The 57,279-nt window shown below is 51.0% G+C and overlaps 16 protein-coding genes across 16 annotated transcripts; 9 read left to right on the top strand and 7 right to left on the bottom strand.

Moving 5' to 3' along the window:
• Positions 1 to 1,702: 1,702 nt before the first annotated feature.
• On the top strand, positions 1,703 to 3,443 carry T310_5848 (HLH transcription factor (Hpa3); the record flags this gene model as incomplete). Its single annotated transcript, XM_013471306.1, has 3 exons — positions 1,703 to 2,717; positions 2,774 to 3,028; positions 3,094 to 3,443. 3 exons carry the CDS (start codon positions 1,703 to 1,705, stop codon positions 3,441 to 3,443), a joined length of 1,620 nt encoding a protein of 539 aa, XP_013326760.1.
• A 638-nt stretch (positions 3,444 to 4,081) lies between these two features.
• On the top strand, positions 4,082 to 9,574 carry T310_5847 (uncharacterized protein; the record flags this gene model as incomplete). The annotated part of the gene is made up of 8 exons (XM_013471305.1): positions 4,082 to 4,084; positions 4,347 to 4,775; positions 5,273 to 8,548; positions 8,588 to 9,014; positions 9,247 to 9,257; positions 9,334 to 9,358; positions 9,414 to 9,448; positions 9,527 to 9,574. The coding sequence occupies 8 exons, from the start codon at positions 4,082 to 4,084 to the stop codon at positions 9,572 to 9,574; spliced, it is 4,254 nt and encodes a 1,417-aa protein (XP_013326759.1).
• A 217-nt stretch (positions 9,575 to 9,791) lies between these two features.
• On the bottom strand, positions 9,792 to 10,385 carry T310_5846 (uncharacterized protein; the record flags this gene model as incomplete). Its single annotated transcript, XM_013471304.1, has 1 exon — positions 9,792 to 10,385. The coding sequence occupies one exon, from the start codon at positions 10,383 to 10,385 to the stop codon at positions 9,792 to 9,794; it is 594 nt and encodes a 197-aa protein (XP_013326758.1).
• A 610-nt stretch (positions 10,386 to 10,995) lies between these two features.
• On the bottom strand, positions 10,996 to 11,465 carry T310_5845 (uncharacterized protein; the record flags this gene model as incomplete). The annotated part of the gene is made up of 2 exons (XM_013471303.1): positions 10,996 to 11,169; positions 11,235 to 11,465. 2 exons carry the CDS (start codon positions 11,463 to 11,465, stop codon positions 10,996 to 10,998), a joined length of 405 nt encoding a protein of 134 aa, XP_013326757.1.
• Positions 11,466 to 12,102: 637 nt separating this feature from the next.
• On the top strand, positions 12,103 to 14,771 carry T310_5844 (Phosphodiesterase I; the record flags this gene model as incomplete). The annotated part of the gene is made up of 4 exons (XM_013471302.1): positions 12,103 to 12,138; positions 12,381 to 13,043; positions 13,102 to 14,362; positions 14,413 to 14,771. 4 exons carry the CDS (start codon positions 12,103 to 12,105, stop codon positions 14,769 to 14,771), a joined length of 2,319 nt encoding a protein of 772 aa, XP_013326756.1.
• A 955-nt stretch (positions 14,772 to 15,726) lies between these two features.
• Positions 15,727 to 16,721, bottom strand: T310_5843 (uncharacterized protein; the record flags this gene model as incomplete). The annotated part of the gene is made up of 4 exons (XM_013471301.1): positions 15,727 to 16,125; positions 16,197 to 16,423; positions 16,482 to 16,619; positions 16,673 to 16,721. The coding sequence occupies 4 exons, from the start codon at positions 16,719 to 16,721 to the stop codon at positions 15,727 to 15,729; spliced, it is 813 nt and encodes a 270-aa protein (XP_013326755.1).
• A 1,826-nt stretch (positions 16,722 to 18,547) lies between these two features.
• T310_5842 (uncharacterized protein) lies at positions 18,548 to 20,531 on the top strand (the record flags this gene model as incomplete). The annotated part of the gene is made up of 9 exons (XM_013471300.1): positions 18,548 to 18,714; positions 18,792 to 18,879; positions 18,937 to 19,026; positions 19,176 to 19,276; positions 19,342 to 19,465; positions 19,495 to 19,620; positions 19,697 to 19,795; positions 19,861 to 19,983; positions 20,250 to 20,531. The coding sequence occupies 9 exons, from the start codon at positions 18,548 to 18,550 to the stop codon at positions 20,529 to 20,531; spliced, it is 1,200 nt and encodes a 399-aa protein (XP_013326754.1).
• A 1,287-nt stretch (positions 20,532 to 21,818) lies between these two features.
• T310_5841 (BCS1-like ATPase) lies at positions 21,819 to 23,423 on the top strand (the record flags this gene model as incomplete). Its single annotated transcript, XM_013471299.1, has 1 exon — positions 21,819 to 23,423. The coding sequence occupies one exon, from the start codon at positions 21,819 to 21,821 to the stop codon at positions 23,421 to 23,423; it is 1,605 nt and encodes a 534-aa protein (XP_013326753.1).
• A 2,668-nt stretch (positions 23,424 to 26,091) lies between these two features.
• T310_5840 (endo-arabinase) lies at positions 26,092 to 27,128 on the top strand (the record flags this gene model as incomplete). The annotated part of the gene is made up of 2 exons (XM_013471298.1): positions 26,092 to 26,400; positions 26,460 to 27,128. 2 exons carry the CDS (start codon positions 26,092 to 26,094, stop codon positions 27,126 to 27,128), a joined length of 978 nt encoding a protein of 325 aa, XP_013326752.1.
• Positions 27,129 to 27,865: 737 nt separating this feature from the next.
• Positions 27,866 to 29,282, bottom strand: T310_5839 (DUF821 domain protein; the record flags this gene model as incomplete). Its single annotated transcript, XM_013471297.1, has 2 exons — positions 27,866 to 28,780; positions 28,830 to 29,282. 2 exons carry the CDS (start codon positions 29,280 to 29,282, stop codon positions 27,866 to 27,868), a joined length of 1,368 nt encoding a protein of 455 aa, XP_013326751.1.
• Positions 29,283 to 29,790: 508 nt separating this feature from the next.
• Positions 29,791 to 30,705, top strand: T310_5838 (uncharacterized protein; the record flags this gene model as incomplete). The annotated part of the gene is made up of 4 exons (XM_013471296.1): positions 29,791 to 29,852; positions 29,917 to 30,111; positions 30,368 to 30,435; positions 30,500 to 30,705. The coding sequence occupies 4 exons, from the start codon at positions 29,791 to 29,793 to the stop codon at positions 30,703 to 30,705; spliced, it is 531 nt and encodes a 176-aa protein (XP_013326750.1).
• Positions 30,706 to 31,162: 457 nt separating this feature from the next.
• T310_5837 (uncharacterized protein) lies at positions 31,163 to 32,099 on the bottom strand (the record flags this gene model as incomplete). Its single annotated transcript, XM_013471295.1, has 4 exons — positions 31,163 to 31,381; positions 31,459 to 31,568; positions 31,638 to 31,983; positions 32,079 to 32,099. 4 exons carry the CDS (start codon positions 32,097 to 32,099, stop codon positions 31,163 to 31,165), a joined length of 696 nt encoding a protein of 231 aa, XP_013326749.1.
• Positions 32,100 to 33,074: 975 nt separating this feature from the next.
• Positions 33,075 to 38,039, bottom strand: T310_5836 (Kinesin family protein; the record flags this gene model as incomplete). Its single annotated transcript, XM_013471294.1, has 2 exons — positions 33,075 to 37,894; positions 37,976 to 38,039. The coding sequence occupies 2 exons, from the start codon at positions 38,037 to 38,039 to the stop codon at positions 33,075 to 33,077; spliced, it is 4,884 nt and encodes a 1,627-aa protein (XP_013326748.1).
• Positions 38,040 to 47,626: 9,587 nt separating this feature from the next.
• Positions 47,627 to 48,727, top strand: T310_5835 (CCAAT-binding transcription factor subunit HAPB; the record flags this gene model as incomplete). The annotated part of the gene is made up of 1 exon (XM_013471293.1): positions 47,627 to 48,727. One exon carries the CDS (start codon positions 47,627 to 47,629, stop codon positions 48,725 to 48,727), a length of 1,101 nt encoding a protein of 366 aa, XP_013326747.1.
• A 2,519-nt stretch (positions 48,728 to 51,246) lies between these two features.
• Positions 51,247 to 54,096, top strand: T310_5834 (Arsenite resistance protein; the record flags this gene model as incomplete). Its single annotated transcript, XM_013471292.1, has 3 exons — positions 51,247 to 51,325; positions 51,394 to 53,402; positions 53,464 to 54,096. 3 exons carry the CDS (start codon positions 51,247 to 51,249, stop codon positions 54,094 to 54,096), a joined length of 2,721 nt encoding a protein of 906 aa, XP_013326746.1.
• Positions 54,097 to 54,791: 695 nt separating this feature from the next.
• On the bottom strand, positions 54,792 to 56,297 carry T310_5833 (uncharacterized protein; the record flags this gene model as incomplete). The annotated part of the gene is made up of 1 exon (XM_013471291.1): positions 54,792 to 56,297. One exon carries the CDS (start codon positions 56,295 to 56,297, stop codon positions 54,792 to 54,794), a length of 1,506 nt encoding a protein of 501 aa, XP_013326745.1.
• Positions 56,298 to 57,279: the final 982 nt, after the last annotated feature.

Genomic DNA, 57,279 nt, shown 5'->3' with positions numbered 1-57,279 from the left:
AGGGCAGCTCCCAGCGATGTGATAGGTGTGGCTACGGCCTGGTGCACAGTGCATCATCACCATCAACGGCCCGCGGGTCTGCGTCTGCGGCCACCTGCCTGCCTGCATCCTGTGTTCTGGGGCCAAAATCCCTTCCTCTCCAGTCACCACCACTGGGCGCGTCCTGTGGAATGTGCAATTGCAGTGGACCCGGCCTCACGCCTCTCCCGGGACCCGCAATCCTCCCCCCCAGAACGAACCTCGTGGTTTTCTGCCAACCGGGGAGGATTTGCGCGCAGTAGTGCACATCACTCCGTTGCTTGGCCATTCCATCGTCGCTTGGCTGCTGGCTGGCTGTCACGATCCCACCTGTCGGCTGCTTCCGTACATAGGCCTGCTTGGCGGGGAGAATCGGTCAGGCAGGGATGAGAACGGTCAGCGATCGTTAGGTGATCATGGACGTAGTTGCACTGGCGAAGAGAGGCCTGTCACGTAGCTTCTGAGCTGCTCCAGACTACGTATTCCGTAGACTGCGTACCCTGTAGGGCAGAAAAGAGCGAGATCTGGAATTAAAGCTTGGCAATATTGGCAACAGGGAGGCCTGGCGGTCGCTTTGTGGGGGTTGCAGACTGCCTGCCGGGCACCCTCCATCTCCGTGCTGTCTCGCTTGCCGCCTCCCTCTATTATTGACGGACTATTGACTATCTCTCTTCGTCCGCTCTCTCTCGTCCTGGATGCTCGTCACTAGTCATCTCGCTCCACTCTCTTGAGACCTCCGCCCAGATCTCGCGGCCCGGGGTCTTTGGCTGTCGTAGCTCGCGCTGGCTGCTGGCCCTCCGCCTCCGCCCCGATCCTCACTTTGCTCTCCCTTCAGTCCTACCCGCCAGCCTCCCTGCGCGATCTGCCAGCGCATCCACGTTTCGCTTCTCTGGCCCGCTATTTACCCAGATGAACTCGCCCTGAACAGAGTTCTCGCCCTCTCTCTCTCTCTTACCGGACCAAAGCCCCAATTGCCGGTCGGCCACCGCCATCGCTCTCAGCTGGGTCGTTGCATGCAGCGTGTGAAGAAAAAGGTACGCTGCGAACTCCTGCGGTGCGACCGCTCTCCCAGCTGATGACAGGAGCTATCAGTCGATTCTGGCGCTTCTCGAGAGTCACGCCTGCTAACAACCAGTCCAAGTTCTTGGTCCCTTCGCGTCTGCCTCCTTGTTTGACCCGTCCCGTCCTCCCTGCCCACGTCGTCCACCCCCTAGCCTCGCTGAGGTTCATGGCTTCCGCCGCCGTCTGAGGGCTCCGCTCGAACAGGCATCTTCCCCAAACCAGTAATTTGTTTTGCAAGAAAAACTTCGTGCCGACTTGGCGCTACGATCGATCGTTGGGACGAGTTCGCTGGTTCGCCGAACAGACCTTACGCCGGATCGATTCTTTCCGCTTATATTGAGTTGCTGGTGCTTCTCCAGGGAGGAGAACGGGACTGAGACAACGGGAATCACGGTTGGGATAGACGCTCGGCTCTATTGTGCTACTGCATACCTACGGCCTCCCAATCGTCGGATTCTCAGCCGTCGAAAACCGCCGCAATTTCCTTCCAAGTCCTTGGGGTCTGGGGAGGATTACGGGTCTCGAGAACATGAACTAAGCTGTGACAGAGGGGATCATTGTTGGAAGAGTGACTACTAGCTTTGAACAATTCGCAGCGCGCCAGTCGTCTCCTGTCCCCAAGATGGAATCTTCGGTCGCCCATCGTCCTTGGGAGGACTCCAAGCCCGGTCCTCAGACCACTTCGGGCACAACGGCCCAGACTCTACCTTCGATTTCGACCCTCACCGCCAGCATGGGCGGTGTGAGCATTCCTCCGTCGGAGAAGTCGCCTGCGAGTTCATCTCTGAACACGCTCGAGCGGGACTCGGGCAATTGGTCGATCCCTCAGAGTACAAGTGTGTCTCCCGTACGGCCATCTGTCTTCGCCTATACTGACCCGACAGGATCGTCGACGTACTCGAACACAACTAATGGAACGGGCAACTACAATTCTTTGTCATTCATTACGTCCTCGCAAGCCTCCCCGAACCGCCAGTCTGGTGTATCCTTATCTGACCGGTCGCCCTTCACCAACGACCAATCCAATACCCCTTCTTCAGCTGGCGCTCAACCGTCTCCTGGTTTTGCGACCACGCAGCCCCCCTCGACCCTTCCCTCGATAAACCAGAACTTCGAAGCTGCCTCCCAGCGAGGCAGCATCGTTGAACCGCCCGAGTCTCGCCGCAGCAGCGTAGACAGCCGCATGAACCAAGGCATAAGCTCCTTGGCCATCAATCCTACTTCCCCTTATCATAGCGCCAACGCATCACAGTCCTCGATTGTTTCCGGACTGCAGAGGGAACGCGGAATCTCATCAGATTACAATCAATCAAACACGTACAGAGGGCCTCGCTATTCTGGCCAGCCGCTTTCTCCGCTCGGCCACCGGTCGGGCGAGCATCGCCCCTTTGCCGCCGGTCGCACGGCCCCTGCCATCTCGTCGAATCCTCGTTCGGAGATTTACAATGCGGAGGCCCCAACGGCAGGTCTGGCATACGCCTTCCCTGACCCTGATGTCGCTCGATCCAATGCAGCTTCGGCCTCGAACGAGAAGAACAATCAGTCGTCGGGTCCGTTTTCCCGTAAGGGGAGCGTTGCGGAATCCATCAATAGCAGCGTCTTCTCAACGGATTCGCGTCTCCCTCGGGGACAGCATGGTACTTTCACTTTCGCCTGCTTTCGTATCTCGAACTCGACTGACCGATTGCCACAGAACTGCCCCAGAGTGTACACCACCATTCCCTACAACACAAACAAGTGCGCGGTTTGATGGGAGAATCGGAGTCGTCGTCCCAGTCCCATACCACCAGTTCTACTCCCTACAGCAGGACTCCAGAGCTGCGGATCACGCATAAACTGGCGGAGCGAAAGCGTCGCAGTGAAATGAAGGACTGCTTCGAAATGTTGCGGATGCGGCTTCCCCAGAGTCAGAATAACAAGTCCAGTAAATGGGAAACGCTAACGAGAGGTATGTCTTTGGTTCAGTCCGCGGTAAATCAATTCTGTAAATCCATTCTAACGCTGCTGTCCTAGCAATCGACTACATCGGCCAACTGGAGAAGACGCTCAACCAACTCCGCCGAGACAATTCTGTCTTGCGCACTGAGGTGGAGGAACTCCGGGCTCAGCTCAGTCAGCAGCAGCAGCAACAACAACAACAACAACAACAGGCGAACGGGCAGGCTCGACCACAACCCATCTTCGATGCTCACTCAATGGCGGGACAACCGGCGCAGGCCAACGGGCAGTCCCAAGCCCCCGTATACCCCAGTTATGCGGCACAATCAACCATGCCCCAGGACCAGGCTCGCACATTGCCGCCTCTCGTCAATGGCTCAGTGGCCCCCATGCAAGGGGTGCAGTATACCGAAGAACGGCGGTAGCTCCGTCGAAAACCATATCCTTAGCGATTAGTCACGGGTTTCCGTACAGTTTTTTATTCTCAACCATTAACGGGGGTCGATCCTCTTGTGTTGGTGGTCGTTCTTTTTTTCATCGAGGAGGCTTTGTATACTGTTTTTCATTCTTTTTGGCATTGAACAGTGCCTTTTTGTTGCTTGCATATCCTGATGTTGGGACTGGCTTGTCCAGGCATGTGTTGCTATCCAACACTTGGCCTCCCGTTGCAGATATTGTCGTGTTCAAAAGGCGTTACAAGTGCTGTTTCGCCCAGAACATCACCATGCTGCATCAGGCGGATATGGGCTCGATTCCCAAGTGGAATCAAGGAGCCTTCACATATTTATACTTGTTTGTTTTGCTTTCGGGCTAGGTTAGGGGCTTTCTGGTTCCCCCCTGTTGATTAAGGAGTTGAGAGCTTGTTACTGGCTGTACAAAAAGAAAAACCACATGGGCTTGGCGTGTCATTTGCGATTCGATATCCTCACGGTTTGTGCTTACAAGTCATCTATCATGTACGTGTCATTGGCTGGTCTAGTGTTTCGTGGTTTGGAACCCGGCTTGTTTTGGCGGTGTTGCGTTTATCCGTCCGAAAACTACCTACCTAGGTACTTGAGTCACGATGGTTAATTTGACGGACTCTTCAGTGCTGAAGAAGCTATCATAGAGTTGTAGATTCTGGCAGGATTTTGCCCAGCACAGCCCTTGCCCGTCCTTATCTTGGGAGTCTGAGACTGCCATCTTTCCGCGTACAGTATTTTTTTTCCCATGGTTCGACTGATGATCTGAAGGATCTCGACACTTGAGCGTCATTCACTGTATCTATAATAAATGACAGCCACCAGCGTCCGGCAGTTAAGCGCTGACGAGCCGTAATCTGTCTATAGTGTCGCGTCCCTGGCGGCGGGCGGCGCGTGCTGATTGGCAGAGGCGAACTGCCCACCATCCGCCCTCATCTCTATCAAGCAGCTCTTTCATCCAAACAACCATCCCAGGCTGGAGACTGGCGCCTACACGCTACCAAACGTGTTTTTGCCAGCCAATGCCCTGACGCTGTCCCTCGTCAACACGGACGCGATGAAACTTCCCTAGAGGAGGTCGCGGTCCACGATGGTCTGCACCAGTCGAAGACGGCCCAGGTTCACCTGCGGCCTGGAAGCTTGGCTGTAGAGCTCGACCAAGCTCCAATCGGAGACTTCGATGATGGTCTTCTTGAAGCACGATGCCAAACAGATTCAAACATGATGTCTCATCCCAGATCTAAAAATGTTTTTATTTTTGGCTGGCTAGGGATTTGGTGGATCCAGCAAGGATTCGTATGCAATGGACGCTGCAGGACCGTGTCTGCATTCTGCACGCCTTCTCTCGATTCTTTTTCTTCTTCTGTTCTGTTCCTTTTCATCTTGATGGCTTTTTCGTCGATGCAGTGAAGTCATCTCTCGTGTTGGTTTTGTCAATAAGGATTTCCTTATTGCTTTGTCTGTCTTTGTTCTATTGTTCACTCTCTTTGGATTTCGTCCATTCACGGCCAGGTTGCCATTGTTTGGTCAGTCAGTCAGTCACTACCGATCTCATTGTTTACTTCTCAAGACTAGAACAATCGACTTGTCTTCTTTCCTGCTACCTCAAATTATTTTCGTCTTTTTTGCAACAATATACTTGTCCGCCTAGCCGAATTACTTACATCGCTAGCGACTAATACATCTCGATTTCAGCGCTCAGAGCCTGCATATGGTAACATTATCTACTTACGAACACATTCTACTGGAGCTAACAGACCTTGTCAAATAGACCGTCTGGACTTTTCACATAGATGAACCTGACCATAAACACTCAGATTGCCAGCCTTCGCCCTCCAGAGGCTCCCAAATTTCCTTTCTCTTCGCCGATAACTGAAGAAGTCGAGAGTCCAACGTGCTCGTCTGAGGAAAGCAGCTTGGAAAACGCAAATACCTCTGCCAGTCAAGCACCCCGAGTTGGTGCCCCGGCCAAGCACATGGCGTCTGTCCAATCCAATTCCCAGGATGAATTCGAGCGAGCATTATATGCGGATCTCTCACAAGCCAGACAGGAGGCACGCAGATCGATCGGTGGCAAGCCGGGAAGGGCGAAGTCAAGACGCAGTGGCATCATGAAGAGAAGAGAGCGTCCTACGAATCTCCATGTGGTGACGAATTTCTCTCGCAATGAGTACAGGAAGAAAAATGACGCAGCCGCGCCTGCTTTCGTGGATCTCAACGATTTAAAGTTGTTGGCTAAAGCTCGTGAGAAGGAGAGATCTGCGGAGAAGATCAAACGAGCGCTGCGGAAGAAGGCAGGCCACGGATACCAAGAATTGATCGATGAGCCTGTCGACCAGTCGAAACCACAAAACTCTGTGGAACATGCCGCCTCTGCGCCTCCGCCATTGCAGCATACACCTTCTGAGAAGTATGAGCTATCCCCTTCCGATAGACCCATCGTCATCGGTCTCACAGTGCCATATGATGAGACCTCGCAGCGGAAAGAGATGATGGACAGCGCCACTTCGCGAGAACTTGGCAGTGCACACACTCAGCCCACGCCAGTTACGCCTTCCATAGTAATAACACCGGCGAGAGAGGATGGACCGTGGGCCTTTGATAGCCCAGAACTTGAACGTCGTCCATCGCGTGCAGCGTCCAGCGTATATTCTCAACCAACGCCTCATGTAGGCTCCAAGGATCCGGACCAAGACATTCCACCTGTCCCTGCCATCCCAGCATTTCATTCATTTGCGAAAAGCGACGGCGCGGAGCAGGTTTTCTCTAAACAAGAGACTCCACCAACGCGACAACAACGCTCGTTCTCGACCAGCACCGTCTTTGAAGAAGACGAAACCCCAAAGTCAGCTGCGCGAGGACGATCATTTTCAAACGAGAGCAAGAGACGAATTATCCCGCGTCTGAGCGTCAACACGGAAACGAACCGGCATCAATCGCAAGGATGGTGGACGTATCTCCTGTCGCCCTTGTTGAAGCGTTCTAGCACAGTTGCCAGCCGAAAGACCCCTATCAGCACCGAACGGCCAGCAGTTCCTCCGCTCTCTACAACATCTCCCGCATCCAAGGAATCGTGCGATGAGTGGTGGGAAGAGAAAGAGATATCTCATTTCTTGCCAGATACGCCGGAAAGCACCGTCAACAGGCAGAATGAGGTCGCGCCATGGCCAGACCTTGGACAACGTGCTGTCGTTGATCCGGGAACTCAGAATAGCACGTATTGGAATGTCTTCGAAACGCCTAATGTGGTCGTTCCGAATTATGAGCTTCACGGTGCAGCCGCTGAATACTATCAGGCCTGTGCACATGATTTATTCAGCAAGGAACCGTATTTCGAATGCATTAACCATGTTTGCTCAATGACCCCCGAAAGTCGCATAGCTCGCTCTACTAACCTGGAGGGAACTGCAGCTGAGAGTAACGAGAAGGGGCTGGCAGAGAACGAGAACGGGCATGGCGAGAAAGGGTTGGCTTTGACAACGGATCCTGACCCTGGATCTGATACGGGCAACTCCAATCCCAACAATCCGTTCTTCCAGGAGGCAGAGAGGTCTGTTCCAGACGCTGAAAACACGGAATCTACTACAGCTGAGAGACAGCCGGAAGCACGAAGCGTCGTTGAACAACCTGCGGCGTCTAGTGCCGGAGAGGAGTCTTCTAGGCCGGCTGCGACTGCTCCAGAAAGTACTACTGCACACGCGAATGAGGCTGAGAATTCAAATCAGGCCGTGGAAGAGTCAAACCCGCCTGCTACGATGCCTGCACAGCAAGAGCGCCGTGTTTCTACGCCTGCACCCCCTCCATACTCGGCTCAGCCGGACAGACCAGTGCCCCGGTATAGAGCGATCTTACCTCCAGATTATGCAGCGCAGCCACAGCCACTCTCGCCCGGGCCCGAATCTCCGGCGATGCAGCAAGCCATGGCGAGCAGGGGATCCATTCCCATGTCAGAGATGCAGCGTTCCCAAGAGCCATCCCGGGCACGCATCTTCATCCATCATTCCCTTGACCTTCCTCCACGTCCGGCTCCAGTGCCGATCATGAGAGCCGACATAACACATCCCGTCACGGCACGAGACGAGATCGAGAATCGGCGACGAAGGAGGGAAAAGGAGGATGCTATTGGCAGGAAGATCGGCGGTCTCTGGCGTGGTCGGGGACCTTTTAGCAATAAGGGATGCTTTGGGCGACCAGGCCGCGAGGGGCGAATAAGAAGGCGATGGTATGCGGCTATCAGTATCCTCTGCCTTGCCATCATTGTGATCGCGATAGCCCTGGCAACAACCCTTACAAGAAAGGGCGATGCGACGCCGGTGCAGTCTCAGTGGTTGAATCTGACGGGATATCCGCCGATGCCAACGGGGATCCTGACCATCGCCGGACCAGAAGCTCAGGTTGAAAACAATGGCTGCATCCAGCCATCGACTTTATGGAGCTGCGCGCTGCCAAAGGAGCAACAGTCGGCAAACTCGCCCTACGCTGCGAACCAGCCGAACTTCAGGATTCAGATCCGATTCCGGAACGGCACATATCCCAACAGCACGACCATTGCGTCGAGCAAACGCTCAGCAGGAGAATTCATCAACCGCCGGGTCCTGCAGCCAAGGGATCCGTTTACGGACTCTCTTTTCGACCCTTCGCCTTCGCCTCCCAGTCTCGCCGATCAGACGTTCCTGGGGAACACAACCGACAAGAATGCCGTGCCATTCGCGGGGGAAGAAACCCCGTTCTTTATCACGGTTCTATCTCCTGAAGAAGTCCCTTCGTATCGGCTTGTCAAACGCGACAGTAATAATAATAATAATGAAACCGACTTTCCGAACGTGACGTCGATTATCCCCGAACCGAGCCTCGCATCTGACGGGACGGCTGCTGCTGCGACCCTCTACCCGCTGCCTGTCTCGCAGCCCGTGCGTCTGTACAACCGCGGCCTGCCAACAGAGCACTACGGGTTCTATACGTACTTCGACCGATCCATCTTCCTCAAGTCGACTGCTCCGCTGAACGACAGCGGAACGGACGACGTCACTGCGGACCAAAACGGCGGCTCGCCGAAGGACGAGGCGCAGGTACGATGCACGTGGGCGCAGACGCGCTTTCTGGTGCAGATCTGGACGCAGCCGTCCAATGTGTCTGGGATGACGTTGCTTAGCAATGGCAACAATAACAACGCTGGGAGCGCTACCCCGACATCATCCGCATTACTCCCAACAGCGACAGCGACCGGGAACGCCACGAACTCCTCAGCAAACGACTTCCTCCGCCCCGGCTCCTTCCCCTACCCAACGACCATCAAACTGGACCGCCACGGCGGCGACGCATCCAAGAAGATGGTCTACTGCTACGGAATGGACGGCAACGAGCACATCATCCCGAGCGAGAAGAAGCTGCAGCTGGAGAACAGGGGGTTCGGGGGCGAGCTCGTCAATCCCGCGCCGGGGATTTTTGATGATTTGGGCAGCAGCAATAATAATTCCTCTCAGGAAGAGGAAGAGGAGGAAGGGGGGATTGATGGTGGAACAGGAGGATGTGCGTGTGAGTGGAGGAATTGGGTGAATGTTGTTTCTGCGTAGGCAGGCAGCGTAGCGTAGCGGAGCGGGGCGGTCGATCAGATCAGATCAGATCTGATCTGATCGATACAGTCAGTCAGTTTGGTATTGATATTGTTGTTTTTGTTGCTGTCTAGCATAAACCGTTCGTTTTCTATCCATTCATCCAAATTACATACACATTGAATTCCAATTTTCCTTTCTACTGTACGTTCAAGACAAGAAAGAGGTTAGTTATACAGGTGTCCAGAGAAAGACATTCATTCCCATTCCCATTCCCATAGCACAGTTGTATGTATGTACAGTACATGTGCTTATTTCCTGTTATATGTATGTACTGCACTGTACTTGAGACATACAATCTGTATCATTGATGGGGTTCCAGATTCCCATTTTCTGTGGTCTGTGTTCATTGTTTTGGTATGTTATGTATGTTGCAGCAGTCCTAGTCCTCCTTAAATAAAGAATATCAGTATAAATAACTACATGCATGTTTAGGTAGGCAGGCAGGTAGTTACCTACTACAAATGCTATGCTATGCTATAAACAAAGAATGAACTGAGTTTGTATCAAATATTATATATTATATATTACTATAACAGCTAACATAATAGATTAAAACCTTTTTTTTTCTTGTTTGTTCTTTTTCTTTTTTTTTTTCTTTTAAGGCCAAAAAAACCTTCCTCAAAAAAGACAAACCCATCCATCACATTACCAGACAGAAGAAACAACGACAATCCTTTTTTTTTCGGTTCGTCGTCGTCTATGCCATGAGCATGAAAGCACCGACAATACCGCTGAGTACGGCGGCAGAGACGTATGTAGCGCCTGGAGAAGCAAGCTTGGAGCCGGGGTTGGATGGCACGAAGGTGGAGGAGACCTTGGGGGCAGGAGGAGTGATACCTGCACCGGAGCCAGAACCGGAGCCAGAACCAGAGCCGGAGCCAGAACCAGAGCCGGAGCCAGAGGAGCCAGACCCAGCACCAGCGCCAGCACCAGATCCAGAGCCAGAGCCAGAGCCGGAACCGCTAGAACCGCCGTGGCCGCCAGCACCGCCGGTTGGAACAATGACGCTGCCGGGAGTGGTCTTGGAGCAATGAGTGCAAGTGCCGTTGATGTAGATGGTCGTGGTAGCATTCTTGCCGTGCACGCCCGTCGACAGCGGAGGAGCAGTCGGGTTAGTCACCGGAGGCTTTGTCGTCGAGGGCGAAGTCGGGTGAGGCACGGTCGAGGTCGTGTGAGAAGTGGTCGAGTGGGGAACAGTCGAGGTGGTATGGCCGTATTCCTTAACGTTGCCGGCGTAGGCCGGGCCAGCCGCGAGGGCGAGAAGAGCAACGATGGGAGCAGAGAAGTGCATTTTGTCGTTGTGTTGTGTTTAAGTTTTGTTTCAGAAGCTGATAGATAGCAATAAAGCTAGGCGAAACGAATGGCTTGCCCTTGGAAGGGGACAAAGTCTTCCTCAAGAGATTTCAGTGAATGAATTCAACTTGATAGAAGTGATTGAGGATGAAAGGACGGAGGCGTAGGGCAGTCGGATGTCCCCATTTTATAGACCAGACCTCCCATGGAACCTTCAACTGTCCAAAAACGAGTTCTATTCTCTGGTAAGCCCTATGACAGGTAATCTTCCCCGAATTTTCCCCAGTCGTCATCCATGGTTGGACGTTGCCAGCGAGCTGGGACTGCTCGGGGATGCCGAATGCGGAAGTTGTCAACCGCTTGGGTGAAAAATTTTTTTTCACAAATCTGCTGGCAACTGACTAATCTGGACACGGACAGAGATCCTTTAACCGGTAACGTCATGGGGATCTCACACATAGTAGCATCTACCTGCTTCGACCTGTGGAAGCAGTGTCACGTGATCTGGATGCTCCTTTCGTATTTCCGCATTGGGCGATACCAGCCACTCCGACGACGGAAGAGGAAAGATTTGACAGCAAGTGCCAAGCCTGCGACAACGTTCTCGTTTACTGGATCCGGTATGTCACATTGCCGTGACGAGCAGTAGGCGAAATCAGCATGTGGTGATCTTCCTGCCTGCGCCTGTTCTTGGGAAGAGCAACTGCTTGAGGATTGCTCCTCAGGCTGTATGCGCTGTATGCAGTATCCGACCGCGTGTACCTCGTAGTCAGGATCATGCTCTATCGAAATTGTTAAGAATCAAAAATAGAGACAACAAACTGGAAAGAATGTTAGCTACATGTACCCGACTCTCGACGAGGCTTGCCTTGGCCAGTTGCTGAAACCAGGTGCGCTTCAAGCCAGAAATCATTGAAGTGAGCCATCTAATTGAGATGGCGTTTTTGAAACGGATCAGTTGGATTCGATGACGATTGCCGGGTACGTTGTTGAATGCGGGCAGACGAAGTTCCTTGACTGTGGTTCCGCACTCGGAAAGAGCGGATCCGTACCGGTCGACATGGAGCTGTCGCTTCATCGTCACCTCTGTGGAATTGGGCCTCGCATAGTTCTTTTGTGTCCTGTTATGCAGACTTTGCGGTGCTGAGGCGTTGCTCACAAAAGGCTGCGATAATGAAGCGCATCATTGTGGAATTCATTGTAATCGACAAGCCACTGCAGAATAATTTCCTCAGCATCTTGTGGACGGTACTGTTCCGTGGCTGCAAATATCGTGTCCGTTGCGAGGACATTTTGACGGTGGTAGCTTCGAGTAGTCAGCTAAGATTTAAGGAGATGAGTCTTGAAACAGGTGTTATGAAAAAAGGAGAGGTGTTCATGAGCAATTATCCTAAGGCAATATTAGAACTTAGGGGTCTTTCGGCAAAAGGATGTGTCGATATGCTTGGTTTTGTAAACAATTAATGAGAAAGAAGACTGAGATTCCTGGTCGAGCAAAACTGGCAAGTACAAATAAAATACGCTGCTCTAGTCCTGCGAATTATTGTTGCTGGCCAATGAGGTCTGCGATTAAATCTTATTTTAATTTGGACTGATTGCACACTCAAATCTGGAGTGATGTTCAGAACCTTGTTTCTGTAACTATTAAATCAGATAATCAAAATTGATATCAATGTTCAAGAGACAAACACCAGCATATTATCAGTTTTAGAAAGATGCACTGCACGAGGATGGGTGAGACTTGGTATATTGTAAGTACTGCTACGATGCCACAACAAACCATTACCACTTCTGCTTTGTGAAAGTAAACAGAAGCCATATTGCTTAATTTGACATCAATCTACTGCATCAGTCACAATCTGCAGCTGGGTCCTCCCAAGGTCTTGTAGTGTAGAAAATTACTAAAAATGCTCTCTTTATTAATTCTTTGACGAGCAATATATGTACGATTTTACATGGATAGAAAATGAGAGCATTAATTACGATCAAACAGATCGAGAGGGGATCTTGTATGCGGAGTTACGGTAAAATACAGCGTTCTGCTTGGCAGGGGTGGCGGATCCATAACACTAGCGTCACGTATCGTAAGATCGCCATGACGCGCATCTCCTCTTCCCCAGAATACTCCGTACCGATTCCCGCATCAGAACCCCCCTCGAGCCAGCCCTTTGCGGCGACTCGGAAAAGAATCGCCGCCATGTCGTCGCGACAAGAGCCGTCGAGTCCTTCCCTTCTCTCGCCAGCCGCCTACGACGAGGATGTCGCTTCGCTGCGATCGCTTTCGGAGCAGGACTCCGACTCGGAAGACGATGAGCTTTTGCGGCGCTCCCGGTCGACTCTGGAGCTTGCGGAACATGATCGATCAGTCCTGGAAGAAGAGGAGGAGACGGAAAAGCTGCTTGTCAGAACAGGTCCGGCTGTCGGGCTTCGCCGAATCTTCAGCCCGACCAGCGGTACTGTCCGCATAGGCAAAAGGGAGCGGAGGAAACAACGAAGAAGGTCGGAGCGGGAAAAGGGTCGCGGCAAGCCCTACCAGGAAGGGGATTTGATGTTTGAGATGGAAGAGGGGTTTCGTGGAGATGACAGCACCCAGAGCAGTACGCGGGCGTCTTCGTTGGAGCTTGACCGTTTGGCATTGGATGGGTGGGGATATAAGGTGACGCCGGAACAAGACTACGTCCTCTGTGTGGCAGCTTGTTATTGACATTTTCCAGTCAAAATGGGCGATCTGTACTCGGTATACGCTGATTTTCTCCGCGATTGTCGTTCTCTTCCTCATCATCGTTTTGGGTGCATATAAAGCGTCTGGCGATTTCCGGTCCTCTCGCGTCCAGAAACCCCTCCTGTCCAACGGCACGGCTCTCTTTGCGCCAACGACCATATTGATTTCGCTGGACGGATTCCGCGCTGATTTCCTGAATCGGGGGCTTACACCGACTCTTAACTCGCTCATCGCGGAAGGCGTCTCACCAAGATACATGCTTCCCAGCTTCCCTAGTGTCACATTTCCGAATCACTTCACCCTTGTCACTGGCCTCTATCCGGAAAGTCATGGGATTGTCGGTAACAGTTTCTGGGATCCTACATTTCAAGAAGAGTTTGTTGTCGAACCGCATGTTGTCTCGCAGCCGAAGTGGTGGAAGGCTGAGCCGGTCTGGGTTACAGCTGAGAAGCAGGGCGTTCGCACCGCGATACACATGTGGCCTGGGTCGGAAGCACACATTGGTGGTATTGACCCGTCCTTTTACGATAAATTTAATGGCTCAGAAACATTGTCACGGAAAGTCGATCGGATCTTGCAATTTCTAGACCTGCCTGGCGAGGAGAGCGACTTCGAGGATGAGAAGAAACGACCGCAGTTGATAGCTGCCTATGTGCCGGACGTGGACGCTGCCGGTCACAAGTATGGCCCCAACAGTACCGAAATACGAAGCACCATCGCCAGCGCGGATGATATGCTTGCTAGCCTCCTCGATGGACTGCAGGCGCGGAATCTGACCGATATCGTCAACATTGTCGTCGTGTCTGATCACGGAATGGCCACGACGTCTACCAGGAGACTGGTTCAACTGGAAGACTTGGTTGACCTGGACTTGGTCGAGCATATTGACGGATGGCCACTGCGAGGGCTGCGTCCGAAACGGCCAGAGGATCTGCAGATCCTCCAGAGTCAGCTTGCCGAAAGAGCCAAGAATTTCTCCGATGGCATCGAAGTGTATACTCGGCAGACGATGCCCGAGCGCTACCATTTTTCGAAGAGCGAACGCATAGCCCCGTTGTGGGTGATTCCCAAGACGGGTTGGGCGGTGGTTGAACGACCTGAATTCGATGCCAAGGAGGCTCTCAAGACGGGTAGAGTCTACACTCCGCGGGGCATCCACGGATACGATAACGAACACCCGCTCATGCGAGCTATATTCATCGCGCGGGGGCCTGCTTTTCCTCACCAGCCCAACAGCCGGTTGGAGGTTTTCCGTAAGTTCCCGATGGCATACAGGTTGCGCTGCAGTGCTGACCATTGGCAGAGAATATCGAAGTCTACAATATTATCTGCGACTCCATTGGGGTGAAGCCGCTTCCGAGCAATGGGACCCTCCGTCTTCCTTTGCAGCCAGTCGGCTTGCACGACAACGAAGACGCCCCTGTTCTCGACAGCCCAGCAGATCCTCCTACGAGTGGAGTGGGTCCAGAGCGTCCGGGTCCTATAACACCTGATCCCTCGTCTACGATGCCTCAGTCTCCTGGCTCGTCGGACAACAGTCCGGAAGACGCTGACGCGAAGCCTACTTCATGGTGGAGTCAGGCGAAGGAGACTTGGGAGTCATTCAAGGAGTGGGTCAGTGAATTAATCCAAGCGAAGAAAGACAACCGACCACCATCGTGATCATATGTCGAGAATTCCAGAGCGGGCGTGGTGGCGTTCATTTCATTCTGGAGGCTCTTTGAGGTAGAGGAGCAGTTGGTGTACTAATAATGTTTCCTTCGTGGTGTGTCTGCGTTCAAACTTATACTGCGTGGCTTTTGGATGTAATAGCGAATTAATGATAATGATACCCATTGTTTTCGTCGAGGACCATACAATGCAGTTATAATATCCTTTTTCACAGGAAAGCGTGACTAGCTGTCATGCAATTTTCATTTTGAGAATATTCATCTTGTGAGCATGGACAACACATCTCATCAATTATCGTACCAGAAAGTCATTACTTTTCCCCTGCAGGCTTCTTGACGCCCTCGCCAACCCAGCGCGCTATCTGTGAGGGAAAAAAGTAGTCTCTTATTTGTTGGTTCAACTTCCAAGCATGACCGTTCAGTTCTGAGTTAGGTGAATGAGACTGGCTGCCTAAGACTTGGTTTTTACGTAGAGCGACTAGAGACTTTTGGGTTAAGACAGTCGACTTGAGTGTGTTTGGATGGGAGAGCTGCGACCTAATTAATTGTCTGATTTTAAATGGAGGCAATAGAGATAATTGTTATCTAAGGTTGTGTGGGGCATGCAGTTCGCAAGGTGGCGCCCTCGTGCTGGGCGGCCCGGGCCGCTCTCCTCCTCCACCCGAATTGCCCCAATTGTTAATATTGCATGCAGCATTAGGCCAACTTTTTGACAAATATTCTGCAACGGTAATGATGGCATTGTGGACCAAAAAAAAGGTGAAAAAAAATAGAGCGAAGCAAGAATTATGCTAGCAAATAATTATGAAAACTCAGAATGTTATCAGATTTAATGAATGTAAGTCTGCCATAAGCAATGAAAGAAAAAGCAGATGATCTTGCCAACTCTTGTGCCAGCAATGGACATCTCTTGACAGTTACTTTACTTGCCCTGTGAGCCTTACAGGTTAAGCCTGTGCCTGGATGATCTCGATGGTAAATATGATTGGCTTCAACCCCGACCTTGACGTGTATTGCTCAGTTCCGACAGAGTAGTTCAGGATGCGGGAGGCATATCCACGCAGTACCGATTTGTCCCCCTTAGGCCACTCAGGCTCATAGATCTGGAGCTTCACCCTGTCGCCGGTCTTGATGAAGTGATCGTCTTGAGCACCGTCCACTTTCTGGAACCGGAACTCGTAGCCGTAGTTATCTCGTTGGTCTTTGAATGGGATATTGGAAACCACGTCCGAATAAAGAAATGACTTGTGGTAGAATCCTGGAATGATGGGCGTTGAGGTGAGATATTTAGTATAAGGTAGACCGGGACTTCGGAGTCGAAGCTTGTAAGGTGTATCTTCTTTGAGCTTTTTTTTTATGATAATTGTCAGCAATTAGGCATTCACTCATGTGGGCAGTTAGACGTCTGCATACTTACTTGCCATGCATCCGATGGTGAGGAAGTTATCTCCGTCTCGAATACATCATACCCGAGTGGATGGCCCTCGGCGTCACGGGCAGTGGCATCAACTGTGGTGATTTGACTTCCTGGGTCCCAAAGAAAATGCCATGAGAAGAAGTGAAAGCCTTTCTTTTTCAGGTCATCCTGGTATTCAAAGTCTGTGGATTCATTGTTATGAAGGTCGTAACAGGCCTCACTGTGGACTAGTTTTTGTTTTTCCTTTAGCTCTTGTTGTACTTGGTTAGTATGGATGAAACTTACCAGCGACCCATAGATCCTTTTCAGGTACATGAGGATTAGGGGGGAACTTCCAATGATGGGCATCATGTACACCAAGGCTTGTATGTTCATCAACCTTCAGTCTGAATGAAACTCCAGATTTGACTCCTTCACCGCCAGCTGATACTGGTCATTAGCATCTCTTCAATCTTCGGTTTAGAGATCTCACTCACAGGGAGATGAGTTGGTAGGACCCTGTGAGGTGGTAGTATCTGCTGACATATTGGATGATGACGCAGACGCGATTCCAGCACTGTTGAAAAGCAGACGATTTCTTAGATGGTTTATTGAGTTTTCTGTAGAGGAGATCGTGTAGGTCTTCTGCCGGGGGGGTTAAGCCTTTATATATGCCAGGTTTATACACCTGTAAGACCTTTAGCTATGAAGTAGTAATTGATCATTTGCAGGTCTGTATGGTATGTAGCAGGACACAGCCAGTTTTCAACCGCCATTACCCCCTGTCATTTCAAAATTCGCATGCTTACTTCCCTCGATGACTATGTTAGCAACTTTCCCTACAGGTTAGAACATAGTCACATCAACAAATCACAACTTGCAGTCTCAATTCCAGGGATGCAAGTGCATCATAGAGTTATCCATCTTCAAGCTTCTGCAACCACATAACGTAACATCGGGAAAAGAGGCCTCACTTAAGAGAAACTATACAGGATGAATGGCACACATAATTACATCAGGAAGTACATGTAATATCCATAGTATTCCTTCGCCCGGTTCATCTGTGCAACAGAGAAAATCCAAGAGAGCATAAGCAAAGACACCGCCACTTCCATGTTCACAAACTCGCTAGCCATGGCCATACTATTTGCCAGCTGTGTTGTATCTCGATACTGACCGATATCCTATTGATTATCTGCTGTGGGCCTTGTGTATGTATGTATGTACATCTTAGCGCCTGCAGGTAAGATTACGTAGGTGTCAGGTACACTAATGCAAGCGTTCTACGGAGTACTTCCGGGGAGCCTAATCACCTTGTCAAAGTTGTCATAGACTCATAGTGGGGGATCTGGCAAGTTCGGCGCTAATTCTCACGTGCATTCAGAACATTGATCGACTATCGATATTATTCTACTTGTCTGTTGTTGGCCTTTGTTTTTCTTCTAATTGCAACCTTAATCTGGCAGCTGTTGCCACCACCACTGCTACTCAGCAACGCTACGGCGGTACTGCTAAAACAAACTGAAAAAAAAAAGCAAAAACCTGGTACCAGCTAATTAATTAAGCATATAGACCAATCATGGAGCAACGTGTGGAATTAGTTGCAGTTCTGTACTCAGGTCGTGAGCAACCATCAGTATAAGAAAACGAGCTTCTTCAGACAGCCACTGTCGTGTATAGCAATATAGAGATGATTCAGCTAGATCGGGTATGAATTCATTATCATCAGCTAACCACTTGATCAACTGGCTCTGCAGCTGTGTGAGACTTCTAGAATGTGTAGTACAGTGGAGCGGGCGTTGTGTAACCGTGGAATGATTTCCCTGTGTATAATCTATATGCGGATACAATGACCTTCTCATGAAGGCTGGTTCTTTGAAAATTCACTCAAAAAGGCGCCCAAAAATGCAATTTCCATTACAGCATGTGTGTAACGATATTTCCCATTCCATGATTCAATTCGGAGGAGTGTAGTCATTTCTATTTGTCAGTATAGGCATTTTTCAGCTGGTTTGAAAGAATATACCCATACATGATGCATCTAGATACATTAACTTCTTCGTTTTTCTGGCAGTGTTGGCCAGGCATCCCGACCAAATTAATTCCAAATTGCACCAGCTCTATACCACCTGGCCATGATAAATGAACGGTCACATGAAATGTGAATTAAACACGGAATGCATCATCCATGGAGAAATTATTTGCTCCATACAGCAACACTTTGATGACTATTCCTGTATTTTTGCTCAATTGAATTTTTTTTTCTCGGCAAACTTATAAATACTTAGTTAAGCAACTTCTTTTTGCTCCTGCTAATCATCAACTCCTTGCCCAAAGTACGATTGCACTGGATATCCACCACGGGATTCACCATGGCCGCGAACACAACCGATGTTATCCTTAACATTCGAACCTTCGACAGCCACTCCGAGCCTGTCAAGGAACATAGCTGTGTTACTGTTCCAAAGGAAGCACAAGACAAGACGCTTTCCGAGTTGCGCAAGAAGCTGGTTGATGCTAAAGTGCTGGACTCCAAAGTGTATGTGGTGAAAACACAAATCCTTCCTTGTCTTATTTATTACGCCAGATTGTTATGTGGGTGCTAAGTTCCAACAGAAGAAGGAGTCCTTTTTGCAATGTCAAAGGTGCTGTGATCGGTGATGAGACAAAGTTCTCTCTCTACCTTCGTATCATTGATGAAAAGGTGATGAGGTCTCTATCTATTTTTCTGCCTACGCTTTCTGATCAGACTCTTTGATAGGAAACCGAGAAGGATCCAAGAGCGGACGACGGTCACCCGGAAGGCTCTTGTTCTAATACTGCAAAACCATCGACACCAGACCGCTTCAATGTATATTTTAAATACACAAGGGTGCAAGGTGGATTAAATGATTCCGCCAAGGAATTCCTCAATCAAAAGATCGACACTGCTTTGAGTGTTGGGGCACCCTCTATTTCAGTTCAGTATCAGTTGCTGTTTCGATAGCTAACATCTTGCAGCAGGCAGGGAGTGAAAAGTTTGACCCCAAGGCGCTGAAAGACCTCGTTTCGTCCTTCTCTGCTAGTAACTTTGTCGCTTCTACAGGTTCAGGAAACGCAAAGTAAGGGAGTTCATTTGTCCTACATGTTGTCAAAGCTCAGCCCATTTTAACGCACCTTTTTTTAGGCATCCCGTGGATATGACCGAGGCAGACTGGGATGTTGTCCTGAAAAGAAACAACCTCTTGAGTGGGAACTCTGTTACTCTTACCAAAGTTCAGGATCCCGAGACTGAAATAGAAACAACGCAGGTAAAAAATGGAGCGTGCTCCTTATCCAGGTGATCCCATGGTTTCCACAATTTCGTAAAGATGGTGTTCTAATAATATGCTCAGCTTTCCGTGTGAAGGCCAGGAAGATGCTATCTAGTGAGGAGACTGAGGTTGAGAGCAAGATTCAGCTGAAGGTGTGTATGACATGTTCGTCGCGTCGATGATGAGATTTAAGAAACAGCACAGGACACCAGAGTGCCTCTTTTCCAGGACAATGACAAGTCATATGTCGAGGTCACAGAGACCAAGACTGCACTGTCGAACATGATGGCAAAGGAATCTTTCTCTCAGACGGATGTCGAAGCTTCAGTGTGAGTACCAGATGTCTCTTCGCCCAAATACTACACCTGCTACTACACCTGCTGACAGTCGAGCCCGGAGCTGGTGGTGCCGCAGGATTTTCCGCAGGTGTAACAGCAGGGCTTAGCAAAGCAGACCAGGATTTGTTCAAGAAGACGAACGAAACGTCAAGTGCTTCTATGCATATCACCTACAATGTATGTACAGTTTTTCGTCCTCTTATTAGCAATCTGAAAAACCAAGCTGCTGATCGAATTAGCACTAGTTTCCGCGAGTCGCGTTGTACCTGGATGGAGAGATTGTGGAACTCACCGAGGAGTGCGAGGCGGATTTAAAGAAAATGAGTTCTCACGACGATTACCTTCGTTTTTGTCGGAAATACGGTCAGTCAGAACTCCTTGCTGCTGTTCTTCCAGTTTGCTGGTAGCAGGATGCTCACTTTGAAGAGAAAAAAAAAGGCCAGGTATTCCCCTCCAAAGTTCTTCTTGGAGGGCGCCTTTACTATACCCAGGAAACGTCATCGTTTGGCAACTCGAGCTTCTCGGAGAGAAGCAAGGCTTTGAAAGTGGCAGCCAGCCTATCTTTCTCATCACCATACGTCCAGGCCAGTGCGAGTGCGAGCCACGAAGACAGAATCAAGACAGCTGGAAGTGATCAAAGTGCCAATTTCAACAATGCAATCACCTGGCATGCCCAAGGTGGCGATACTCTGCTGTGCAATAAGTCCGTCTTGTCCCCAGTTTGAATATATAATCTAGATAGTAACTAAATATATTTTTTTCTATGTCTAGCCCACCATCCTGGTGCCAAACAGCGGCTTCACACTATAATTGGCGGGTCATTCAGGTATGCTTCCATTCTCAGTCATGGTGCGCTGGTCTAAAGACTAATCATGGACGATACAGCAAGCCAACTCAGTGGCAATATTTGATTTCATCCGCAGCCTTTCTCGGGAGACAAAAGACTTGGTTGACAGCAAGCAGGCTTTCGGGAATGAGAATAAATAGACTGATATGAAGCAGGCTCAAAGGGTCAATGAACAACAGTCAAGATTCTCTTATTTCCAATGCATTCATTGCTTGGAGAGTCAAGTTGATGCTTCCTGATGTTTATTTCCTCTCTGAAACAAAAAGAATTGAAACTCTTTCGGTCTTGTGTGGATTATCGATTTCATATCTCACGTGGTTCAACACATTTTTTTTTCTTTTTGCTGGGCAATTGAGGAAAGAGAGCAAAGTTTCATTTTTTTCCCTGCCTTTCAAACTGATTCAACCTCAGCCTCAAAATTACAATTTCTTATCTGTTACCAATTACCAGAACCAGTACTAGTTTACTGCCTTGCAGCAGGTGCAGTCTATATCCTGCTCAGCCTCATCCAGAATAGGCAATCGCTGGCTTATCCTGTGGCGTATCCTTTGAAAATTGAATCCAGCTGTGCCACAGTTTACCTGAATTGCACTATTACAGCTGTAAGTAGGCATCATCTGAGACACTCCTAAGAGCCGCAAGTGAGTATGGCTTATTGTTTTTTTTTACGGTATGATATTAAAGAAAAGGATGTCAGATCCATTTGCAACATTCAAGGCAGAAACGCTAGTAGTGGAGATGATGATTGTTCTGGTCCAATGGTGGGTTGCATCAACAAGGCTGTGCCAGTTTAGGCTGACTGTGCTTTACTCATTGTTTTCTCCGACTGCGGATCATTGAGTCAGTCCTGGGTTATCTAGTAATCCTGACTCAAGAAGAAATAATATACTTACAGTTACTTACAATTTTTTTTTTAGTCGTTCTCATCCAATGATTCCTTCAGTCTGAGCAGACTGGCAGACTTATGCACAATGATTTCACATGGCTGCTTGGCAAGCGTAGGCAGCCACGGGGACAGGTGCTGCAGTATGCGATATAAATATTAAGCAGTATCCTGTGAGAGATCTCTTTTTCACTCTGTCATAGCTGTCCTTCTGGCAAGGATTTCACCATCTGGTGAATCCTCTCTTTGAGCTCACAGACTCCGTACTATATGTACCACATCATGGACGCTTTACGCAACGCCTCCTTCCAGGCATCGCCATTGATGCCCTTCTCAGGGATCCCCCTGCTAGATTCCTTCCCGTCTGGATTTTCGCTCATCTCGTCGTACTTGCCGCTGGTCTTTCTTCTGACGACGGCGACAGCGTCTCTGCAATTCTGCATCCCGGGCGCCGTGGAGTTCCTTAACAGCTTCTTCATGTCTCAGGTGGAGATCCGCATGGACGACGAGATGTTCGACTACCTGATGTACTGGATCTCTCAGCAGAGCTTCTCCCGCAAGGCCACTCGATTCGTCGCAGGCACCAAGACGCGAAGCCACCTGGTCTGGTACGACGATTCGGATGACGACGATGACGACGAGATGGAGAAGGACATGCCGGACAATTTCGATGACTACTGGGCGCGGAGAATCACCCTCGATAAGATCAAGCCCATTCGCATCACCCCCGCCGAAGGCCAGTATTGGTTCTGGTACAAGCATCGCTTGATCAGTTTCGCGAGGACACCGGACGACAGCAAGCAGATCATCACGTGGGGGACACCGACAGAAAGGCTCTATCTCCGATGTCTGGGACGAGATGCCTCTATTCTGAAGGAGCTTCTGCGTGAGGCCCAGCAGACATACGTCGACCGCGACGGGAACAAGACCATCATCTATCGGGGACAGAAAAGCGCTGCGGGTGCAGATCACGACTGGGTGCGGTGCATGGCCCGTCCGCCCCGTCCGCTGTCGACTGTCGTGCTGGACGATGCCCAGAAGCAGGCGTTCCTCGAGGACGTGAAGGAGTACCTGCATCCGCGGACACGCCGCTGGTATTCCAACCGAGGAATCCCATACCGTCGAGGGTACATGTTCTACGGACCTCCAGGAACCGGCAAGTCGAGTCTGTGTTTTGCGGCTGCGGGGGCGTTGCATCTGAAAATCTACCTGGTCAGTCTCAACTCGAAGTCTCTGACCGAGGACAGCCTGGCGGCCATGTTTCAGAGCTTGCCACGGCGGTGCATCGTGCTTCTGGAAGACGTCGACGCCGCCGGCATGACGAACAAGCGCGGAGATTCAACATCGGACGCGCCGCCTCAGGGTCCCGGCCATGCTGCAGCGATCGGGGAAGAGACGGACAAGGACGACGACAAAACTGCGCAAGGCGTCTCACTGTCTGCTCTGCTGAACATCATCGACGGAGTTGCCTCGAGCGAAGGTCGGATTCTGGTCATGACCACGAACCACATCGAGAAGCTCGACCCTGCGCTGCTGCGACCGGGTCGGGTCGACATGACGATTGAATTTGGGTATTCGGATCGCGTTTCAATCCGGGACCTCTTCCTGGCGATCTACGCCCCGTTGGAGGGTGATCTTCCAGACGCAAAAATCGGGAATGGTGCCGTCAATTCAGCTTATCAGGCCACCTCCAAAGCCGAACTTGTCTCTCTCGCTGAGGAATTTGCGTCGCGGATCCCCAGCGGAGAGTTCACTCCAGCCGAGATCCAGGGATATCTACTGCAACACAAGCAGGAGCCCGAATTGGCCATCAAAGGCGCCGAGGCCTGGGTGCAGGACATCCGCGAAGAAAAGGCAAGGAAGAGGGCGCAGACAGCAAGCAAATGAGCATGCAAAGCAATCAAAGAAAGACATCTCCGTGTTCTATTCTATTTCAGTGACGACTTGGATGAAATAATGACGACGATGACGATAATGGCAAGCAGGAATTGTAACTGTTAGCGGGCGGATTGATGGATTTCAGCATACAATGCGACTGACATTACTAAAGCGAATCAGCTACATTCCGGAGAACTGATCACATCAAGCCAAGGAGTTTACTTCTTGCTCTTGGCTGGTTATTGAGCATCTGTACATATATACATACATAGAGAATACAATTCAACAAACACATCCTTCATAAGCTAAATAAATGTACTCTAATTGCATGCTTCATTCCTGTTTTGCTGCCAGGACAATATACTAGAATCTCTGAAGAAATAGCTACCTAATCCAAACTAATCTTTATCAACTAGGTATTATTTCTCGCCTTTGAACTTTTATCTTTCCTTCCCTACTCTTCTTCTAAATTGATGCGTCATTTGAATTGCTCATTCCACACCTGGCTAATAAACTAAACTAAACTAAACCAAAATACTACTACTGAACTACCAGGCAGGTAGGTAACTAATACTACTGACCCAAGTTAGGTAGTATGTAACTAAGTATATAACTAAGTAAGTAAATATGTGGTAGATATTATCGTGACTAATACCATATACCCCTCCCTCTTCTACTAGTTGACTGAGTCACGAGTGATCTTCCTATCTTTTTTATTTCTTCCTTGGCTTCTCGACCTCGTAAATAGACTTTCGTTTTTGAGCCGTTAAAAAGGCAAGCCAGTCTGGATAGGTCAATAGGCATAGCCATGCCATAGCCAAGATAGTCAACTAGTCATATGATTATATGCCGTGGTAACGTGACTGATTGACTTCTCGATTGATTGACCGCCCAACGCACATATGTACGTACGTATTACATGCATGCACATACGGAGTACTCGATGAAGGATCAGTCTTTCTTCCTTTCACCGCATTTTTGCTGATATTCAGATTTTTATTCGCTTTTTCGGGCTGTCACATGCAAGTCATATACGTGGTTAGTTAGTTAATTTAGTGGTTGGGTTGTTTGTTACTCTGGAGTGGTTTGTTATTGGATAAGTGGTTTGTTTTGCTATTGCTATGCCATAGTATAGACTGTAGTATACTTCCTTACGTACTGAATGTACTGTACAGCACAGAAATTTTTTTTGCGTTTACTGTAAACGAACGTCTTCCTCGAGATTGTGTCCCTTCTCTGGTGTCGCGTAAAGCGAAAAAAAAAATTCCGTTGAGTAGTAAGTGCAAATATGTTGTGTTGAGATTTCCGGATGCGTTCTGTTGCTGTCTCTGTTTGCGGTTCCGGCAATATTTCTCCCTTCCCTCGATAGATACAGTATTAACCAAACTAGTGTACTCAGGATTTACCTGTTCTGGTGAAATCAACAGACTTAGTCTTGCTCACTCACTCGCTTACTTTACTCATGCGGGGTTATAGACGATCATCAAAACCCTACGATCTGTGGCGCAAACGGCCTGGCCTGCTGCTTGCGACTGATGTCATCGTGCACACTCCTCGGCGATTTAGCGTGGACGCCAAAGATCTACCAAGTCCTTAATGCCGGTCATTGGGACCAGGGGGGTGGATCGACAAGGCTAAAGAATAAGCTAGGCTAATACGAAGGAGACTAGCTTTATTTATGCAAGGCTGAGAGAGGTTAGTGCTTATAATTGCCGACAATCTGATGAGTGCCCAGATTTTCTCTTGGTCATGTGTCCACTGTCAGTTCGTGGCAAATTTAATGATTTTTGTTCTCGAAATTATCACAGCTGGTACGATCTGTTTGGCAGCCTTACCCTTCAGTCGTTACTCCGTACACGGATCGTCAGTACCGGAACCGAGAATCGCAAGCGGATGGCTTGAACGGAGCCGTAAGGTACCTGTCAACAAGCGGAAGAACCATGGGATTGTCTGCAAATGGTCTGGATCTCCTCGCGTGCCAATATTCCGCTTTCACCCTTGCATCGGGCTTCCCTGTCAGGCATCGGGCATACAAACATCCGGACTAATTCTCGGAATCGAATCTCGCGCCCAGACGACACAACTGCATGCCCACTGGATCTACTGCTCCTGCAGTGCGAGTCAGCCGATTAGCGCTGGCTTTATTGACCGAAATGCGGGGAAGCAAGAGAACATCGCCACGTCAGTGTCACGAAGAGCAGGCCGTGCGGAGTAGATTCGAGTAACCTTGACTCAGAGATCCCTACTGAGAGATCCCTACTCAGAGGTCCCTGCGAGCAGATGATCTGGGAGAACGGGATTGACAATGTTGCCGCAAAAATTATGACTTGTATGCAAGCAGAAGGCGACCCTTGCTTGCAGCAACCGGCGTGGAGATGCATCGTCGGTTGTTTCCGGCCAGCAGCAGTTCGGCTCTTCCTTGCACCTTCCTGACATGTGCAACGCCGGATGGCTCGCTCCTGCCAGCTGATGGTTGCGTCTGGTGACAGCTCCTGATGCGGAAGGCGCAGGATGCAGCAACAGAGCTTGCGAAGCAAGCACGGCATACAAAAGGCGAGGCTGTTCTGTTGCCTCCCATGCCAGCTGTATCGATATCTCTATCTACCGCCAGATTCCGCAGCCTGCGGATTGCCCATTCTTCTGTGTGGCCGCTCTTGCTTGCTATTGTTATCTCACCATGCGGCCTTCGATATTCTTTTCCTCACTGGCATCTGCCTTGGCCATCCTGCCAGCGACTTGGGCATCGCCCTTGACGAAGCGTACCGGGCCCAGGCTGGCCATCAATGCCGACTTCCCCGACCCCAGCTTCGTCCAGCACACCGACGGGACGTGGTATGCCTTTGGCACCAACGGCAACGGCAAGCACATCCAGGTAGCGCACTCGCCCGACTTCCAGACCTGGACGCTGCTGGACGTGGACGCCCTGCCGACGTTGGCCGGCTGGGAGACGGACGTGGACCATTGGGCGCCTGACGTGATTCGACGGGTAGGTTGGCCTTTTATTCGTCTTTCCTGGAGGGCTTTTTGCTCATGCTCGTCCTGCAGAATGACGGCAAGTACGTGCTGTACTACTCAGGCGAGGCCAAGGAGATGGTGCGACATCACTGCGTGGGCGTCGCCGTCTCTGTCGGGACCGACCCGGTAGGCCCGTACATTCCACAGGAGAACCCGTTCGCATGCCATCTGGACCAGGGTGGCGCCATTGATCCGTCCGGCTTCCTCGACAAAGACGGCTCTCGCTACGTCGTCTACAAGATCGACGGAAACAGCGTCGGCCACGGCGGCGACTGCAACAACGGAGTCCCGCCCCTCGTGCCGACGCCCATCATGCTGCAGAAGGTCGCCGACGACGCCATCACGCCGGTGGGCGACGCCGTCCAGATCCTGGATCGCGATGAGAGCGACGGTCCGCTGGTCGAGGCGCCCAACCTGATTCTGAAAGACGGCACCTATTTCCTGTTCTACTCGACGCATTGCTTCACGGATCCCAAGTACGACGTGCGCTATGCGATAGCCTCGTCCATCACGGGCCCGTACACGAAGACAGGGGTGCAGCTGGTCAAGACGGGCGACTACGGCCTGACGTCGCCGGGAGGAGGCACGGTGTGCGGCTGCGGTGATCGGATGCTCTTCCACGGCTTCTGCAACAACAACGAGCGATGCACGTATGCGGCGGATCTCGGTATCTCGGGGACAACAATCAACTTTGCCTGAACGAGCAAGCATCTTTTGGCCTGTTTCCTGAGACTATTTTTTTTTCTTTCTATTCTTTATCGCCTCCGCCATTGTTACTTTTTGTCTAGCAGTCTAGCTCTGTACAAATTCGACGCATATCTTTTTTTTTCTCAACACTCTGGCTTCCTCACTCGCTCTACCGTCGCCATCACTCGCTGACAGGACATTTCGCAAAGAGGTTTGGCAAGTCAACAGGTACAAAAACGATCACTACCAAGGGTACGGGCTATCTGTTCCATTCGTTGAACATATTGAGAATTAGCTTTTTTATACCACCGACCCTGTGTCATCTATCTCATCTTATCAACTCTGGAGAGCTGCTGGCAACTGGCTGGATTTGGATACTGGATTGGAGTACACGAGAGCAATAGTCTATATTATATTATATATACCATTTGGTTAATATTGTCCAAAGTCTGAGCATGTTCCTGTAGTTCTTAGAAGTTCGTTCATATGTCATTAACGTTATCGAAATATATCTCGTGGAAGTAGTACGAAAAGAAAAGAAAGGAAAACAGACAGACAGACAGTAAGTAAATCAACCCGAGAAGAGTTAGATTCCACCAAACGCCATTCATGAACCCTTCCATCAACCAGGAGATCACCTGTGCAGGTACATGTACCTATATATAAGAGATATGTATATGATATGGTATATATAGTAGGTATCTGCAGGTGTATATGTGTATACATATATACGAATAAATGAATATAGATCACGACGACTCCATCAACAACCACGACTCGTACGGCACGGCTCGCATGGTCTGGCGCCCCCAAAAGTCCGTCTCGTACAGCGATGGCTCAAAGGCGCAGACCGAGGCGTACTGCCGGATCAGGTACCGCCAGTAACACGCCTCGGCGGCCGGGGTCAGGTAGCGGTCACGGAAGGTGGCGACGCTGTTGTTGGCGATGCGCTCGGCCTCGAACGGGTGGTCCAGCAGGTACTCGATCTTCTCCTCCAGGTCGGAGAAGTCGCGCGCCACCTCGACGTAGTTTGCGTCGGGCCCCGAGGAGACCAGCGCCGCGTGGTGCGCCTCGCGCCAGACCAGCTGGTGGGCGATCACCACCGAGCGGCAGTTCTGCAGGTATTTTCCGCGGCCGGAGAACGAGCGGCCCTCGGTGTGCGCCAGGAACATGTACCGGCAGTGCTCCTCCATCGGCAGCACGTTGCTCTTGTCGTTGTCGTCGCTCTGGCTCCAGTCCAGCACGCGGATGCTGGCCCACGGCTTGCCGCGCGTGTTGGCGAGCAGGTTGCCGCGCAGCTCGGGCGCCGTCGCCAGACTGCCGCGCCAGAGGAGCTGCTTCTTCTTGTCACGGAAGGCAAGGCCGTCGTCGACGGCGGCGATCCGCCGGCGGATGTCCCGGTAGGGGCCGACCTTGACCTCGGGCCACGACCAGAAGCCAAAGTCGGGCATCAGCCAGACGGCGTCATCCTCGTCGCGTTTGGAGTACGCCCAGATGGGGCCTTTGTCGGTGTCGACGACGAAGTCCTCGGTCGAGAAGATGAATTCAACGCTGGGCAGCTCGTGCCGGTTGGGGACGGCGATGAGGGCGCGGTGGAGCGAGTGCAGCGTCGCCTTGGCGCGGGTGAAGGTGTAGGGCATGTCTCCGAAGTCGACGATATACAGCTAGCATGGCTATCAGTATGCAGACAACAAACAGCGACAGCAGACTCACCTCCCCTCGATCAACAATCGCCCGCACCAGGCCATCTCCCACCTTCCTCGAGTTCAACTCCTTCCACGTAATGGGCTTGTTCGCGCCGGCGCGCAGCGCAACAGACTTGTCGATCTCGACGAACAGTTTTGGAAACGCGATCTGGCACTGCTCGTCCGACAGGCCGTAATTGTCGCCGTCGCGGCTGGCGATGAATTCCCAGGTATCATTATTGTCGGTTTGCGGTTGTGCTGGTGGCGTACATGTTCGATGGTCCTGATCAGGAGGAGAAGGATGAGGACGTGACAACGGCGGCGTTTTGAAGAACAAGCTCTTCCCAATCCCAGACCCAATCCCACCATCGCCAAGATCAACACTGTAATGATCGTATTTTCGGAACCCGAAGACGAGGAACGCCGCGACGACGAGCAAGAGACCGCCGCCGAGGACAAGGAAGCGGAGGCGAAGGGGCATCATGATGGACATTTTTCGATGTACTTCTCCTCCATAGAGGGACACACAGTCTCTCTCTCTCTCTCTCTCTGAGCTGTCTTCTCGTGAGCGCAGTCTGCGTCCGTTGTGCTGTCGAGAGAGAACAATCAATCAGATCAGATCAAGCCATTCATCTCGTCATCTCGTTTCTCAGAGAGTATTAACAGTCGTATATCCAGATAAGACAAACAGCGTATGTACAACACAGAGTACAAACTGTCTGTACAGAGGCTCGTTCAATGAAACTTCAATCGCTGTCCAGAAGACAGACTGCGTCTGACAGCGTACGTAAGGCAGTGGGAGCGGCCCCAATAATCACTGGTGCTGCGGGTCGTTCGTCTGTCGGTCGGGAGAGCGGGCCACGGGGGTGGGTTAGGTAGCACAAGTTCCTCCTAGTCTGTCGACTATCATTTAAATAAAATTATTCTATTATTATTAGCCAGCTCAAAGGTATCACTAGACCTCTTCTGATCAATAAAAATTATTAACAATGCGTGTTCATTTTATTTCTTTTTTTTCTCTCGTCCCGACAGCAATCAATTCACCTCCTATGTAAGTTCTACCAAACGGTATCCATGGATACCGATTCATTACGGAGTAAGATTACCTATACTAGACGATGCCGAATCCCGATAGGCGCGAGTCCGTTTTTAACTCCGCTTGCGTTTGCGTCTCCAGTTCGGTTTCTTGTTTCCGCGCGGCTGATGCCAATCCCCGACCCTGATTGGTGGGTTCCCGTGTTGGGCCAAGAACTCCCCCCGACTATCAGTACTGCATCGGGAAGGGGATATTATTATTACTGCCTACCCAGGTAGGTAGGTGGGTTATAGTTATACGGAGATCCGAAATTCATTTCTTTTCCGGATTGGCGCGTCAACCTTCCTCCTTATCTCCCTCCTCAGAGATTATTATAGCAACAGCAGAGCAGCCTTTAAGCCAAAGATATTATATTAGAGGTTAACTTTTGCCCAACCTCTAAAATTCCTAGTTTTCTCATGTAGATTTTTTTTTGCATCAATGATCATTAAGAGTAATTCCGCAGGTACAGGAACTTATACTGCGTATAGGTTGGAATCACCAGAAATCCAGATTCGTCACGAGGCGCACCTCTTGGAGGTACTATTAGGTGAGGAATGTGTGCGTCAAAGTAACATTTATTTATCTAGTTTATTACAGCCGTTCTATTTAAATCTGTCTAGACTTGAACTTGCAACGCCTCCGGTTAATCAAATATCTTTACCTGCCGCATACTCTATTAATTAGATTAAGGAATGGAATATGGGACCCTTCTAGAATGAGACACGGCAAGGGAGGGGATGCTTTGGTAAGAAAATATATATATGCGGCTGGATCAAATGCTGAGTATGGTGACGGAGAAAAAGCTGTTATAACAATGCAAACTTGATTGTTGCTATAATTAGTCATCCTTGTTTTATAAGTGTTGCTCAAAGTCCTGGTGAGGACTTGCTGGCCATTTGAAAAAAAATGGAGGACTTATCCAGAGATAGGGGTACACTATGTGTACGATGGAGTGTGGGTGTTGTATTCGTTGGAGGGGTATTACGAGCCGCATCAGAAACTGAGTTCATGATTCTGTAACACCTCCAGTCGAATCAAGGTTATTGTGCCCGTAAGGTATACAGCAATGTACTAAAGCTAGAGTCTATCCAGCAATACAGGATAACTTCATACAAACGTGCTGGAAAACAGGCAAAGAGCACTACGTTCTGGCCGACCATGCCAAACATACTGGACGCCTTCTGACTTCATCCCTACAACCACACAAGCACTCACACATGGGGTGCCTCAGCGGCTTCACCCCTATACACATACACACACGGGATGCCATCTCGGCTTCATCCCTAGGGGCCGTCGATCATCTCCTCATCTTCCTGACTCCCATACTGGAGTCGGTAGTAGGCCCGCCCCTGTGCCGATTTGTCAATCATCCTCCGAACCGTTTTCAGCGAACATCTTGGTGATGACGCTGACGCCGCTGCGAGGATATGGCACAAGTGCGTCCATATCTTGGAGCGATCGCGAGGAATTCCTGCCCATCCAATCGACCGGGACTGTGGGTACTAAATTAAAAGTTAGCAATAATACAATTTAAAAAGAGGAGGGGAATCAAAAGCAAAATCTAAAACTGGAGCCTTACCTTTCCCTCGTTGTCTATCCGCAGAAAGACAAAGTGAAAACTGTCAGAACAGCATCCAAATACGATGCTGTTCTCAAGTCCTTCAGTTTTCCGGATAGAATGTACCATGGCTATAATATATAATTAGAAATCTTAGATTGCAAAAGGAAAGAAAAGGATTATAGGACGAAATAACACACCCATATAGGCCAGGCACTGCGGAATGGCTAGCATATGTGCTAGCTGCCTCTTGGCCTCAATTATCACGAGGTTGGTGCCCATTGTCTGGTCATCGTACCAAATGGTGTAATCGGACTGACCATTCAGCATTCTCTCCTCCTTTTTGTAGGTAACTTTGAGCTGGAGGTTTGTCTCAGCAGTTAAGGAGATAGGCTTTGGGTCAAGCCATTCATCCTTCTGCTTTTCACTCTTAACTCGGACCAGCTCCTGGGCCCCACACTCGACCAGTATAGCATCCAGTCTCATTCTGCATGTTGCCTCATTACTGGGGTCGTTCCCCAGGGCCGCCGAGATCGTGTCAAGCCTCTGGTCTAAATTTTATTAGAATCAAGAAAGGGGAAAAGAAGGAAAAGAAGGAGGAGGGGGACTAATAAAAGAACAGAATAGATAAGTACACTTACAAAGGCTTTCTGGCACTTCATTGACACAATCAAGTTTTCAGATCTTCTTGCGGTGGTCTCTTCTCAGACCAAAGATGGTCTCCACGTCCGAAATCTTCAGGTTGCTCGCTGACCCAACCAAGCGGATTCCATCTTTTTTTCTAAAAAAAAAAGTGAAGAAAAGGAAAATCGAGTTATCTTTAAAAATCTTTAATTGATGTTATAGCAAATTTTGGCGCTTTCGCTTCTTGCGTTGGGATGGTGAAAATGTCCAGGAGTCTATGAAGTCAACAGTCTTGTTTTATCACGGCTATTGATTGTCTACATTGAGATGAAAAGGGAAAGTGCAAAGGACATGTGCGGGTAGAAGGAGTAAAGGAAAGGAGTGCCATATGGTCAGCCGACAGTGAAGACAGCAGTAATATAGAGGGAAGTTACGGAGTACTGGGCAGTAACTGCCTCTTTCCAAATTAGGCAAGTACACATCTCGAGCATCGGAGTGACAGTGACGAGGTGATAACAAGTGAATCCAGCAACAGCCTTCGTAGTGAAGATTAAGAGATCAGTAGTGAAGGCATGTATCAATGATGCAAAATTGAACATGATTGCCCGCCCCATCAGTGACGATGAAGACATCATGCCCCGATCTAGATAGATTCCTAATAATGGCCACTGCCTCACAACATCGCAGATAGTTATAGTTAGTTAATATTACAGCCGGCATCTATTTCACAGGTTATATACAGAGGTAAATACAAAACATCGGCTTGGCGGAGCGTTTACACGCTGTATGTTTTATCAGGGGTATCTCAAAAAAGGATGAAAGACAGAAAGAAAAGGAAAAGGAAAGGAAAAGAAAAAGGAAAGGAAGAAAAAAAATACGGTTGGGTTAGTCAAGTTCCAGGCAAGGCAACATCTAAATTCGAAGACATCAGACAAACAGGACAGCCGTCACAGCATCAACAAAAATCAAGGGTATCATGAAAAAAAAGGCAGACAGAAGGCAGGCAGAAGGCTCTATCGATCGCGCGCATCCCTGCCATTGCTACTGAAATAACTCTCGTCGATCTTCAAGATCCATTCCACCTTCTGCGCCTCCGTCCGCGCTGCAAAGAGGAACGTGTTCTGTGGACAGTAAATCGCAAAGATATTTGGCCGTCCGCGCGTGTCCGCCCCCGCGCCAGATCCATCCAGAAGACGCGCAAAGTCCGGCTCATGGTCCACGCGTGCGTGCCGCAGGTTGATCGCGTTGATCTCGTCCCCGTCCGGAACAGAATACAGGTGGAGGTACGGCCGCCGAAGCTCGACGAACCGTCGAATCCAATGGCTGTTCGTGTCATCAGGCGTCAAGAGATAGCCTGACTTCAACACCGAAGGGTTCTTCGATATAGTCTGTACCGTCGCAAGATACCGCGGCTTCGGCGGGCTGTGATCCGAGGCCTCGCTGGCATCATCCGAAGCAGACTCCTTTGCCGGCTTCGCTGACGCCGCACCGTTCGCCGGTTGCTCTGTGTTGCTCTTCACCAGGATCGCCTCCGTAGGATCCTTTCTCGTCGACCACAGACCAAGATACTTCTGTAGGAGCTTGATTTGCCGTTCCGACAGCTCTTGGTTGCGCATCGGCGTCGATCGACCACTCCTGGCCGGCGACACCACCAAGCTATCCGCACTAAGAGCCCCCCTGGCCGCGTCCAGCTCCGCCGCACGTTGCCGCCGTTTACGAGTCGCAATAAAATCACGAACGAGGGACACTTTCCGCGGAGCCCAGTTACCCAGAAGTTCCTCACCCTTCACATAATCGTTTTGCGTGTTCATCCGCCAGAGATCCGCTGCCCGTTTGGCAGAGACCGGACGGATGGCCACCGAAAACATGCCCACCGTCGAGTGCACCACTCGCGTGGTGTTCCAGAACTGCTTGAACAACGATTGCGGGCGGACATATGACCGTCCGAGAATCTGCAAAGTCTGATCGACTTCGAAAGTGATCGGGTCCTGCACCCGCGAAGAGATGAGGTCCCAGCGCAGCGATACCTGTACGCGATATTTATCGGCTGTGGTGCGATCAAGCAACAGCGAACCGTGCAGACTCGAATCCCATTGGCCAATGATAGTCACATTGGACGTTCCGTCGGCGTTATCTTTGATCGCTGGTTCTTGGATCAATCTCAATGGGACGTCCGGCGTCTGAAAGTCCTGGTCCGGGATCTTGCCCCATGGGTCGAGCAGGCGGACTGATCCGATGCGGAGATTCGTAATGTCGTCCCACGGAAAACTCTCCGTGGAGCTGTGCGTAAGATGAATCACAACCCGCCGTTGCAGACCCTGATGCAGCTGATACGTACCAGCGTCCAAGCTGCTGCTCTGCACGACCTCGACGGGAAGATAATCACCCGACTCCGCGAGCTCAAGAATTTGGATTCTCGCAAACACATCATGTCGTTCCTCGGAATAGAATTCAGTTTCAGCAAGCCGGGGAGTCTTCCGTTTCTTGCTAGGAGCCTCCGAAGAGTCACGCATGTCGTCCCAGCTGAGGAGCTTATCCAGGTGCATGGTCGTGACACGAGCGTAAATACACACCTTTAATGTGGCAGTCCGAGGGCTGGACAGAGGCAGACTCATGCTGTGCACACTCTCAAATCGAACCGGGTTCTCGTCAAACCCCTTGATCATCTGGGTCGTCGTAGCGCCACCTTCTTCAGAGATACCCGGGACGAAAAGCTGCGCATGGACATCCGTACCTTCGCGTTCTGCGAAACCAGCCATGTCCCGCATCACCACGTTGAATTTCAATGTGGAAGAAGGCGCCTGCGCAGAAGATGGTTCCAGAGACAGCCGGATGATCCCAATCACACTCTGAGTGTAAGGCGAGATCACCTCGACCGAAAAGTCCTGAACACGGGTTTCGAATACGGCAGTGAGAGGAATATCTGCGTCACCTATGAGGGAATACTGCGCCGGACATGTCTCAGAAAACGGGTTCTCTAATTTGAAGTGCTGGATGTAGTCCGGGCGGTCGATATATTGATGCATCTGACGCATCGCTTGAACCCGACGCCGCAGTTTCTCAATCGACCAGAGGTGAATCACGCAATGCTTGTAATCAATCACACGGACCCCGACACATGGCTTCTTCGCCTCGTCCAATGCAGCGTCGTCTTCGCCCGAGATGCCATTGAGAACCAAATCATATGACGAAGCCATGTTGTGGCCATTGTCAATGATTGCAAACTGGAATACAACATTCTTGTCCATGATCTGACTCATGACCTGCGCCTCCTTCAACAGAGAAGCGTGCTGGAGAATGGACTCGGCCATGCGCACATAGTTTCGCTGCGACCAGTGGCTGAACACCGATTTCGCGATTTCGATTTCTCGTGGCTCGAGCCTGGCGAAGCCATTCTCATAGATTTTGGGGACAGGCTGCCCCATTTCCTTGATGTGGCTTTCAAACTCCTCTTTCTGTTTCCTGAGCTGTTCCTCAAACTCCGCCTTGGCCGTCTTGAGAGCCTCCTCCATGCGAGTTTTCTCCTGGCGCAATTCTTCCACGTCCTGAGACGAAGCTTCGGCGCTTTTCAGCTTCTCTTGATACTCCGCCTTCTGCTGGTCTAACTGCCGCTGCATATCGTCGCGCGTCGCTTGCAGTGTCGAATCACCATTGGCCGCTTCATCGTCACCTTGACGAGGGGTGCCTGGCATGGTGATCGCGGTATCGAGAGAGAAGTTGTCGATGGTGCCGTTTGACATATACTTGTCGCGGACGGGAAATGAGCTGAGCGAGTCAGAGTCCTCCTCATTCTCAACCAGGCCTCGTCGAACCGCTCTCGCCCTCTGCACATCGTCGAACAGCGCGTCCAACTCGTCATCCGTGAGATGCGATATTTTCACATCAGTCCCCAGGATCGCACTTGCCGCTTCTCTGCGAGCGTAGAACCAGTCCGAGTCCCGACCGCGCGAATAGGGCATGGGAGAATCAGCCCTGTTTGAATCTCCATCAGCCTCCGATCCAGCCTTGCTCATCGTCCGATCATGAGTCTTGTTAGGTGCAGGTGAGCCTAACTGGCTGGTAGTGACGGAATGACGTAGCAGAGACTGTTCCACCCGTTCTGCACGGGCTTCTTCGGGATGGTTGAAGCGGAAAATATGGAAATCTCCCAGAATGATGCGGTAGCCACTTCGGAGACGAGTCGGCTTGTCGATCCGCAATCCATTCACCATAACCGCGGCACCTTCGTTGGGCACGATTGTCACGACGTTGTCCACATTCTCGAACGTGCAGTGATGGTGGAGGATCTTGGAACCGTTCAGTCGGATCTCTGAAGCGTTCTCTGGATCCACGTTTCCCACCCTGGTCTTCCCAGGTTTGATATTGTAGACGAGACATTCCGCCAGGAGGGGATCGTCGCTGAGATTGACCAAGTGTGGCATCTTCTTCGGCGTGCTCAAACCCACGAAACCCTTCTCGATGCTGATACCCAGTTCTTCAAGAGCGGCCTCACGTTCCCTGTGTATTTCTTCTGTCTTGGCCAGTTTCTCTTCCCAGGTCTGATTGAGGTCTCTATAAAGTTTCTCACTCTGATTCAGTTGCTCGACAATCTCCGCCTTGCTGACCTTCTTCACGGTGCCGTCTGGTTGCTGAATGGTCACAATCTGCTTCTCAAGAGGGGTGTCAGGAGGGTAATTTTCCTCCGCTGGAACCCCAGATCCAGATCCACCTGCTTCCGCAGCCCCAAGTTTGCTTCTCAGTTGAGCCAGCTCCTCTTTAAGTTCTCTGATCATACGGGCATTCGGGTCTTCATTGACCACTGCGTGGTTCTTAATTCGCTTCGCAGAATCGGCATATCGCAGAGTACTGAGAGTCTCTTCGAAGTTGATGTCGGCGGGCGAAATGGCCGCAATCATCGCCGTCATGGAGTTACCTCCTAACGAGTCCTTAAGCAGCCACGTAAGGACTGAGTCACGATAGGGAACCAGGGCATTCTTATTCTTCTTGCCAGAAGACATATCTGCAAGCGCAGCGATGACACGACCCAAGGTAGACAGAGAACGGTTGATTTCGGCACCCTCCTTCAGCCGAGCGCCAGTAGCACCGGTAGACGTTGCTCTCTCCGAGCCTGCCAGATCGACCAGACTGATTCTCGACACTTTCTCCGTATCCATGGACGTTTCCGCATCGTGCCGTTTCTGTGTCAAGGTCAAGGTGAAGACGGCATGAGATCGACTGGATGTCTCATTCATGTTGGTGGCGGCGACAGTTCTGGCTTTGTTACCTTCGTCCATAAGATTTTGGATTTCCTGGAACGAGCGCACCACGAGCTTGGCAAGATCTTCGACATATGGACCAGTGGAAGGGTGCTCTCGCACTTTGAGGTTTCCCTTTGTGGTCGGGTTGAGCAGATCCCGCACGCGTTCATTGTAAATTTCAAGATATGAGACTTCGACCGTACAAGTTAAATTCTTATCTTGCTGCAATTCCTCAATGCGCCTGAACATCTCCTGGCAAATATTCGGGATCACACCGTGTTCCTTGCCGTAACCCATCATCGAATAAGACTTGCCAGAACCGGTCTGGCCATAAGCAAAAATACAGTTGTTATAACCCTGAAAGGCATTGTCCAGTAGTGGTATTCCCAGGTCTCTGAAAAGATCCTCTTGGCCGGCATAATTAGGGGCATTTCTGTCAAACGACCAGTACGATCTGTCAAATGCGAACGTTTTCGGTCCCTCCAGAGCACTCTTCATGCCACTCTTACGGAGTTTTTCCTCGGCGCCGGGTGGTGGGGTGATGATGGTCTGGTTTCCTTGCATCTGAACGATACATTTTGCGCCTCGGTCGATTTCTGGGGGTGGCAGCGAAAGTTAGCAGGCGGCAGAATATAGGGACGTCGAATGAATTTGGAGTTTGTGTCGACAGGACCAACCTCTGCTGTTGAAGGGCCGCACCCTCACCACCACCTTGATATTTCCTCCGCCGCCTGGAGCCATGGTGACCCGTCTTCCATACACTCAGGACTCTTCAGACAAATCGTTCGCGAGGCTCCGCGTCCCTCCCGGAGGCCGGGTGTCGCGCAAGTATGCCAATACGGCAAGACGAGTCGCGAACGCCGCGACAAGCGTCGCCAGCAGGTGCGCGGCGATGGAATTGTGTCCCCGTGCACCCTCTTCTAGGCGGGATGAGCTGTCGCCTCTGATGCTCCTCTGTGATTCAATGGGCAGGGCTCGGGGTCGAGGGTCAACAAAAGCGTCATATATCGGATGCACGATGTGGGGCGCGTCTGTATCCAAATCTGGGAGGCCCTGAGATCAGCATGAAAATACCGTTCCTAAATCCCAGTCCATGGAACTGCCGTTGCGATAAGACGTGTAAACGCGTAAGGGTGCAATGATGGGTCTGTTGATGGATCGAGTCGCTGGAACGGCACGGGGAGCCACACAGGCCACATGGAAGGGTCGGGCGGGATTCAGCGGCATATCATTAGCTAAGCTATTCCGATGTCTTCGAACAACCAGCCCCACGGGATATGCATTGCATTTATAAAATTCTTTGGGGAGTTCTTTATACCTTACATATGGAGCTGGTTATTGTGGTCATTGTTGAGATGATCAGTGCTACAACTCTGGGTCAGATGTCACTACAGAAGAGGCAGCATATACGGCAGCATAAACCAAGGCACATACAAAGACCCAGCAGTTATTTTAAGGTGTAATTCTGCAGATCAAAGATTTCTGCACACATGATTAAAGCCAAGTTTGCGGATTCGTGATGGGATAGGACTTTTACCCTTGTGTTTCCTTACTGTTCGATTTGAACTAAGCTCGTGCAGATACAATACAAACAACAAATGCAAAGGATCCAGTCACAAAATATGCAACTATTGGAATTATTTAATTCAACCTTTGTAATTCCAGTGTCGATTTTGCTTGAAGACATTTGAGCCAAGATCATCGATGAATCATTAGCCACTCCCAACTACCTACCTCCGGTGTAAATATATATAACTAACTACCCATAGCATGGTCAAACACAACGAAAACTACCAACTCAACAACGCCGATGCATTTGCCCAACAGATTCAAAACTGCATAATAAAATCATCTTCTATCCCACTCCCCAAAATTAAAAACCGAAACCGCGCACCATAACCATGGAAGATATTATTAGCCTTTGTATGTAGATATCACGTGAGCAACTCGATTCTTCTAAATTCCACCACTACCAAAAAAAAAACCGAAACACTCCAGACTCTGTCTGGGCTTATATATCTCAGGAGAGCGCTCTTTGCATATCATTTGCTGGGTATATACAGTAATGTATGTATACAAATAAGAAAGATAAGGTCAAAGGTTCAAACCTCTTCACGTCGAGACTTTCTTTGTCAAGGCCTCGCATTTCCCCCTTTTCTTTTTTTTTCTTCCTGTCTTTTTTTTTTACCTGCAATGCTAACTGAACTAACATCTACTAGCCTGGCTGCCCTTTTTTTTTCAAGAAGCATTAATCTTACAAGGTATAGATAGGCATGGTGTTGCACTTGCAGGGCTTGTCTTGATTAGGTGATTTAAGTACCTAGACCACCAGCACGGCAAAAAAAAAATAAATAATACATACAAAGAAACAGACATTTCAACAACAACAATAAAGAACATCCATAAGTTATAAGAACCGGCCAAGTGGCCATAAACACTACTCAATAAGACACAAATACAACAGACCTACCCAAGTTGATGATGCTGACGATAATACCTACAGTATTCTCGAAGAAAAAAAAAGGGCAGCCCTCGCCCCTCCCGCATCCAATCACCAGTAACCCCACTCACCCACCGTCTCCATTGCCACTTAGGTAGATTAGGTAGATACCTAGATCTCTGACGTGGTCGACAGCGGTTACATATCTCATCTCATTCCCACACACAATGGAGATGAAACAAAAAAACCAGCCTGTCATATTTGGACATGTAGCTGTTTCTTCATCCTTTTTTTTTTACACCACTGACTAGTGTTAGGTCATTACCTGGACAGGCTGGGTAATTACTATTTAGTAGATTGTTGAACTTGATCGGGTTACATACATACATGGTCTTGTTGTATATGTATAGTATACTCCGTACTATACAAGTATAGCGAGCCTAACGCATAGTTTACCGCTATGCATCTTTGGATATGCAGCTACTTCCTTGCCCCACAGCATGTATAATTAATGAGTTGTCATTGCGAGTGGGTTAGCTATATATATAAACCATTCTTGACCCCCCACGCGCGCTGTCTCTTCTACACGAAATATTACGACTTTTCCCAAGCACCGCGTGAATTTTGTTCTCCGCTATGGTTTCCTGACCCAACCTGCATGATGATGAACTCTCCTACTATATCGTAAATACTTTGATGTAAGTTCTCGAATAGAACTAGGTTAGACCAGACAGGTTCGGTGTGATTGCTAGTCTCTGACGGGACTGTTGCTTCTCGAGTTGGCGTATGTTGATTTTTTAAGAAGGCAAGCTGTGAAAAAAAAATCCATATTCAGGCTTGACTGAGTAAAATCGCACCTGGAGGCCAGCTCCTCGAAACACCTGGCGTAAGTATCAGGCGGAGAAGAACCGACTGAACCCTCGTCTACTCTGAAAAGAGATTCCAGTAATTCTAGAATCCTCTCAATAACCTGTACCTGAACAGCCGGAAATCACTTCCTGGCCAGCGAAAGAAATCATAATCCCCTTCTCTCGCGTGTCCTGCCGTCTCAGCTCCCCTGACAGGCTATTCATCAACAGTGCTGGTCACTGCAGCAAGTGAAAACAGAGTATCGGAGTAATAATAGCCTTGCGGGTCCCAAAACGTCACCTTGCGGAAGTTACCCAGGTGAAAGAGCAGATGGACGGCCCTAAAGATGCAGCCTGATAGCCTAGACTGTAAGCCTCATCAGGTCAGACATGGCGAGGCCGTTCTTTGCAGGCGATTACTCCTCTGTTAGCTGCCTAGAAGATAGGCGACCTGCAGGCTTACTGGATCATGATGTTCCCGGCTCGACAGCTGGACAGTCTGTCCTATCACCGTCGAAAAGAAGGATCTTGGGTTCCGATTGGGTACGGAAGATGGTCCCAACGAGTCTCCCAACATGCTTCGCGCATCTGGTGGAGGCCTCTATGCTAGCAAGTTTCATGTCCGGTCGTGTCCTCATTTCTGGGAATTGCAATAGTCTGGTATCGCAAATAGCTAGGTGAACGAGCTGAGAGCCTGGACCCGTGTCTATTGTGGTATATCAGCCGCGTTAACCCGACTCCAGAGCTGATTGGGCAGCCAGAGATAGGCGTCACGGGTGCAAAACGACCAATTTGGACAGCTGTCAGACGGGGAAGTATGTCAAGTCTCATTTTTGAGAGCTTTGATGGAACGTGCCGTTTCACCTGGCGCCTATGAGGAGTCAATACTGGAGAAATACGACTTCTCCCCCCATCTGTCTGATCCCCGCTGCTGATGGAGGCCTTTGCCCCATGACGACGCTCGAGCATCCTGGCGCGGATGCATCAGAATAATCCCGGGTATGGCGCCTAAACTGGTTCATGCTACTAAGGTCTGTAGCCCCCCCGAAGCGCCGTGAGGTCTATTCCCCAGTATATATTCTCCGGTGGCGTGCAGCTGCCTGTCGCTTCGTGGGTTTGCTCACCTCAGTGGTTGGATAGATGCTTGATCAGTGGGGGCCTATTATCAATGTGACTGAAATCCATGCCTTTATCCATGACTTGTTCGAACTGGTCTTGTCGGTAGAGGCCGCTGTGATAAAACACGAACCGTTTGGAGCCACTTCGGGTGTGACTCGTGATATGAACCTGGTGCAATGTGAGTAGACATGGGGAATATAGCCAACTGATGGCTTCACTGGGTCTATGATCTGGTTCCTGTATCTCCTGATTGCTAGCTCTTCAAAGTTGTGTCCGTGGGGACGCGCCCAGCCTGTGCTGAAAGCGGGTATTTCGCGGAGCTTCATTGAACGGAGGATCCGGACTAAGAGTGAACCAAGAATGCTCCAGGGCTGCCAATTTGTCTTGCTCGAAAAGGAAACGACTTGAAGATGATCAGGACAAACCACGTTGCTTGTTGATGCTGGCAGACCATCCCATTCATTCCGGGACATGACTCCGAAGTTAGATAAGGCAAACGGGATTCAACTCGTGAATGACAAAACATTATGTCTGCAAATGCAAATTCAAATGTTTCTCCACTATAAAAACGGCGTACTCGATCCGGAATGTTAATATGGGAAGGGAACCATGTGGATATAGATAATTTCTCCCCATTGCCTCAGAGGAGTGTCTGACGATCCGGGAACACGTATAGCATGACCAATCTTAGGAACTCGAGCAAGAAACAGAAAAAATTGGAGAGATACACCTGATTGACACTAGCAATGATGAAAGAAACAAGTTCGAAGAGGATAACGCGACTATACTCTGTCCTAGGTGTATCTTGGGAAGTAACTCCTGACATGTGCCTACTGTACGGAGTAACTTAAAAGAGTGACCAGAGCCAGAGTGGCTTGTGAGACTCCGCTGTGTGGCTGGTCATGCTGCAGTGCACGTGGGTAAACTCACAACCGGTTTTGCTCTTGACGCAGTCCGATATCAGGTGATCCATGCCTTGATTCTTTTCGAAACTAGGGAATCACAGACCTGTGTCAATCTCCTATCGTTCTTGGAGCGGAGTAGCCGTCTAAGTCTGTACTGATGGCATACAGTATTCTGTACGCGACTTCCCTCGTCACAAAACACTGCCTAGGTATTTCGCACTTCTACACTATTTGTAGTTGACTATAGAATTTGAGGCTTCGTGAGCAAGAAGGAGCGGTGTCGAGTCCCCTCATCCCGCAGCATGCTGTACAACCCAAGTGTGACACCTGACGTCAGCTGGCGGGCTTTGAGGTCATCGCGGGTATGGTGGTGGGACCGTGGAACGAGCTTTCCAGCTTTTTCCGATAACTCTGCCGCTGTCGTTGTCTAGCCCAATAGTTATTGGGATTGCAGGATCGAGGAGCAATTTAAATGGCGCTCAGATGCCTGGTTATTGCACGAATTTTCTCGAAAACAAACAGAAAAGGGGAAAAAGAGTTAAGTGGTCAGTGCAAGCAACGTGCAGTGGCGCATGTATGCACGGTACATGTACTTCGCGGTCCTACGGGTTCGTACACCGACCGAAGTCACCGAACAGTAGAGAGATCTAGCATCCAGCGGTCAAGATGAGATAAAAATGGAAGTCCGAAATCGAGGCGGTAAGGTGGAGCAATCTGCAACTTGGGAGCCTGTCGGTGATACAGTTAAGGAAGCAAGCAAATAGCAACAATTCCTTATATCGTGGGGATCTCATCAGCTGCATAAACGAGCAGTGATAAAATTAGGTACTGTATATACGATATGATATCCATTCACACCAGTAATGACGGGTGTTCTTTGATGACAGTCTGAGCTGGACTCGACAGTGTAGTTATTATTCCTATTGTCGCATTTTCCCTTCTCCTTTCGTCCGGGTCTGAGCGGGATGATTTGCCATGGAGAGAATGTCTGCTCGGAGCGTCCGAAGAATGCAACAGTCGGATCAAGCGATCGCCCGATCGATAGAGAGGGCCGGGTCAATTTTTATTACCTCCCGAAGGAGGGAGGAGCAACTACAGAGTAGGGGCCATGAAGGAAACCACGCTTGATTATAGTCGCTTATTTCTTGACTGCCATTAATAACAACTATTACCTGAGGTACTCCTTACAGCAGATACAACCAACTCATCTGGCAGCTGTTCCAAGCTCATCAGGCCTTTGACTAAGTACCATCCGTCTGACGTAGTAGCAGTGGGCAACTCGCAGCTGAGAACGTAGCATGGAGCAGATCTCCCGAAGCAGAAATTCAACCGAGGATCGATCACGAGATCTGCACGGACCTGTTCGAACGAACTCGGCCCCAGCGGCGCGTTAGATTACCGCCTTGTATTGTGACGGTAATAGACAGAGATCACGAGCGAGCCACCTGAATCTGATCTCACGCGTCAACTCGTTCAGCAGCATCACCAGGCTGAAAACAGGGGCTGTTTGGGCAGTCTGTGATTTGTGGAGAGACGCTGTCGAGGATCAGGTAAGCCGATTATGACAGGGAAACAACCAGGTTCCCCGGTCGTAGGGCCTTGGGGCAGACGCCCGCTCACAGGTCGATTGCTCAGTAATTTCGAGACTTGGCGGGCCTTGATGAACTACACAGTACAGAGTATTCTGGGCAGTAGTAAGATCACCACCGCCCACATTTCTCTCATTGCAGACTTTGCACTATGCGCAGGCCCCCCGGTTGGGAACAGGATGCAGGGCGATACGCCGTGAAGTTGCACAGTGTTGACGAGGGTGTGCCGGGCTGATCGGGTTGGAAAGGAAGAAGCGACCCCTCGGCCCGTAAGAGCTACAGCCTACACCCATGTCATCGACACCTTCCTTTTTTGCCTGTTTTTCTTTCTTTTTTTTTTCCCCTTTTCTATTTTTCTTTCTTTTTTTTTTCGCTAATTTCCCCCCTCTTTCTTTCCTGCGCGTTTATGCCGGCATCTCCCGTACACTTCCGGATCGGCCTGTCTCTGTAGCGTATTCACTGGTACTGTAGCTCCATGCGCCAAATTATTCAGCGTGCTTGATGATCGAGGAGGCTGAGGTAGCGCTGGATTAGCGGGCGTGCACTGTGCGGGCAGCTGCTAAGATCGTCATCGACAATCGCGATGCTACACATGGGCATCAGTGCACCGGACAGATCGAATATCCACCGCGTTAGGGTGGTCAGTCAGGGCTGGGGCATGCTCGCAAGAGGCTAAGCGCTGGCAGGCTAACAGGCTCGCCGGCCAGTCAGCCCCCCCTCCGGCGCGCCCAATACAAATGCCCCATCGCCCGCCCTTTCCCTCGCAGCGGCTTCCTTCCCTCTGCTCTCTCTCGTTGGTCGTCGTGCGACTCGAGCACTCCAATCCGACAAATCCCTTGCTCTGCCTTCCACTCAAGATCCGACTTGGCCGCCTCGTCGCCCCCCCGGCGAAGCACCCAATCCCCCAGCGTCCAGTCCATTTTTCTGCTGCTCCTCCAGCATCATCCTATCATCATTTTCTGTCTTCTCAATCTATCGCTCGTCCTATCCACCACACCCCTCCAATCCAATCATCGCTCCCCGCGCCATCAGCGGTACGGTGATTGATAGACGGCAGTCGCAAACAAAATACTTCGCCTTTTCTCAGACGCCGTGACGCCCGTGTCTGGCAAATCATCGTCGCAGGTACGTGTGAATTTCCTTTTGATCCTGCCAATCCACGCATCCAAAACCCCTTGAATTTCCTCTTTTTTACTCCCCCAACCACCACGACTGGAGGATCATAATAATAAAAAAATTATTATTATTGTTTTCCTCTGGTCGTGGTCCCTCTCCTTGCGCGCACCGGCCACAGGAGGCGCGACTTAGGCATTGCATCGCATCGCATCTCTCCCCATTGCTCTTGTGCGGCTCTCGCGCCTCTATCCTTTGTGGTCCTCGACCAGAGGGACAGGCAAACCCCCACAAATTGTTTCCTGGCCGGTGCTCCGGCCCAATCGCGGTCTGCACTCTTGGCCTGTTTCGGGACCCGTACTGCGTGACGAGGCCGCGGTTCTTCACGGATCGTCCGGGTCCTGACATCAGCGCCTAAGTGGAAAAACAGTACGGCCTGCAGTGCGCGGACCCGGTTGGCCGTGGCCTGTCGCCCTCTCTCCTGTCCCTCTCTCATCGAGCTGCTAGCGGCGATTAGGCAGCTAGCACTGGCCAAATCATCGGCCCTGTCCTGTTTTGTGCTTTGCACTGTTTGTTCTCGTGTTCGCGCTGCTGCTCCTGTGGCCCGGCGGGAGTGATTACTAAGCCGCTGCGAGGCCCGCGCCCCAAACCAGACTGGGTGTTGTTTTGCTGGTTTGCAGTGACGCGACTCGAGTTCCCCTCTCACGCCGCTTGCCACACCAACTCCCCCCCCAACCCTCGCTGGGACGCCATCGCATCCACTGATTGGGAATAACCCATACTAACGTCGCGTGCGCGCAGCATCAGAGAAGGTGCTCCCTTTGTTTGAAGAACCCTCTGTCCCGTGACTGCGCGGCGCATCTCTACGTCCTCGTCCACCGCCAAGCTTGCATCGGAGCCAAGCGCCCTGTTTTGCGACCCGCGCGACACCGGCGCGTCCGCCACTTGGTCATCATCACATCTATATCGGCCTCCTTTTCGGCTTTGCTCTGTCTTGCGCTGTTGTCGCGTCTTAATCCCCCCGACTTTTCATTGCATTAGAGCAATCGACCTGGGATCTTTCTGCGCGCGCGCCGCGTTTTAAAAGGACAACACCTTTGTCGCCTAACGAGCGCTGACCGGATCGACAAGGTATGTCTTTGGGCTGCATGAAGCTCCCGCATTTGCCAACGCATACATCCCCAAATTTGGCCCGACACAATGCTTCCCCCCCCCACCATTGTCTCTCGTCTCCTTCCCCACCAGTCGTCGGCTCCCAGAGGCGCATCGAGGTCCATTGTTGGCGGAGGTATACTGACTGCTGAACAGTACTCGTGTCGCGAAGCCTACTAAAGCGTATCTGACATCAACTGTCCATTCTCCGCGCGGCCCCTCCTCCAGCCTCTTTGGTACCTAAGGCATCCGATCGAGAGACTTGGTCAGGCTACAAGCCTGAGCCGCTGACACCGCCTCATTTCTCACCTCTGTCCTTTGGAAGGACAGGATTGAGGCCATATTAACCAGGGTCGACGAGGGGGAAAGAGGCGAAGGGACAGATAGTAGCCCTCTAGCGCTGGTCGGAATAGATTCCGTAATTGCTTCTGATTCTGAATTTCGCCTTGCGCTGGCGATAGACAGGTCCCTGCGCCACGATCAGGTCCTCGATATTGTTTTTTTACACTCTGACAACGCATCACCTTACGGTGTCTCCGGTCGTCCAACCCTGGCCCGCTGCATCAGAGCCCGACCACGTCTACACCCCGGCGCATTGCGAAAGGATTGCACAAAAGACCCCCAGGGTCGCCGTGAAAGAGATTTGTTTCCGGCGAGTTCAACAAACCGAGTCTTTGATTGCTAGACTTTGATTTATTTCCGAGTAACATTGTATTGGTGAAGAAGAAAGCAAAAAGGTACGTGCTCCGTCATTCCACTCAGCTACTCGTCGTCTTTCGCGCTCGTTCGTCCCACACCGAGGTCCAGTGACCGTTCGGCGCTGCAGTAAGTGCTGACGCGAACTTCGGGGCTGCAGGCATTCGCATCTAGGGTGTCGAATCAAGTCGCTTAGATACCTACCGCTTTGAATCCCGTTTCCTTCTCGCGCAACCTTTCACCCAGTGTCCTTGCGAAGAAGAGCGGCGTCCTCAAGGATAAACGGTCGACTTGAAATTCTCGACTTATCCTTCGTCGCGGCTTGACGCGCGATCTTTCCTCCTTACCCAGTGATTGGGCTGTTTGGCTCGGTTTGCACCATCGACGTTCTACCATACCGTGGGTGCAAACCGCGCTGTGACGGAAGGCGTCCAAGCGCCGTCACCATAACTACACTCGCTGCAAGATGGAATATCCTCCTCAATATCAACAGCCTCACGGGCAACATCACACTCAGTCCCATATGACCGGTCCGTATCAGAATGCCCAGGCGAACGCAGGGCAGGCCGTGGGCTCCATGACCTCTCCGACAAATCCCCAGACGCACATGCAGCAACCGCATCCCAACCACCAGGCATCTCCCATTTTACCGCCACAGGGTCATTATCAACAGGCTCAGAATGCTCCTGGCACGGTCCATCAATCGATGAACTTTCCGCAGCCGTACGGAGTCACCGCCACGATGCCCCAGGCGTATGCCATCTCTCCGACCCAGGCAGCTGCCATGGCCACTGCGGCGGCCTCAGGGCAATTCTACCCCATGCACCAGGATTCTATGGCTGGACAAATGGCTCAAGGGCCTCGCGGCTCTCCGCGAATGACTGGCGTGCAAGTGAAAAACGAGCGGAACCCCCGATCTCCTACCCAGGTTTCCGGCCAGATGCCCTCAATTCCGTCGCAGGTGCAGATGTCGCAGAACGCCCAGATGCAGCAACCTCGTCGCATGAGCCAACATGTGGGTAGCCCACATGTTCCTAACGCGCAGCCAGTCATGAACCACGTTGGTCGCCCGGGAGTACCGCAGTCCATGCCACCACCACCGCAACCCCAGGTCCAGCAAACGCAAACTTCGCCAGAAGGGGTGGCAGGACCTGCGGAGGAGTCACCGCTCTATGTCAACGCCAAACAGTTCCACCGGATCCTGAAACGACGGGTTGCTCGACAGAAGTTGGAGGAACAGTTGAGGCTGACGTCCAAGGGTCGGAAACCGTACCTGCATGAATCCCGCCATAACCATGCCATGAGGCGGCCTCGGGGCCCGGGCGGTCGGTTCTTAACCGCGGAAGAGGTGGCGCAGATGGAGAAACAAAAGGCCCAGCAGGCCGCACAAGAAAATGCTAGCGAAAATGCGGCCAAACCAGCCGGTGAGAACAACTCGTCGGCACAGAAACGAAAATCTGAGGCTGACGATGGCAACGACAACCCTGCAAAGAAGACTAAGACGAGCGCGAGCGCTGAAGAGAGCGAAGGCGTCGAATCCCACGAGCCTTCGGATGAAGACGGTTGAAGTATCCAGCGTAGCGCCTCTCGCGTCGTCGACCTACCGCCGCCCCCGTTTGCGTTTCTTGACGCCTTTCCATTTATGATGTGCCTCCCCTCCTTCATGGCAGCACTTCCGGACGTCCAGTTATTATTTTCTCATTTCCCCCCCCCCCCCCCCCCCCTTTCCCCAGCAAGCGATGTGGGCACTATTCTTTTCATCTTGGTTGTGTTTTCCCTCCCCCCTGTCCATTATGTTTTCCCGGGTTGTTCCATCAAATTGCACCTGTTTCCATCAATGACATGTTTGTGTTTATAGTGTTCTTCTGGGTGGAATGGTGTTTTATTGTTGCAACTGTTGTTTTTTCCCCTTCCCCATGTTCCTTGTGGTGATTTGTGGTGTTGGATTCCTGCATTGTACCTCATGAGATGATTTACCTGCTAGTTCAGCTTTCCTCTAGTGGATACCACTTTCTAGTCATTGCTAGTAACCCGAGTGTTATGCGCAATGGCTGAACGGGCTGTTGAACGAGCGATGGCCATGATTGTGAATAAGTCACGTGGTTCCACTACTTGATGTCCCGACGAAATCAAGTTCTCGCTTTTCTCCGGGCTGAGAGCAGTGGTTCCTAGTGACTCGGTCGCCTAGACGCTTGCAAATGTTCTCTGACGGCCTTTGGCACCGCTATGCAGTGTCTTTCATCTCATGAGGTGTCATATGATGAGATTGCTTTCACGCTATGTTCGGGTTTGGGTTGGGCCATTAGAGAGGGTATCCATCACTGGTAAAAACAGAATGAATGAGAAACGACAGGAAGAATGGGCATGGCAGAGTTGCAGTCTCTGAGAGGACACAGAGGACTCTAGGATGATCTACTCATGCAGGACTCTGCCGGCGAAAGCAGGTGTGGTTGTTTTATGTGTCTGTTTAGTTATGTGTGTTTTTTTTTATTCTGCAGCATCAGTGGTCGGTTTGGCTTTGGGTTCTGGGTTGGGAATACCCGCAATTTATGCTTCTTTCGCTTCTAACGCTCGCTTTTCAACTCGACTCCATCCTTTTCTCTTGATTTGACGAATTTTTAACCTCTATGTTGTTTTGTTTACTGTTGTTTTCTCTTATTTTTTTTTCAACCCAATTTGTGGCCTTTCCGTTTGTAATGCCTCACCCCTCCTCTCTTCTCGGATTTCTCTAGCACCTGGACGTGGGTGGCTTGACTCGAGCGACCGAAATTGTATCTTTGCCTGTCGGTCACCGCATCCCAGGGGCTTTGGGCTGGAGGTCTCTTATATATTCAAAAGATACACTTTTTTTTTCTCTGATCCTGGCATTTGTTGTACCTCATGCTTTCTGCCATATTTCCGAATAAGCTTTCCGTGTGGCTTGTATGTGAATACAGCAGGGAATCTCTCCTTGATAGCATGTACAAATATTACGAAACCCTTTGCGGACATAAATCTCGATGGGATGGCTTCGTCTGTAGATTTGCTGCTTGTCCGGACATCGCGAGCTTGATTATGGACGTGGCGCTTCTTGATGTAGTCGTCTTGTAGCTACCCTCATGGAAGGAGCTTAAGGATGACTGAAATGGAATAAATCCATATGAATCGGCCGTAACGTATTCTCTTGATTTTTCTAGTTGGCGGAACACTGATGCTGCTCTGAGGTATCTCAGCTCCGACAGTCCGGGACGTGCCGCCAGTCACGCGCGATGCCTATCCGGCACTAGTGGCGCCGGCCAGAGCCCAGTCATCAGCTTCCAGCCGCCCTCCGCTCTCTTGCCTTCTACAACTCCCCTCCACCAGCTAATCCAGACCCAGACCTTCCCCGGGTTGGCTTCACACGTTCATCTGCACGCAGATTGACGTGCTCGGGAATTAACCACATCATCGTCTCCTTGTCTGGGCTTCTTGTAGGTTGCCTACCCTTTCACCTTCTTTTGTCTCGTGTCCGTGTGCTGCCCTTGTCTCTTACGAGAATCCCCCTTTCCCCCGGCATTATCTTTCTTCTTGCATCTGGAGCGAGCCCCTTCAGCCTCTTATCATTTCTTCAGATTATCTGTCATCAGTCTCATCTTTCTCTTCATTGATGTTTCTTTCATTCGCGAATAATCAGCGCCCGACCGCCTCAATGCGTCACTGCTGCGCAACACTCCTTCCTGCTCTCCCCATCAACCTGCTCGCATGAGCTTCCTACCTCCTTTGTGCCTTGATTATATAGTTCCTCCATCTTCGAGACACCTCTCTTATTTTTCTTCTCTCTTTGGCCTGCCCTTGTCTCTTCTGTTACCCTGCATCTACATGAAACACCACCCGTCACTTGTCCATTTCTAGACTCGATCTAATGCTCACAATGTCGGCTCTTAGCTTACTCGCACGTCCCCGTTTCCTCTTCCCTCGAACTGGAGTCCGCAGCTGCCTCTCTGCGCTTGGCGTTACATGAGCGTCGCATCTACCGCGGCGTCACAAGACTAAGCATACGACGAGCTCTTGGAGAAGATCACGGCCCGTAATCAAGGCTGTTCTGAATAGCTGGCTACTACCCTGACGATGGATTCATATGACGGCTATGGCTCCCCGGGCAGGAGTCGCGATGGCGACTCCTACTCATATCGTCGCAGGTCACCTGGTAAGGCCCACATGACAACCACAGTCCATCCTTTTGACGGTTGCTGGGGCGTTGCTGACTTGCTGCAGCATCACAGGATCGCCGTCGTGGCGGCCGTGGTCGTTCCCGCTCCCCTCCTATGATCGACCGCTACGAACCTCGCTCTTCTCGAGATGACTATTATGGTTCTGGGCGTGACTATCCTTCCAGAGACCGTGATGAGCGTCGCCGCGTTCCCTCCCCAAATGTCGCAAATATCGATCGTTATGTTCCCGGACAGGACTCTGGCAAGCGCCCCATTCCAACAAACCCACTCCCGAACCCTCTCACACTTGATTTTCAGGTGGGGTTCAATTGGTTTGCCGAGTGGTGGAGAGCGGAGCAGGCTATCAAAGAAGAAAAGGAACGGGCGAAACACGGCGGGCGCCGCCCGTCGGACCGTGTCAAGGGAGAGCGTGAGGCTCGAGAAGACAGGGAAAAGGAGAGAGCGCAGATCCAGGCTGCCTACGATGCATACAAGGCAGAGTTGCAGGTCAAGTTGGCTCGGCAGTTCGTGCAGCAACATCGCGGGGAGGAATGGTTCAAAGAGCGCTATGTGCCCGAGGTCAGAGACCCTCTTCGCCGACGTTTGATGGATTTCCGCCGAGGGGCATATGAGCAGTGGGAACGGGACATTGATTCAGGGCTTTTCGATGAATTTACTTTGGAGGGCATCTATAAGAGTGAGAGTGATGGGGCCGGTGGTATTATTGAGAAGGAAGAAGGCGAAGCTACTGCAGTTGGTGAGACCCTAGGCGTCCTCGACCTTCTGCCAGCTCGAGGGGCCGAGCTTCGCGACGATGCGCTCTATCAGCCTGCACTGCTCATCAAGACCCTGGCACCGAATGTGAGTCGAGAGAAGATCGAGGAGTTTTGTAAGGAACATCTCGGTGAAGGGGATGGCGGTTTCAAGTGGCTCAGTCTAAGCGATCCCAACCCCTCAAAGAAGTTCCATCGTATGGGATGGATCATGCTTAATCCAGCTGCTCAGGAACCTCCTCTCGTTGAAAGAGGTGATGGTAGAGAGGAGGAAGGCGCGGAAGCTGAGGCGGAGACTGCTGCGAATGGGTCTACGAACACGTCAACTGCTGAGAAGGCTCTTGAAGCTATTAATGACAAAACTATCCATGATCCAGTTCATGGAGACTTTGTGTGCCACGTGGGTGTGCATGTGCCGCCATCTCAACCACGGAAGAAGGCACTGTGGGATCTTTTCTCTGCTCCAGAGCGTATCGAGCGCGACCTTGAGCTCGCGCGACGTCTCGTGTCCAAACTAGATTCCGAGCTTGGCGGGGGTGCTGACGCCTACACGAAGATTGAAGAGCGAGTGGAGGATCTCCGTGCCAAAGGGTGGCTGCAGCCTCCTGTCACCGGCCCTGTGAGTGTCAAGAAGAGAAAGAGCGAATTCGGCTCAGAGGACGGCGCCGATGAGGGAGAAGCTGAGGAAGGTGAAGAAATGGAGGGATATGATGACGAGGTGGATGACGAGGATCTCTTGGTCAAGAAGAAGAAATTGGACCTGATGGTCGAATATCTTCGTCGGGTGTATAATTTCTGCTTTTTCTGCGTGTTCGAGAGTGATTCTGTCCACGAGCTGGTCCGCAAATGCCCGGGTGGTCACCTGCGTCGCCCACGCTCTGGTCTGAGTACTCAGGCGAAACAAGTGGCGAAGGCCAGTGCCATGGGACAGCCGTTCCCTCTAAAGAAGAAGGAACCCAGTGAGGAAGGCGAGGAGGGCGGTTCTCCGGGTGAGGAGAAGCGGCCGCAAAGATTGTCGAAGGCGGAGCAGCAGTTGCAGCGCGCGTTCAACTGGGTTAAGACCTTTGAAGACAAACTTCTCCAAATTTTGGAGCCCGAGAATGCGGATCTCCGGAAGCTCGGTGGAAAGCCAGTGGATGAAGCTCTCGAGGAAGAATTGGCCAAGTACGTGAAGCAGGAGGACGAGGCCAAATTCCGCTGCAAGGTGCCAGAATGCACCAAACTTTTCAAAGCGGAGCACTTCTGGCGCAAGCACGTTGAGAAGCGTCATACTGAATGGTTTGAAAACATCAAAAACGATGTAAGGCTGGCTCCTCTAACAAACTTTCCCGAAGCAACATGGCGGCTAACCAATGTGATAGCTCACCCTGGTCAATGCTTATGTGTTGGACCCCGCACACATCGCACCGTCGCGGTCTGACGCTAACAGCAATGGCCACTTCCCTGTCCCTTCGGGCCATATGCAATCTGGGACCCCTCGTGGATTCAACCTGGCGGCGAACCTTCCGTACTTCAACGCGAACGGCGCTATGGCTGGGGGCTTCCAGGGTGTTCCCGCTGCTAATTTCCCTGGCTTCATGGGTGTCAACCAACCGGGCTGGGGCAACGGCCTTGTTTCCGGGGATGCATCCGGTCTCCATCAACCGGGCGCGATGCGCAGAGGGGGTGGCAGATACGCTAACCGTTCCGGACCGTACGATCGTCGCGGCAACCGCAATAACATGGGCAATGGTCGTCTGAGTCCTGTCCGAGGCATGTCGGGGATGTTTGGGCCAGGGGGCCGTCTTCCGCCCAACGCTGCTGGAGCCCCGTATGTGCCTCCAGGCCACCCGGCGGCCGGATTCGTCGGTTCTGGAGGCTTCCCAGACGCGATGGGTGCGGGAGGTGTCCAACAGGCTATGGGCCCGCGCGAAGCGGTGCAAGGTCGCAGTTTGAAGAGCTACGAAGATCTAGATGCAGTGGGTGGAGCAGGAAGTGGCGAGCTGAACTACTGATCTGTTCCCATTCCTTTTTTTTCTTTCTTTTTTCTTTTTCTTTAGAAGTAACAACAACAACAACAACAACAACAACAACAACAACAACAACAACAACAACAACAACAACAACAACAACAAGGCGGCATATCGCTGTACCGCTATCCTGAGGGCCGCAGGGAAGGCCAATCTCTTGTTGGAATGGCATGTATAATAGTATGCAGATGATGAAGGGTTATCAATATATGGATCATTTAGAAGTATACTGTATACCCATCATGCTGGCCATTCATTCAGACAAAGCAGATTCCAGTATTAGCATTGGCATTAACCTATACTTTTTTTTAAGCCTTTTGTGCGTAAACGTCATAATTTTCTTTGTCCCCATAAAAAATCATATGGGTATAAATAACTATCCAATCAATCAAAAAGTTGTAAGAAGAGGATGGGTGGGTAGAAGGACAAGAAAAACGAAGAAAGACTTTTTATTACAAATAAATATAGAATAAAGAAAGAGATTAATTATACAAGAAAAGTGTCACTATACAAGGAAAAAAAAATGAAAAAAAAAAGGACCTGTCGTGGACATGTGTCCTATAAGCCGTCCAAGAAGACGGCGGAAAAAAAAATGCTCAAAGAGGGGGGTCTGCGTGGCTGGTCCTCCCGCCTTATAGAGGTAGGTAGGTCTATAGGTCTAGTAGGAAGTATAGCATGCGTCATGGCATCTCGATGACCACACTCTCTGTTGCGTCTCTCCACTGGGCTCGCATGCCTCGGATACGTCGCTCCGTGGCCAGGAAGAGAAGCATATAGATGTGCGGGGCGACCTCGCCCCAGCAGTAGACTTTTAGGGTCAATGGCCGCCGCATGGCCAACTTTCGGTTCTGTGGCTGCTCCTGCTGCTGGTCCAGCGGGTTTGCTGCGGGTTCGGTCTGCTGGGATGCATGGTTCTGGCGCTTCTCCTCTAGGATACCCCAGACACCCCAGCCGGCGCGGCCTTCGCGGGAAATGAAATCCGTGAGAAAGGACCAGAATTGGCAAAAGAAGGACAAGGACCAGTCGTTTGGACTGTGATTGTTGGCCTTCACACGTCCACATCCGGCTTCTTGACCACAGTCGCCCCTGTCTATATTGTCCGATTCAAAAACGTTCACCTGGAGAAACCAGTAACCTCTTTCCAACGGCTCCAGCTCTCTACTCTGCTTGGCAGGCTTGAACTTACGAGGCAGCTTCATCCGTTCCGCGAGCATCTGGAGGGTTGGGGTGATGTGAGTTTGAAATCTGCCTGTCGAGACTGGGGGCGGAGGAGGATGGATTTCCAGAGGCAGGACGGATAGTGATATTGTATGATCTTGTCGTGGAATGGTCTGTGGTTTGTTATCTGGAGGTCCTGAAGCTCTGTAGACGACGTTAGGTGCATTTATAGGGCGATTCTCATGAGTATATATCTCAGTCTGTTTTTCTGGCGGTGCACATCCATTTGAACTCGGCAGAGACGACAGGATTCGCACGTTATCTGCTTCAGCGGACTGTAGTGCACCCCCAGCATTATCCAGTCGACGTCGTTTGGACGGAGATGAGGGTTCTGCATAGAATGATCGGGGAACTTGAACTTGCTCTACCGGTGCGTGGTTCGCGCGTTCTGAATTTCCTGCCGAGGAGTTTGGCTCATGTGGCTGGGAGTCCGGAATCACACTGAGCGGTGTTTCGAAGGAATTTGATACCGAAGCACCTTGCTGCAACGCCGAAACAGACGACGGGGGCCCATCGCGGTGCGAGACGCAATCTGCAGGGAGCGTGTGCGATACACCTCCGGGGCCAGGATGTTGGTCGTCAGTGGGCGGATCACGTCCACAGTTCGGGGCATTGTCACCAAAAGTAGTAGAAGGAGGCGGCGGATGCGTTGAACCGAGCTTTGCTTCTTGATCCTTCGACTTCGGATCTGCTTCTCTCGCGGTCACTCCTGGAGAGGAAGACTCATCCACAACACTACGCAATTCGTCCCCCGAATGTCCCGATTTTTCGTCTCCGCCTGACTGCTCGGGAAACCGGACAGCCTCTTCAGCTGGCGGTTCACAGCTCGATCCGTCTTCAGAGCTGAAAACGCAGTGTCTCGACACCGGGTCGAAGGCCAAGAAGGCCTGAATCTGAGAGCGATACCTCGCGTCATCCCTGGCCCCGCTGGGAGCAGCGACGTGGACGAGAATTTCGGGATCTCTCATGTAGTCCTGCTTTGGCGCTCGTCATGGTGAACGCAGGAGGGACGCTCGTTCTGGGGGCATTCGAAGACGGCGGCGGTGGTGGAAGGGAAGGCGCGTTGTGTCGCGTGGAAGGAGCGACGGCGGTGTCCCGCACCTTCTGCTTTGGGCGGGCTGCAACCATGGTCCTGGCTCCCAAGCCAAGAAGGTGCGACCCTTCGAGTTCGCAGGCTGTGGAGCTGCGGAGGACCGACGGAGACGAGATATATAATTATAGATTATAATCCACGAAGATGTCGAGAAATCAGGGTGAGGGCAGGCTCATATTGCTGTTTTGTTTCCCCAGAGCCCGTTTGCGCCGGTTTTCTTTGTCTGCAGGCGCCATCGTGCTTGCCTTGAATGGCAGAGAAAGAAGGGGCACAGGTAGTACAGCTACTGTGTCACAAGACGGCCAATTGCACAGCTTTGCTTGCGACCATTGAGCTACAATAATGGTCTGGGCATTCGTTTGACATGCATCTCCATGGTTCATGCGCTGTAACGTTTATGCTTCTCACCACGGCTGGGTTGCTACGCGGGATAACTCTGATGCGATGTGTAATTTCTGCCACCTCGTACCCGAGAATAGTAGCGGTAGCAGGAACAATGGGTCGCACTGTGCTCCGCAGCGTGCAATTCCGAGTGGCTTTTTGGTTTTGTCTTCTCGAAGGCGAGATAGCGTGCAGGGTTGGGGATACAAGCGCAGCAGTTGGGCCACGGTGCCACTGGCCATGTGAGGCGGAGGCGTCATTGGCTGCGGGACTTTCGGGGCCGCAGCAGCAGCGAGGCACGGGAAGCGAGGCGAGCAAAGGCGATTTGCGTGCAGGCGAATCAAGGATCCAGAACTGCTGCAAAAGGGCTCGGCGGGGCGGGGAGCAAGAACAGCGTTCGCCTGGCGGGCTGAACTCTCTCTCGAGCCACCAATGGCCTGCCCATCCCCGGCAAGCAGCGAGCACGCCGTCCACCG

Source organism: Rasamsonia emersonii, assembly GCF_000968595.1.
Source record: "Rasamsonia emersonii CBS 393.64 chromosome Unknown ctg1118621760331, whole genome shotgun sequence".
NCBI lineage: Eukaryota > Fungi > Ascomycota > Eurotiomycetes > Eurotiales > Trichocomaceae > Rasamsonia > Rasamsonia emersonii.
Note: the sequence above shows the minus strand (reverse complement) of the source record. Positions and strands in the feature narration are given on the sequence as shown.